A 71,606-nucleotide genomic window follows, 5' to 3' on the forward strand; every position below is an offset into this window, starting at 1 on the left:
TCCCCCTCTGCTGGCAGTTGATCTAGTTTCTCTCTTGAAAGAAGAGGCACTTGACCCAAGATTAGCCTCCGAGATGCTGGGAGGGCTGGAGGCTCTGGCGGGGTGACAACTTCTGAGCTTGTCATGTTATACTCTTGCCATCTGGGAAGGGTAACCCTGAGGTCAGGAAGTTCCAAGAGAAGATGTAGAAAGAGGGTTAGGATTGGGCATAGCTGGATGCTTTGGGCATCTCTGTTTCTTTGCTCAGTGGGGGGCAGGGGAAAGCTAAGCTTGACACGGGGAATGGTCCTCCAAGGCACCCCAAGAGGCATTGGTTGTCCTCTGGGCCTCAACCCTCCATACCAGTCTGCCACGCTTCCCCAGCCCTGACTCTGACCCCAGCAAAGCCCAGTCCTCCTGGGGACCCTGTTGTCATCTCTAGCAGGTATTTTCTGGAGCAGAGAGCAGGAGCAGGGCTGCATATTATTGATCAGAGTAGCTCGGCTGCATGCATAGGCTCATGGAAACTGGAGGGACTGGGGTGACAGCCCAAGCAGGACTGCAGAGGCCTGGTTAAGAAGAAGGCCAAAGGGTGTATGGTGCTGGCTGTGCCTGCCAGCTGACATTGGAGAGGGGCTGGCACTGTGCCTTGGGGTGCACAGAATTCACAAGGCAAGGGACCTTCTTTCTGGTGGAAGGCTGGGGATGGGAGGGAATCTCGGGGCAGAATTACAAGGAGAAGAGTGGCTGAGCTATCTGATTGGGGCCACTGATCTCAGGAGCAAATGACCATTTCTTGGCCAAGGACTCCCTGTATCTGGAAGCATCATGTGACCATGCTGTGCATGGACCATGACAGGACAAGGATGCCTATAACAGATACAGCAGCACAAGATTAAAGCACCCGGGTGGACAGGTCTTGGCATCTGTGGGGAAGGTTGCCAGCAGATAAAGGTTGGGGTTACAGGCTGATTTTAGAGGATCCTCCTTTGCACATTTTAAAAACATGGCCTCTTCTTGATTCTTACGAAAATTAAGCAAGTCAGTGTGTGCAAAAGTACTTTGTAAATAGTAGCACAAGAACAGAAGCGAGTTGTGGCATAAAGAATTTGATGAGAAAATGCCCGCTGATTTTCTACTCCGGCCCCAGCCCCTCTGTTCAAAGCTGTAGGGGAATCAAGTGGGGTTAAGTCTTGGGCTTTCTCAAAGTGAAAGGCTTTACAAACAGCATCCTTCCCTCCCTCTTCCTTCCAACATGCTTTTGTGATGCGCCTAGTATCAGCCACGTGCCGGCAAGGAGTTGAATGACATAGCGATCACCGTCTACTAGGGAGAGACAGGAGCAAAGGAGAGGGTATGAAGCCTAGCCTGGTGGCCAGGGACTGTCACCAAGAGGCAGCTGGCTTCCGTGGGCACGAGGCCGGCGACAGTGCAACAAGCACAGGGAGGCTTCTAGAAAGCTCCAGATCGAGAGGGATGTGGAGGCGGATCTTGAGGAAGGAGCCCGATGAGGAACAGAATCCTCTTGGGGGAACCAGGCAGAAGGAAGAGTGTGCCCAGAGGCGTGGAACCTGTGACTCGCAGCTGCGAACCATGGAGCCCCAAGCCAAGTGTTGGTCCCAGGGTGCGGATCGGCAGTTTGGGAGCTCAGAAGCATTGATGGCCCCAAAGGGAACACACGTGTTGAAATGAACTCCTCAGGGTGACACTGGGGGCCAAGGCTGAGTTGCCCTGTTAAGTAGGGGGTGTAGTGGGAAAAGCACAGGTAGGTCTTAAAGCAGATGGTCCTGGCTTCTAATTCATACCGTGGTACTTGCTACTCCATGACCTTGGTCACCACAAACCCCTCTGAGCCGCAGCTTTATCATGTCTAAACTAGGGACAGGTGACCTGAGCATTACCTTGGAAATCCATGTCCTTGGTTTGCATGGGCGGAGGGATAGAGACCAATTTACCTTGAACACGGCCCTGGGGAGATCCGGAGCATAAGTTATCATCTCAGCCTTTGCAGAGCCCATGGTGTCTCTTCTTGAAAGACAAGAAAGCAGCCAGTTACAGCATGGTCTGAGTTTCAGTGGGCTAAGCAGGGCCAGGAGATAAGGGAACCCAAGGGAAGACATCTTAGCCTGGCCTGGGAAGTCAGTGTTCCTGGAAGCAATGAGTGTGGAACTGGGGGCATTCCTGAAAGTCCAGGCAAAGTTAGCAAGGCAAGGAAGGAAGGAAGCAAAGGGAATTCCAGGCAGAGGGATCAGAATGGGCAGAGGACTGGAGGTAGAGGCCAACTAAGACACAACATGAGAAATGGGGGGCGATGAGCCTGTGGAAGGTAGGCAATGGACTTGAACGCTGTGTCACGGAGCTTGGACTTTATCCTGTATGCAGCAGAGAGTATTTAAGAACGAGAAACACAAGGGAAAGAATGGATCAGGCTCTGCCACGGGTGAGGTCACTGTGAGTGGGCCAAGGGGAGGCAGGTGGCAGAAGCCCTAGATGCCAATGTGGCTGAGGTGGAGCCCCTTGTATGGCAAGTCCAGAGCACCACTGAGGTTCCAGGGACAGAGTGAACAGTCTCCCTCTCCCCCCTCCTTCCCCCCATGCCCCCGCCCCAGCCCTCCCTTGCTCCACAGAGGACAGGGCATGGGGGCCCTGAAGGCTCCCCTGCAGGGTGGGGTCTCCAGAGCAGCCCTCTGTGGGGACGATGGCTTCCTCCAGCCCTGGTGGGCTAGCCAGGGCCCCTTGGCTGCAAAGGACAGCTGTTTGTTCAAGCAAATGATGACCCTGTGGGAAGGACATGGCTGAATTTCACAAAAACCCAAGGGTGAAAATTTCAGCCCCACCTCTGAGGAACTAGAATCAGGAACTACAAAGTCATGCCTGTCCTCCACCCCCGACCCCCAGCTTTTCTTCCTCTTTTTTTCTCTCCATTTCTGGCAGGCTCCCTTGGTTAGGGGAGCTCACAGCTGCCCCGCCTCCTGCTTCCCACAGCCCAGTGTCCCACAGAAGCCAAGCAGAGACTCTCAGCCTAATCTCCCAGCAGAGCATCTGCTTGGCTGAGCCCAGGCAGCAGACTGGGGCCTTGGGCAGGACCCCCACGTGCCTATCAGCCCGGTAGCTGCAAAAGGGGGTGTCCTGGACAGCACGGCTCCCGTGTGGGTGTGTTGGGAAATGCGCTTAAGGGAGGTGTGCTGGCACTAGACAAACCCCCAAAGGTTGTCTGTTCCCATAGACCTTTCCCTGGGGGAATTGGGTCAAAGGGCATTTGGGGCAGGCCCCCCTCAAGATGCACAGTAGCCAGAATCCACAGGGATCTCCATTTACCTCTTCAGAAAGGGAGTCAGAGACAGTGAAGGTAACACCCGGAAAGACTTTGCATTTGTTACAGAAATCTGTAAACTTAGTCTGGGGGGAACTGGTCTTTGGGGTGGAGGGCTGGGTCTCTCGGCTGCAGGCCTAAAGTGCAGGTCCAGAGCCCAGGGATGCAGGGGTGATGGCAGCTCCTGGACGAAGCTTAGCAGCCTGGGCTGGGGACTAAGCAGGGAGAAGCCCATGTTCAGGCCCCCAGCAGCCTGGAGCTGAGAGGGGGCCCAGGGCTTCTGAAGGGGCCCGTGGCATGGTTTTGTTTCAGATTCCCCTTGGCTTCACACTGCACCAGCTTGAGGGACCAGAATTCATTTGGTTGTTTTTCCAAACCTGTAATGCTTTCCCCTTTTCCTTCTCACATGTTGCCAGAAGCTGGGCTTCCTGGGGATCCTCGTAAACCCAGGAGGCTCTGAAATCATCTTCATGTAGCACAGTTTCCCTGAATAGCAAGGGAGGCTGGCTGTAGCTGATGGAGCAGGAAACTGCATGAGCTGCTGGGGCCTGAACGTGGGCTCCCATCCCTGTGCTGGCTGCCCGCCTCCCAGGAGCGAGGCTGTCACAAATCCTCCTGGTTCAACTCTGGCCACCAGGCAATTTAATTAAGCTTGCCAAGTGTCAATTTTCTCATCTGTGAAATGGGACTAAAGCTAGCCCAAAGAGAGGTTGTGGCCCTCAGGATCTGATGGGGCTCCCAGAGAAAGCTTTCGCCATGATGTCCGGCTAGACTCAGTGCTGTTCATAGTTTCAGTTATTACTGTCCCTGCTTTGGGATATACAGCAGGACCTCAGCCCAGGTCCCTTGTAGTTTATGTGTTGGTTTTCAGTAGACAAGTATAATGCATTTGATGTGCTGGTCAGCCCTACCTCCCCAGGGTTTTCTGAACTCCCACAAAGTGTTGCCACCTCTGGGAATTCACTTAGGCTCTTTCCTCCTCTATAAACACTCCTTGGGAGGGCAGCCTGGCCAAGACCTCAAGATCGCCTGGGTGCAGCTCAGATCTGCCCTTCTTCATCACAGTGTGCTGTGGACCTGGGAGGGAATTTACCTCTCCCTCCCCTACTCCTCAGGCTTGGAATCTCAGTGACCTCTGTTAGAGAGGGGCAGCATCCTGCAGTGTGTGACAATGCCTCTTGGAGGTGCCAGTTCCATTCACAACTCTACCTGGGTGACTTGGGCTTGTCTGTGCCTCAGTTTCCCTAGGTATCAGATGGAGGGAAGACAAATAGTACTTTCCTCATAGGGCTGCGGTGAGAAGTTCATACATATGACACTGCAGACACTACCACTTGGCGCCTATTGGCTATTTCTATAGCATCATCTTCAAAAATGAATTGTAATGGCCGTATCGTCTTCTACTGTGTGAGTAGATCATAATTTATCTAGCCAACCCCTGTTGTGGGGCATTTAGGCTGTTTCCAATCTTTCACTCTTATAAATAATTCTGCAGTGAACATCTTGCATATAAATCTTTCTGTTTGTCTAGTGACTGCTTCCTTAGAACTCCTCCAATCTTGCTTGTCTTAGAACAAAGTCGTGTCCCCCCAGACTTTTCAGGGATGCCCTTTGAAATAAAAGTAAAGCCTATTCGCCTTCAGAGAAAGAAACACATGGAATGTATTAACCAAGAACTGGTTCAGGAGGAAGGTAGAAATCGGTTCAAGATGGGTTTGGATCCATTTCAGGATGTCTGACACAGAGTCCATTATAAAGCTCCCCTCGAGCCCCCTTCCCAGAGGAGAGGCAGAGTCTTGATCCTCAGGGACCACCGCTTGCTTTCTTTGAGGCAATTCCTAGGGGCTTTGATGTTCTTGGAATTGGAGAAGCAACATGACAGATCAATAAATGAAGCCAGAGTTTGTGAAAAATGCAGGACTCCTCCAGCCAGTAGGGGGCAATATCGCCCATCTCGGCCAGTCTGTTGGGGCTCGGTGGATTTCTTGCTAACAAGGACTCCCTTTGTTGTCTTAAAATTTTGGCTTACATTTTCTATATTTCCCCCTGCCTGTTCTCCCTTTCCTCCTACCTTTGTTCTTTTCAGATTCCCTTTAGGTTCCCATCTATTCGTCCATTCTTTCAGAAGTCTCTTGCATACTGCCCCATGGCCAGACATCAAGATTGTTAGACTCCTAAGATACACTTGGCTTTGGAAGCTCCACCCCACCCATATCAAACACACTGAAATTCACTCATACTCCATCTTAAGTATGTATTTTTTCTGTTAAAAAACTATTTTTATAATCTGGGTTTTGAAATTATTTGGCCCTAAGTAATTCATTCAATTTACAGTTGGCTTTGATTTCTCAGCAATTATCGGGATACTCAGGAATTCTTGCAAAGTGAGAAAATCTAACCTACACATAGTTTTCATGTATCATGAAATTTTTATGAATACTCAATGAAACCATTAACGAGGTTGATGTAATATTTTGTTTGGTAGATATTTCATTAAAATTTTATTAATTTCTATTGCAAATTTTCCCTTCGAGTCCTGGAGCCGATCATTTGGTTTTTGGGTATCAAACTTTTTGAGATTTCTGAAAAGTTCTCAGGCCCTATCGTGCCTAGAAGGTAGCAGAGCCCTATCAGGCCGGGAGATGGAGAGAGAGAGAGAGACTCAGAGCAGTATTTACAGAGTTCCCAGGCCCTTGAGTGACAGATGAGCAAACCCTCATGAAAGAGTCAGTATTGATGTAACAAAGTGTGTCAGGGCCCCGGGAAAGTGTCACCGCCCCTATGTCTACTTGGAGCCGGAAGGGGTCAGTGACAATTTTAGGGAGCAGACATTGCCTAAGCCAGAATGTGAATGGAGAATAGGAGTTTTCTAGGCAAATATGAGGGGAAAGGCAGAAGACACAGCATGTGCAAAGGGACTGGCCTGGGACAGGACCCACCAGGAAACAAAACTGGCTGACCACCCAGCTTTGCCCACACCGATCTGTAGGCCCTTGTCTAGACCAGCAGTATTGGTATCACCGGGCGCCTGTCAGAAATGCAGACTTTCAGGCTCTCCAATCTCCTGAGTCAGAACCTCCATTTTGACAGGGTCCCTGGTGATCGCTGGGCACACAAGATCTGAGAGGCAGGCTCTGGGTCCAGCTGGATCAGAGACAGGCCTCCTATGAGGACCTGGGAGGCAGCTGGTCTGGGGAACTGCAGCCCATGGAAGAGCTGCCGTGGTTCCTCAAGTTGTTTTCAAGTTTGGCCTGAAAAGGTTGTCTCTGGGGACCCAGAGTTTCCTTGCTTAGAGGGTTGGGACTTTTCCACTTGGAGGCTGTTCCACCCACTGGGCGCACACAGTCCTTCCACTGGCCTTCACTCCAGACAGCCCATCTTGCCGGCTGGCTCCCAATCTGGCGCACCACCGATTACCTAATAGACTCTAGGCCATGTGCATAATTTATTCCTGTGAGTAATTGATCATGTTGGGATGAGCAAGGGGAAGTACCAGAAAGAGCCGGATGAAGAGGCATCGATAACGAGGGGAAGGAAGCCTCTACTACCAGCAGCTCCTTAGATGTTTCTCTGATGCAGCCCTTTCAGCTAACGAGCCCTCTTGCTGTTGCTGGCTGACCATTCCCCTCCCTGCCCTACTCGTCACTGGGCTTCTGGATGAGTGAGGAGTAGTGGAAAGAGCTCTAGGCTGAGCCAGAAAACTTGGCTTCTAGATCTGGTAATCTTAGGGCCATCGCTTCTCCTGGGGGCCTGGATGTGTTATCAACTGTGAACTGGGGAGGGCTGGAGCCATGGATCCCAAACATGGCTGCTATCAGACTCACCAGAGAGACTTTGAAAATATAGATTCCAAGGTCTTCCCACTGCTGATATGGTCAGTAGGTACAGGGGGAGGCCAGGAGCCCGTGTCGTAAAATGCACCGCGTGTAACTCTGACACAGCTTGTCCAGCAGGCAATTGGGAGCCACTGTGTTGGAAAGATAACCTCAAAGCTCCTGCCCAGCTCCGACATTTTCAGATCATTGATAAGGATGGATTTTCCCATAACCTCTTGCAGAGCATCATACAGTCCTGGGGAAAAAAGAGATGAGAAAGGCAGGAGACTCATTTTCTTCTCCTGACCCTGTCACTCATTCATGCCTTAATGATGCTCCATCCCTGAGCCTCATTTAACCCACTCATGCATCCACTGACAATGTCTAGTGTTTTTATCTGAGCACCTGGAGAGATTTTAAAAACACGGCTGCCAGGTCCCCATCCACTTAAAGATTCTCCTTTGATGCATCTGGAGTGGCTAGGATAGTGTATGTTTAAAGACTACCAGGTAATTGCAAAGATCAGCCAGGTTGGTAAGCCAGTGGCCTGTCCAAAGGCACTGCTCCGTGGGACAAATTGTGCATCAGGGAACAGGGCAGCATCCAGTTCAGGGTGGCCACTGCCACGTGGGCAGGAAGCATGGACCGCCAAGAGACGCAGGCAGATCCTCCCTCATCTTTTGGCCTCCAAGTGAGTCTGGACAATCCTGCCAACAGAACAAACAGGAGGCCTGTGTTCAGTCCTGGGGCTGTCACCAACAGGGTAGCCACGGGCAAGTCACAGGAGCAACATGAGTCTGTTTCTTTGTCTGTAAAATGGGGTCAATGATAACTCCATCCTCCCAGCCCTGTTGGGAGGAATAAATGGAACAACTTGGAGCCTGTGCTCTGGGAGTGGTCATGTTCTGCACAGACTGGCCACCCCCTCCCCGCTGCCCTCTGGCCACCTGCACTGGGACCAGTGGGAACCGGCCTGGCTGAATGTTAACCTCTCTAACCCCAGTGAAAACAGGGCCTGGGGAGGGTCTGGTGCTGCACCGAGCCAGGAAGCCAAAGGTCCAGAAAGGAATGGACTCCCAGCTATTGGCCCAGGTGGTCATTTCTGAAATTATGCTGCACAGCTAGCTGCCTTGCCCCGTGCTCTTATGTTTTCTCTAATCTTTTGCAGCACTGTCCCATACCCTAGGCAATCAGCAGGGGCCGGTCGGCTTGCCAGCCGGCAAGACTGAAACCAGTTCCAATGGGGATGCCATCTCTTGCATCTGTCACTTTCTCTCCATCCTTTTTCTCACCACCCAAATCCAGGGTACCTGCAAGGGAGCATCATTGCCCTCTGCAGATATGTTCCCCTCATAGCAGGCAGAACTTAAGATATAAATCAGATCATATCATCACTTTTGACTGGCTTGCCATTCTCACTGAATAAAATCCAAACTGGAGTGTAAGGAATATCCTAGAATGCATGGGGCATCATGGGATAGGGCAGGATCCAGTTCAAGGAGACCATAGGGAATGGTAGAGCAGCTAAAATAAGGAGGAGGAATAAACATTTACTGTGCGGAACCACTGAGATTTGTGCTCACTAGATGTGCTCCAGCAGCTAGAAATATGTACCCTGACTAATCACCTGTTCTCAGTGCCTGGAATACATTAAGATTCATTCTGCTTCTCCCATGCTGTTCCCTCTGCTTAGAGTGCTTTTCCCTATTATTCCTCACATGCTTGTCTCTTCAGCATCTAGGGTTCATTTCAAAGTCACCATGCACCCGTTAGCCTAGATCTACGTTATTTTTTTTAAATAGAACTTTTTACGACGCGTGTGATTTTTTAAAAAATATTTTTCATTGTGTTTTCTCCTAGAATGGAAGCTCCTGAGGGCATGAATCAAGTCTGTCGCCTTCCTCTTGGTATATCCCATGCCAAACAAAGTGTCTGACCAAAAGCAGTCACTCAACAGCTATTAGCTGGTGGATTAAAGGAATGAATGAACCAATTATGTACGATTCAGTTCAATTCAATTGAAATATTTGCTGGATACCACCTTGGTGCAAGGCATTCTTTACTCAATTTTCATTAAACCCTAGTGGGAAGGTAGGTTTATTGCCCTCACTTTACATAGAAGGATCAAGAGGCGGTGCACAGGTACACCGCAACGGTACACAGGTCATTTACCCATGGCGTCCTCCAGGCACCATCGTTTCCTGAATGGTAGGCACCCTTAGCTCCATTTTACAAAAGGAAAAACTCATGCTCAGGTGGACCAAGTCACTTTCCCAAGATCATGCAGCAAATGAGGTCGCAGAGCTGGGATTTAAACCCAGGCCCAGGGCGAGGGATGGAGGAGAATGAGGATGCTCCTGTCTTACGGGGGACGGGGAAGGGGGTCTTTTCTTCTGAAAGTCTGATGGCCTCAGCAGACATGCCCAAGGAATATCCTGAGTGTGGGTAGAAAGGGAGACACGGAGTTTCTCCAGACGACTATGAGCTTGCAATGGGCTTTCACTTTCAATGCGGGATCCAAGATGCCTGCGAGGAGGAGGGGCACTGATTTGCCTCCGGGATTGCTGCCCCTGTGCCATCTGAGCCTGGCTGGCCTGGCCACCACCATGGATAAGCTGGAGCTAGGAGCACCCAGGTTCATCTGGGGAGAGCAGCCAGAGCAGTGGATAGGCAGAGAAAATCTGTGATTAATTATGGCAGATGAAAGTATGAAGTAATGGGTCCTTTCTGAGGGCTGGGCGAGCCGAAGTGTCTCATTCTGTCAGTGCACTTGGAGACACACAACCCCTTCTGAAACCAGCAGTAAAATTAAGGGCTGCACGTTCTGTGACTTGGCGGGCTGGGGATTGGATGGCACAGAGAACTCATGAATTCTCTGGGGTGGGAGCTAATTAGGGGGCAATTTTTCAATTGCGGAACATGGAGTGAGCCTCTCTGCCCAGTCCCCCCACACCAGCCCTCAATGGATACACACTATTTGTCTCTTTTCCCTTATTTCTTCATTACTTGATGCCATGACAGCAATTGCATATCATTTGGAAGAGACTCCTCACTGAGCTATTGTTTCCCTCTTGAAAGCCCAGCGCTTCTGCGGAGATGGTTACATTGGATCGACATTCTGCACCCCCGCCGCCCCTCCTCCGCTCCCACCAGGGGATGGTGTGGCAAGAGGAAAACATTAGCCTGTGACGTGGGCCTGCTCTGATTGAAACGCCATTTGTACAAAGGCTTGGAAAAGAGCGGGATCGAGTTTAAAAGAGCCGCAGCCCAGAGCGCCAGGCCCACCCACGTCACCTAGGTTGAGGCTGTGGGACATTTGCTTTGGGAAATTCCGTCATTTCTCTGAGCTAATAAGCCAGCCTCAGAATCAGGAATGCAAAACAGAAATGGAGCAGAAAAGAAAAAAGGCAAGGAAAAGAACAGCACTCCTTCAGAAATGGGAAAACTTCAGTGACTTTGTTTAAATGTCACGGTACTCTCAAAACCCTGTTCTCATATGTATGCAAGTTAATTAAATGGAAAAATGTCAAATTGGTTGCTTAAAATATTAATGGCCGGAGTTAATCCCAGATTCTAGGGCAGGCAGCATCTGAGGAAACAAACCGTTCAGGGCTTAACCCTTTTCTTGGTCCTCATTTCATGAAACAGGGCTTTCTTTCATCATGAGGCGATCAGTGACTCTAAAGGGTCTGGTGGGTTTTGGGACCAGAGTCATCCAGTGGGTTTGCAGCCTACCATTCTCTCTGCCACGCAGCCTCACTAGGGACATTTCTTTCCGCAGTTATTTGGCTTTGCATGGGGAATTCGAGGTCCCTGGAAAGGCCCAATGATCATGAATAGGTACCAGTGATCTGGTGGCGTTTGGGTAATTTGCCGTTTTTTTCCCTTTTGGTTTCTGAAGGGTATTTGATTTAAAGAGCCTATTAAAAAGGAAAATAGGAAATGATTGCATAAAAAAAGTGTGCCAACGTTCTACTCACCAAATGTTGATTCTGTACCAGTGGGGTCCAGAGCCTGGACTGAGCAAAATGGTGGGGGGAGACAGAGTCAGAGAATTGAGGGTTTCGGACCTGGTAGGGAGAGGCCAGGAGCCCCTAATCTAGCCTCCCATTAGCATGAGGGGAAACCGAAGCCTCAGGAAAACAAGGACTATTCCCAAAGCCACACAGCTATTGAGTGGTGAGTCAGGCTCCTTCACTCACGCAGAGCAGCTTCTGCCCGCCTCCCCCAGGATCTTCCATGCATTAGGAGGGGACAGTACACAGACTCAGGACAGTGTCTGCTGCACGCCTAACACTGCAGAAGGGAGAAGAGAGGGTGGAAAGCGGGGATGTGGGCATCCAAAGAGCACACTTCCGTCAGCCAAAGAGCATTTACTGTCCGCCATGGTAGCCAACAGTCATACTTTTTCTCTGCTCCAGCCAAGGCAGGCAAAGAAGGTAAAGGCCATTCATTGAGACGTTATGGCTAATCTGTGTATAAACTCAAATCTATCTCCTATAATTCAATATCAGTTCAATTCTGGTAGAGAGATGTTATCCCTATTTTACAGATTATAGGAAAGTAGGAGCTTGCCAAACCAAGAAAGAGGCTATCCTGAATCTGCAGGAATTTGTACTCCTACAGCAGACAATGGAATATCCATTTTCCAATCACAGCAGGTTTGCAGCAGACACAGCAAATAATAGGGAGAAGGCCCACTTTCCAAGAGTGGTCTCCTCAGAAGAGGGGAGGAGATGCTCTGAGGAAAAAAAAAAATCTTCCAAATAATGTAGGGATGCCCTATATATTCTTAGCATCAGTGTGGTAAACTGACACACAACCCTAATAATCCACATCTTAATTTCCAGAATTTATTATGAACATTGTCTTGAATGGCAAAAAGGACTTGGCAGATACGACTAAGTTCAGCATCTTGAGATGAGAAGGTGATTTAGAATTATTCAGGTGAGGCCAAGGGCATAACAGGGGTCCCTCTAAAGAGGGAGGCAGGGGGGTCAACGTGAGAAGGAAGAGATGTCACAATGCAAGCAGCAGTTGGAGTGATGCTCTTTGAAGGTGGAGAGAGGTACCACTAGAAACTGAAAAAGGCAAGGCAGCAAGTTGTCCCCTGGAGTCTCCAGAAAGAACCAGCCCTGTTAACACCTCGACTTTAGCCCAATGAGACTGATGTTAAAATTCTGACCCCGGAGCTGGAAGAGAATAAACATGTGTTGCTGTGAGCACCTCATTTGTGGCAATTTGTTACAGCATCAGTAAGAAACTAATACAGTCAGTAATTTATGAGTGACAGTCCATCTCAATGCTGCCTTCTCATCCCCAGGCTGAGGGGTTCAGTCCAGAGCTTTTTAAATTTTTTTTATTTTTATTTTTTTTAAAGTATAGTTGATTTACAATATTGTGTTATTTTCTGGCATAGAGCAAAGAGGCTAGGTTGTATATACTCTTTTCATATTCTTTTCCATTATGGTTTATTATAGGACATTGATATAGTTCCCTATACTATACAGTAGATCCTTGTTGTTTATCTGTTTTACATATAGTGATGTGTATCTGTTAAGCCCAAACTCCTAACTTATCCCTCCCCTCCAGTAACCATGAGTCTGTTCTCTATGAGTCTGTTTCTGTTTTGTAAATAAGTCCCTTCTTATCATAATTTATATTTCACACATAAGTGATGTCCCGTGATATTAGTCCTACTCTGTATGACTTATTTCACTTAGTATGATTATCTCTAGGTCCATCCAAGTTGCTGTAAACGGCATTGTTCCATTTTTTGTTAGGGCTGAGTAATATTCCATTGTATATATGTACCACATCTATCTCTATCCGTTCCTCTGTCAATAGACATTTAGGTTGCTTGAATGTCTTGGTTATTATAAATCGTGCAGCATAGCTTGGTTATAAGTCTTTCACCAGCTGCATTCTGGGATAGTGGCTGCTAGGAGCATGTTCCTTTCATGGCAGTGGCAAAAACGGGAAAGGAAAACTAGCAGACACTTGCCATGCCTATTCTCATTTCAGCTCTGAGACATCCCACTTCCAGCCACCTTCCCCTGGCCAGAGTCAGTCACTTGGCCAGGCTGATCATCAGTGGGAACTAGAAATGTATGTGGCTTAGCCTAGTGGGTGGTTCTGCAAAGTCACATAGCAAAGGGCAAGGACAATTTAGGATTCCAGCATTAAGGAGGGGTTAAACATTGGGACCTGCCACACTTTCTGTGAAAATGCATAGGAACATGGTGCTAGCTCTGAGAAGCTCTGAGCACATATGCTGACCCAGCATTCCCCAAACTTCTTCGAGCACAGACCCTGACTATCATCCTACACAATTAATATTTTGAGACACTGTTCATCATCAGAAGCTCAAGGGAGGAGAAGGCAATGGAGTTGACTGGGCCTGGAAGAATAGATTCAGCTAAGCAGGTGATGAGGCTTTTCCCCAGAGGAGAGCAAAACTGAACCATTTTCATATGAGTTAAAGTCCCTTTCCTCAAGAGATTCTTTTTCAGGAGAATCTCATCAAATCCTCCATTCCCCCATGGACCAGAAGAACCTAGAATGATATCTGTGTTGTCTGAAAGAGAGAACACAACTGTCTAAGAGTCTAGTCTTCACTAGCCCAAGGACTGATGGGAAATTCCTCAAGAGGCAGGCATTCACCTCTTGTCAGAGGCCTGGAGCATCTCCTGCCAGCTCTGGCTTCCTGTGAACATGCATGGACTGGGAGGTGTTGCTGAATTGGAAACAGACAGGGGTGGGTGAGACGAGTATCCCAACACAGTCTGATAATGTCAGGACTACTACTAGAAGTTCCCCTGGAACAGAGATGGGTACTCTGTCCCCTTGCTAGGAGGACCTAGGTGAGGGACAGGCAGAGGAGCAGTCGCACAGTCCTCAACACAGAGGCTTCAACTCCAGTTTGTGCAGGTGCGCAGAGCCCCTCAGAAGGCAACTCTGGGAGGCACGCAGAGCAACAGGGCAAGGCCTCTGACCTGTGGGAGCCCCCGCTGCTCTGAGAAATGGGGGAGGAGTTTGGGCTCTCCCTATGCCCCACCTGTCTCCCTCCACCTGGGGAGGGTTGGCCACTCTGTGGGATGGTGACTTATTTGACACACTTAATTAGCCTATTTCCATGTAACACATTTTAACGGAGGCCATTACAGCCTAATAAAAGGAAACAATAGAGCCATAAATCCCAGGATCAATAGAAGGGAAAGCAGCGGGGCTGGGAGCAGCCTCCTCTGAAAGATCCAGAGGGGCTTCAAGAATGAGTTTCCCCTTGAAACTGAAGGACAAGGGGAGCGAATGTTTGCTGGCTTGCTCCCTCCCTCTCATGGCATATATTTAGAGGGCACAGCCCATGGACCAGGAGACAGACAAAAGGCACAGGCTTGTAGGGGAGAAAGACAAAGAATAGGACTGTCAAAATTCAGTGTGGCCAATGTTATAAACAAGAACTGGACGGAGACTCCCAGGGGCAGAGTATTGGAATGAGTGTTGAAGGATAAACAAGAGTTTTCTGGCTAGAACTGGGAATGGGGAAGGATAATGTTAAGAGAAGGTGGAAGGCTCAGAGGCAGGAGAGAGATGTGGTGAGTTTGGGAAATAAGAAGTGTGAAGGGGAGTTCCCATCATGGCACAGAGGAAATGAATCTGACTAGGAACCATGAGGTTGTGTGTTCAATCCCTGGCCTCGCTCAGTGGGATAAGGATCCGGCATTGTCATGAGTTTGTGGTGTAGTTCACAGATGTGGCTCAGATCTGGCATTGCTGTGGCTCTAGTGTAGGTAGGCGGCTACAGCTCCAATTAGACCCTTAACCTGGGAACCTCCGTATGCCGCGGGTGCAGCCCTAAAAAAAGACGAAAAGACCAAAAAAAAAAAAAAAAAAGTGTGAAGGGAGCAGAGAGTGTAGATGTGGGGGAGGGAAGGTGGTGTGGCTGGAGAGGTATGTTCAGGCCACTGGGGAAGAGGGTTCAAGGGCCAAGATCTACTGTGGATCCTTTTGAAATCTAGAGAAGCTGAAGGAGATGGGAAGGCACTGTTATCAGAAGCAGGTACTGCAGAGAAGACTCCTTGTCATGGTTCCTTGGGACCCCGGGGAACTGCTCGAGTGCCCTGATAGTTTTTCAGGAGCTGTGGTTCCCTCTCTCCCAGGCAAATGTGGTAGGGCACTGTGGCCATGTCTGCTTTGTAGCTGAGCATTAGCATCAGCAATGAGCACAGCATCAGTTCACAGGTTGGAAGGCAGAACTGGAAATGGGGGAGGAAGACAGCAGAGGAGGGACTGATCCATTCACCTGCAAAGGTGTTTTGAGGGACACATGAGACATTCACACTCCAGGTGGCTCCAGGAGACACAGTCAGCTCTCCACAAGGGACCACACCAGTGTGGGATGCATGCTTGCGCCTGCTCAGCCTAGTGGTGAAAGCCTCAGGTTGTAAGGTCAAGGCTTTTAGCTTAGGTCCCCTCCCCTTTAACGATGATTGGAAACCTCAAGTCCATGTGTTGTGTGCAAGAGGAGAGCTGGATTCTTTGCTTAGCTTTGCTGTCAGTCAGTGACTTCACTGCAAATGACTCACCCCATCTCTCTGAATCTCAATTTCTTTATGGTAAATGATTTTCTTCAGTAACTCTCTCCTTCACCCAAGTATCTGACCTGTTGCCAAGTCCCGTTGGCTTGACCACCTCCTATATCTTTCATTTTTCCTAGTTGAGGTCACTAACATACCTCACGTGGGAGCCATCAGAGTCCCTGACTGGGCTTGATTTCCAGTCCTGCCTCCCTGCTCTCCATGCTCTGCATCAAGTCTCTGAAGAGCCAGAAAGTAGCTATTCAGGCTTTGAGAATACCACACATTTATTTTGCATATTCTTCTTTGGTGGAAACAACTTAAAATCTCATCAACTGATAAAAGGACAAACAAAATGTGGTATGTCCATTCAATGGACTATTACTCAGCCATGAAAAGCAACAAAATCCTGTTCCATGCTATGACATGGTGGAACCTTGAAAACATTGTGGTAAGTGAAAGAAGCCAGACACAAAAGCCCATATATTATAGATTCCATTTACATGAAATCTCCTGAATAGGCAAATCCATAGAGACAGAAATTAGGGCTGGCTGTTCAGTGGTAGGGGGATGAGGGTGATAGCTGAAAGGAAGAGTGTTTCTTTTTGAAGAGATGAAAATGTTCTAGAATTGATGGTGGTCATTGTTGCACAACTCTGTGACTACGATAAAAGCCATTGCATTTTCTATTTGAAATTAGTGAATTAGATGGTGTGTGAATTGTCTCGATAAAGTTGAAGTAAAAATTATTTTAAAAATTATTTTTAATTCATGGACTACTTTAAAAAAAATCTGGGGACCGGGTTTGGAACACAGGCTCTGGTATGCTGATGTGGAAGGTTTAATTTCTGCCAAAATGAATGAACCTAAAATGTAGATCTGGTTTTGCCCCTCCCCTGCCAGGAAATTGTCAATAGCTCCCCATTAACCCACAGGGTAAAGAGCAAATTCTCTGTCCCCAGCTTGTCTTTCTGGTCTCGTGTCTTTCTATTCCTCTCACACTACAACCACATAGATGAGTTTTCACACCCACTGACACTACCCTTTGGCTTGGCTTCTCTTGTTCCCTGTGCCTTCAGTATTTTGGAAAGTTCTTACTCATCTCTCACATGCTCACTCAGGTTTCCCTCTTCTCTGCAGAGCCTTCCCCAGCTTCCCTAGGAGAATGGATTGCTACTATGGGATGTGTTGTCTTGTATTATATGTATTTGATTAAATATACACTTCCTTTCATAAGATTTTGAGCTCCTTGGCAGCAGTGAAACAGGAACCGTGGCTTTTCTTCTTGGTCCAACTAGCGCTCAGCACAAGTGCCTGGCGAGCAATCGATATTCCAGTTAACTGCTTTCTTGAAAATGAACTGAAGCCCAGTGAGAAGCTGGCTGGCTGAACTCTGAGAATCTCAGGAAAATCATACTGCGGAAAGGCTCCGAGAGGCTCCCCAGCAACCTAAGCCTCCAATTGTCCATGATAAAACTAAAGCCCTGAGAAGGAAAGTTACCTGCCTGGAGTCACTCAGCAACAGGGACTGAGACATATCTAGAGTCTGAGTCTCCCCCTCACCTTGGGGCTCTCGTGTGCACACCTCCATGTCTTCCTACAGTCTCTTCCAACACTCGCACTCTGGGAATCGGGGCGCTTTGCCACAGCCAGGTTTTATAGCCATCTCCTTGGCTCAGCTCAGGCAAACATCCCGTGGCCAGCAACCTGGTTCTCCTCTTTCCCTCCCACTGCGGGCACTCCCAAGCTCCCTAGAAGAGGTCAACTCTGTCAGGAGTGGTCTAAGGAGTTGGCCAGAACCTCCTGGCATCACTGGCTGTGGGAACAGAGAGTGCGGCCCAGCCTCTGATGTAACTGGAGCTGGAAGTTGGACCCCGGCTGGGGTTTGGATCCCACGGTTTGATTTATTGCATCAGGTACTTGTTCCATGCGTTTTCCTGATGCCTGGGGACACCCTAGGCAGACTGCAGTTTTCTCTGTCTTTTATTGTGTATGTATGTGTCTGAGAGAGAAAGAGACAGAAAAAGAGAAGAGTGTAGTTCTGAGCCAGCTGCCGGATCAAGGTTCTTCCAGGCTACTAAAGAATGAAAGATTCCAGGATTTTACTAAGGGATATTCCTTCCATGCATGTGCATATGTGGCCAGCTTCAACCCCCACAGTCTGCAGCTGAACTCCTACTGTGTGCCAGGCACTTAATCCTCTCAAGCCTCACAATAGCTCTGGGCAGTAGGAGGCATGGCTCTTGTGTTAAGGACAAGGCTTGGAGAGGTTATACCATGTGCCTGCAGCTCCTGGTTAGCAGTGGTGTCTCTAGACCCAGACTCTAGCCTTTGTTTCTACCACACTAGTCCTTGTACCCTTTCCCTCTAGGAAGGGCCTTCTTTGGCTGGGCACCAGGCTTCACTGAATGCAAACATCTGGTGTCTACCTTCCTAGAGCTTTGTTCATATTTGCCTGGTGCCCTGTGCCCACCAGCCTTGTGGATAGAGAGATTTGCTAAAACTGATCAAACCCCTAGCTGTTTTCTTGGTCCATTTTAGGTTTTCTATTGATTCTCCAATTTCTTGAGCTTAGAGATCAGCTGTTCAAAATGTCTCTCATTTAGCAGAGGAAGACATCAAGGAGCTGGATGTCAGGCCACCTCCTAAGATTAGCTGGTAAGTCAGTGACAGAGCTGGGCAGCAGCCTTGTCTCACATCTTTGAGCTCCAGCTCTTTCTGTCCTCCAGGGCTGTCTTCCTGTGACAAGTGCTCTTTCTCCATGGAAACTTATTGGACCACATCTAGTCCCTTCCCCTCCAGCTGTGGGGAACAGTCCTCCCATCTCAGCTTCCGTTTATATCTTTGTGATGCTCTCGTCTCCACAGGTAGAAATTGCACACTGGGCCAGTAACCAGGAAACGCAGATTCTGTTCCACGTCTCCACAGTGGATGCTGTCTCCTGGAGGCCTCAGGTCCTTGCCCAAGTTCCCTGGCATGGACACAAGGATGAATCTAGAAGAGGAATTAGACTCTATCCAGCCTTCTCATCTCACAGATGAGACGCTGAGGTCAGAAAGGATAGAAGTGGCTAACCCAGGAATATACAGAGATCGGTGTCCCATCGAAGACTAGACATTGCTTGCCTCTTCTGCAGGTTGTGACTGCAGTTTTGAGGAACCATTTGCTTTCTCTTGTGGGTCTCACAGGGAAGCATGAGAATTTTGGGTCCTCATGAACAGGGAGGCAGGTGCCAGCTCCTTTAAGGAAGCACATGGCAGCGTCTGTGCTTTCTGAATTTTGAGAAGATTATCTGAGTGGTAGGGAGCTCCCTTTGGCAGGAGATGGCCAAGTAGAGGCTATGGAAATCCCCTAAGGGAGTGTGGATCAGAGGACTTCTGTGCCTAACCCAAAGAGCCTATGACCCCAGGATGCAAGACTCCTGCCTCCCTGTCTGGGAAGGGGCGGGGGAGCAAGAAGAGGTGGGGCTTCCAAGATAGAAAAATTTGCTGCCTAAAGAGGTCTCCTTGTTGGCCATCAACCAAAGATTTTGTGGGATGTTTTCTGGGCCTTATGCTTTAATTTAAGCCCCTGAGGGGGTGTCTAACCAGATGAAAGACTGCAGCACTTAGAGGATGTTCCAGAAGCTCCTTCTGGGGAAACGAGCCCAGGAAATGGGTGGGGATTGTCCCAGACTCAGCTGGAATTGATGGGGCAGATGAAAGCATAGGAAATGGCCCCTCCCTTGATTCTGGGCAGCAGCCTGGACAGCTCCAAGGCCCAGGGTCTATGGACCTCAGCATCCAGGGGCTCTTGGAGGGTGGGGTCCACGGAGGTCTCTTCCAGTAGTTGAAGCAGATCTGGACGCCTCTCCCAGCCCCGCCTCTCACTAGCTGCGTCCCTGGGTGAGTCACATGGCCTCTGAGTCACTTTGCATCCGCAGAAGGGTGATGTGACTCCCCCCTCTCGGGCTCATACACACTGCCCCAGAGCAGGTATGACATGTTCCTAACACAAAGCTGGGGGAGGAAGTGGTTTGAATCCCACATCTTGATTTACCAAGCGGGGTAGTCACTCTTCGAAGTTTCTTCCTCAGCTTGGGGCCAGCCCAGACTGCATGTGGTTTCCTCTCACTGTGTGTGCCTGCATGTGTGTGTGTGTGTACAAATGTGCATGTGTGTTAGTTATTTGCCTTTTACTGGCTCCGGGGTTTCTGTCCACCAGAGGAGCCCAGGGCTCTCTCTCAGACCTGCCCAACCTGCCGAGAAGTTCTGGGACCCAGCTGGATGCCAGTGGACACCCCGTGAGTGTTGGTTCATGGGGTACATCTCTTGGAAGGGTGGGAGCTGGGTGGGAGCTGGGTGAGGGAATTGCCCTTGGAAATTCACGTAAGGATGCGAGTCACAGAAAGTAACACAAAATTCAGGAAGCCATAGAACTCTCTTCATTTTAAGTTTGTCTTCCACACAGACTTTCTTAAGTCGTTGATGCCTGGCGTTACCTCTAGTTCAGGATCTTGTGTTCATTCAGATCTCACGTAACAGTGAGTCAGCTCGTGAGTTACTTTAAGTTTGTCTAGATCTGTTGGAGAACACTTTTTACTTCCAGACCGGCTGCCCCAGAATGCACTGAAAGTCATTGAGAGGCACTGCTCCAACAGGACAATTATTTCTCGAGGAAGGGGAGATTTGGCATCCAGATGCAGTTCTCCAAACCCATCGCTGGCAACCCTCCACACCTCGCTGGGCCTCAGTTTCCCACTTCTTTTTGGAGACCACCAGGGTCTACGTCATCCTACCTCACGGGTTGGTACAAGGCTTGAGGGGCTGGGAGAGATGTGAGATGCCCATTCAACCCGTTCCAGTTGATCCTTACATGAGCACCCACAGTGACCGGATTTGGGCTCTGTGCAAGTGTCATGCCAGACTCTGAGACCCGCAGGTGGCAAGACTACCCTCCACCCCTGTCAGCTCACAGGCTGTTCTTGATTCTACAAGTGGACTTCAGGTCAGTGTGTTTTTTTGTGCCCGTGTCCTAGAGCCCGCTCGCCTGTGAATTTTTGGTGATGGGGTTTGTAACATGCTTGCCTCCTCCTCCGCCCGCTGCCGCCCCTTTCCCAATTTCCCAACCCCTGCAGCACTCGCTCTGCAGGAGAAGGGGGACCTAACACCCCCGTCCATATGGCAGTTGGAGCCAAAGATCAGAGGAGTGAGTGGTTTACCAAGACTGCATAGCAAGATGGTGGCCAGGGCTCCTGCCTTTCTTTTTAATATCTTATCAAAATTTAATGTATGTTTATCCTTAACATGTGGAATAGTATAAAAAATTGCACACTGAATAACTGATGTTCATTAAGCACCCCCCCCCCAAAAAAAAGGAAAAAAAAGGAGGATTTTTGCATTGTTTCAGCTACATTATTGGAAATACAAATCTGCAGACTTGGTCACGGGAGAAAAATCTGAATTGTGTTTCTTTATCAGGGATTTCAACTGCACTCAGGACTTTTTCACACCCCAGTTAGAAAGAAAACACAACAATAACCAAAAGCAGGAAAAAAAAAAAATCAACCAGAAGTTCCTTGGCTCCTGAGACGGTAAGGGCTGGTCTCTGTGGTGCCAAGAGAGGTAATGTCTGGCAAGAGATTAAATGGCTGTGTCTCACTTTGTGCCAGTCACCAACTTGCTAACTCATGAAACTACAAAAGGGGTGGCTGGGAGTGGACCAAATGGTAGGCACCCAGAGGCTGTGTGCAGCAGGGACAACACATGTACACACAGAATTCATTTCTTTCCCATCAATGTCCCCAAAGCAGAGAGACCAGGGACACTCCAAGCTTGAGTGCCCAGGACAGGCACTGTGTCACTGGCATGGCTGGGCTGCCCCTGGCATCACATCACTTGTTGGGGGAGAGGGTTCAGGAGGCCTCCTGGGGGGGGCCTTCCCAGAGCCTCTGTGCACCAAGTCTGAAGGACCTGGATCTCTGTGTCATCCAAGGCCCGTTCGGGGGCAGGCAGGACACCCTGCCTGGCCTGGCCTTCCTGCCCTTCGTCACGACAGGGGAGAGGCCTCATCTCTGGCTTTCCCCAAACACTCTGTCCTTGAGTGCTTCCACAGAGGTCACCAGCTGGAGAGTTGGGGGCTTTGTGTGGCCTGTGGACAGGTTTTATTATATGTATTTTTTTGAAAAAGTGATTGCTAGCCATATTGAAACACTGTGTTCAAAAAAAAAAAAAAAAAAAATCTGGCCTTTCCTGAGAACTTGGGGTATCTAGCCACACTGAGCTGGGCTCCTAAGTGGCCCACCATTCCAGGAGCCAGTGGAGTCCCTGCTGCCCTTGAGCATATGTGTCTTCATCCCCACCTGGCCAGCCTCATTCACTGTTATCACCTGCCTGGCCCTGTGGCCTGAGCACTTGGGACCCATCCCCAAGTCTGTCTGTTATTTTACTGATGGGGACACTGGAGACCTGGTTTAAGACTTGTGGACGTGGAAACTGAGAGAACTCCCCACCCCGCCCCTTTCCGGCAGCTCCAGGCTCTGCTGGCCCCAAACAGCTGGGCCAACAGGAAAGGCTGAGGTGTTGGCCCTCACCCCACCCCCCCAACCCCACGGTGGAATGTGCCCCCTCCCCACTCCCAACCATTTAATTTTCCAGATTAAAGATTCCAGGCAGGCCAGGGCATATTTCCCACTCCGTGTCTGGGGCATATTTTCTCCTTCAAGTCATTACAGGCTCAGCTCTCCAGCAACCCCGGGTCTTGAAGGCGGAGCCGCTTTTCCTGACAGCCCCGGGGTGCTCAGACACCAGGCTTCCTCTGTTCCCTTTCCATATGCCCTGCTCTAGCCTTTGGTCTGGGTGCAGCCTGTCAACATTAAATAAGCACTTCTTGTGGTTCACTCATAACAATTCTTTAGATCTTGGGAGCCAGGCTGTGGAGCCCTGCATATGTATAGATCTCATTTTCACACAACAGGCTGCGCAGCAGATGGGAGACCCAGACCAGCCTCCAACATTGAGCTCTGAGTTAAGATGCGGGAAACTAGGTGGCTTTTAACCAGCCCGTACTGCTGCCAGTGCTCAACCTTAGAGAATTTTCACAGGGAAAAAGAGAAAAAAAAAAGAAAGGAAAAAACCCAAACCAATAACAACAACAACACACACAAAACCAACAAAACCACAGTTTTCCTTGCTCCCCCCAAACCAGATGGCAGATGGTATGGAACCAATAAAACACAGATTCAAACGTTTGTTTATTTAACTTTGAATGTAATATGGCTTTGTGGTCCCTTGCAAGGAAACACCAACCTTCCAACCAAAGAAATGACGGATTACAGTCAAACCTCAGGGAGGCAGCTACAGGAGAGGTTCCTGGGGACAAGGAAGGAGGGGCCAGGGACAATTGATGGCTGGACCCCAAGCCTCGTGGCCCATTTGCCTTTCTGGGTGAAGGCCTAGGAGAGCTTTCCGGAGTGCTGGCTGATGCTGCCTTTGTGGCTGGTCTTGCGTTGAGATTCAGTCCAAAAGGCAGCCAGCCGCATGAGGAATGTTTCTGCGTCATTTCTGAAACAGCTGTGAAGATGTCGATCTGGGCCACCGGCACAAAAGACCATGAGAAAAAGGCCTGAGCACTGGAGCAAAGGCTCTTTCTTGGCACTTTGGGTTTGTGCTACCAGAGGAGAGCTTTGTGATGCAATGTGGTTCCCTTTTTGCTTTGGCTTCCAAGAAGCCCAGAGCCAAATTATATGCTCAGTTGAAATAACTATCTATGTTTGTTAAAAATGCTTTTGGTTACAAGTGGCAGAACCCCAACCCCAACTACTTGAAGTAGAAAGATAATCTATCACGTCAAGTAAGTGGATTTGAGGGATGGTTGAATTCAGGGACTCAGGTTTCCCAGGGCTCCCTTTCTGGATCTCAAATTGGCTTTCTGCACAAGGCAGCCCCAAACTGCCCCAAACTTATATGCGATAGGCTTGGCAGCCCCACCAGAAAGAGGGTCTTTTCCACCAGCTCTGTCAGCAAAGGCCATTTGGAGGAGGTTCTGGCACCTCCTGCTTGGCGCATATGTGCATTTTTGAACCAATCACAGTGGCCAGAGTCTTGACGTACTCTGATTGGCCAAGCCTGGGCCATGTGACTATCCTATAGGTAGAAGAGGGGTCAGATTAGCCCTACCCTAAGCTCTTGGAATATATTCTACATAGGAAATGAGGGGAAGGGGGAGAGGGGAGGGGGAAGGCAAGTGATCCAAACAGATGTCAATTAGGACCTGGGATTCTGGCGTAGCTTTCTCTTCCCCCTACTTCATTGTGTCTCTCTTTTTTGAATGGTGTTAGTAAATGTGTGTTTTACATGGTGACGTAGTTCTAAAAGTTTTTGAAAAGGGAAAGTAACTTACTCGGAATGAGTGAATGAACAAGTGAAAGCCTGAGCATGCTCTAAAATAGAGTTCCTTGGCAAAATTGAACTGTCATCGACTCGAAATGCCAGAGCTGGAGGGAGCTGTGGAGCTCAAACTGTTCACACCACTTGGATTGTAGATGAGATCATGGAGGCCCAGACAGGGTCTGCTTTGCCCAAAGCCTACCAGCAAACCATCTGCAGAGGCTGGAACCCAGGCCCTGATTTCAGGCCCAGGGCTCTTCCTGTTCCCTGTCTGTAGCTTCTCATCTTTCTAAGTCTCTTTCTTTCTCTGGACCTGACCCCACTTTCGCTCTCCAAGCCCTTGTTCTGGAGTCTTGCTGTGAGTTAGCTGGTGGAAATTTCTTGCCAAGGCTTCGACTGATTAGAGTGAAACTAAATTTCCCCAAGATTATTTGGGACTTGCAGATCCAAAAGAATGCACCTCTAAGAATGATCCCTCTATCAGTTTTTTAAATGCTGAGTAGCAAAGTAGTACAAATGGAGCAACTTGAATCAACACACACATTTATCATCTCAGTTGCCATGGGTCAGGAGACCAAGCATGGCTTAGCTGAGTCCTCTGCACCAGATCTCACAAAACTGCATCCAAGGTCTTGGCTGGGTTGCATTCTCATCAGCAGATTCAGCTGGGGAAGATTCCCACTTCCAAGCTCATTCAGGCTGTGGCTGAATTCACTTCCTTGTGGCCATATGACCGAGGGCCCTGTCCTGGCTGGTGGGGAGTTGGAGGCCATCCTAGAGCTGCCCACCCACAGTTCCTTGCCATATGGGCTTCCTCAACACAGCCACTAACTTCATCCAGTGGGCAAAGAGAATCTCTCATTCCAGTCTGCTGGCACGGAACTCTCGCTAAAGCAACATCGTCATGGGATGCAGAACCTAACACCCTTGCCATACAATAGAACCAAATCCTGGGAGTGTCATCCCATCACCTTTACCAAAGCCTGCTGATCAGGAGCAAGTCACCAGTCCTGCCAGAGGTGGGGGTTATTAGGGTGACATTAGGGTCTTCCTCCTCATCCCCTCACACCTTGGTGAATCATCTATCATGTTCCTATCTCTATTCAACAGGAAGCCCCAGCTCCATGCCAGGCAGCACACGGGTCTCTGCAAACAGCCACGTGGGGCTGATGAGCTTCTGAGCAGACAGAGACCCAACAACAAGGTCAATGCCAAAGGCTGTGTGTTTGAAGAGTCAGGAGTCACAGAGGATAGAGCATCTCCTTGGGCTGGGAGGGCAGGGGGGTCAAAACCAGCTTCCCAAAGGAGTTGATGCTGGCACAGCCTTGGTGGATGTATAGGAAGTTGACAGGAGAATGAAAAGGGTGACAAGGAAGGCCAAGATATGGAGGCAGAGGTCGAGGGGGATTTGGGGAGCCACAAGGAATCTGATGTGACTGACAGGAACGCATCAGGGTCCTGGAGGCGAGGCCAAATCACAGAGGGACTTAGAAGCCACCTGTAGAAATGAAGTGTGTCTTTCTTCTGTGGTCCAGGGAGGGCCACCATGAGTCCATAACAGGAGAGCTGGGGGCGGTGGCATGATGAGGGAGAGCCTGCAAGCGGGAGCCTGAGCAAGTAAGTGGCTATGGGTGGGAGACAAGCCTGGCTGGTCAGCCCTGAAAGGGATCACCACACCTCCACCCCCCAAAAAAGCCCTGGGGGAGGCAGACCTTCTTAGAGCCCTTTCAGGCAGCCAGGCTACCCGAGTGATGAGTTCTGCAGCCTAGAAGCTGAAGGAGAGAAGAAAAAAGTCCCAACAAGCTCCGTTTCACTGCCCTTGACCTTGCCGCAGAGCTCTAAGTGCAAAATCTGTCATCTATTAATCTGTTAGAAGTTGACAAAAGGGACTTTGATCAGAGGTTGTTTTTTCCCCGCTTCTTAAGTTTCCTGATGACACATAATAGCCCATTTCAGCCGGAGGGCCGGAAGCACGGCCATCATTCTTTTGCTCACTTCAACCCCAGCGGCCTCCTGCCCCTGTGGCTTTCCCCCCACTCCGATATTAATTGGCTTGTAAGTGGTTACATGTGTTCCTTTTTATGTGTCGGTTGGAGTCTGTTACTTGAACTTCACAGCTACTCAGGAACACAGGAGTGATGCTCTGGGCCAGAGCCCAGGCCATGTCACCTCCACCTCTGGATTTTTTTGCTCCCTCTATCCCCGAGGCCTTGGTGCCACCCACCTTCAGCCCCACCCCCACCCCATCTTGCTCCTCTGAGCTGGGCCCTGTAACTTTGCAGGCCAGCTCTTGCAAACACAGAGCTGAGAGCCAGGAGAAACCCATGGGAGCTGCACGCTGAAGCTGCTGATTTTAAAGAAACTAAACCCTGGGGAGGGGGTGGGAGGGAGAGAATTAAAAAAAAATGAAAATAGCATTTGTTGAGGCTCTGTTACATACATATTTCTTACATGTATACTCTCATTGCAACCTCAAAATAACTCTGGGGTTAGGAATCCCATGGGCAAGTTTTCAGATGGGGAAACTGAGGCTCTGGGAGACCAAGCAGAGACAGCGCCAGGGCCAGCTTGCCTTGGACTGTGTCCTGCCTCTGACACTTGCCAGCTGTGGTCTTGAGTTCGTTGTTTCACTTTCCTGTGTCTCAGATGCTTTTCAATAGTGGGTCTAATCATGGTACCTACTTCCGTGGGCTTTCGTAAATTGATATCCTGCTTTCAGGGGCTTAAAAGAGTGTCTGGGATACAGAAAGCACCTGGTAAACACCAGCTGCTGCCCCTCCGTGGGGTAGTGTCACCTGGTGGTTTAGAACACTGACCTGGAGTGAGGCATTCTTGGTTTGAATTCAGCTACACCCATTCACTGTGTGAACTTGAGCGAGTGGCTTATTTTCTCAGTGACTGCTCCCCACCCCCCATCTACAAAGCGGGGTTATTCCTGATGGTTGAGGGTCCCTCAGTGAAAGCGTTAGTTCCCCGTGTGATCACCTGGAAGGGGATCTCCACTAACAAGCCTCAGGCAACCCCACAGAACTTTTTGTCTGATCTTTAATGACCCATTTTAAGTATGTTTGGACTTTCAAAAATTATAATATTGGAGTTCTCATCATGGCGCAGTGGTTAACGAATCCGACTGGGAACCATGAGGTTGCGGGTTCGATCCCTGGCCTTGCTCAGTGGATTAAAGATCCAGCGTTGCCATGAGCTGTGGTGTAGGTTGCAGACTCGGCTCGCATCCTGCGTTGCTGTGGCTCTGGCACAGGCCAGCGGCTATGGCTCTGATTAGACCCCTAGTCTGGGAACCTCCGTATGCCATGGGAGCTGCCCAAGAAAAGACAAAAAAAAAAAAAAAAAAAAAAAAAAAAGACAAAAAAAAATAGTATCATCAGAGGGAAGCTATGGCACCCAAAAAACCAAAAGCAGATTGTAAAAAGAAATAGAGCTCCTGAAAATGAAAATTAACAGACTCCCCCCAAAGTTTTATATAACATTTGGAACATGAGGCCAACTCTCCAAAAGTAAAACAAAAGGATAAACAGACTGAAAATAGGAAAGATAAGAAAATTGCAGGATCCATCTTCAGATATTCAGCATCCAAATAGTAAGAGTTCCAAAAAGAGGGGGGAAAAATGGAGACAACACAGGGGAGGCAATATTCAAGGAAATAATACCGAAATAAAATTCCCAGAACTGAAATCATGAGTTTCTTTGTTTGAATCCACCACATGCTTTACATAGCATATGACAGAAAGACCCACATCAAGGCAGATTATTGTGAAATTTTAGAATACCAGGATAAAGAGAATATTGAAAACTTCCGGAAAGGAAAAAATAAAAAGCAAAAACAAGACATGTATAAAGGATCAGGGTATGGGATAATGCTGGATTTCTCAACAACAGTCCTAGAAGCCAATTTATGCCCTCAGATTCTATACCCAGCCAAACTATGAATCAAGTGTGGGCTTCCCAGTTGCAGCACTGAAAACTAGAAGCAAAGAAGCAACATTTTCAAAATTCTGAAGAAATGTGATCTGCAATGTAGAGTTTACACTCAGCCAAATAACACTCCAGCAGAGGTTCTAAGACATTTTAAAAAATGCAAATTCCTCCCAAATCTGCCTTCCATTTTCCCGGACCCATGATGCTACGGGAGGGGGTGTTCTGCTAAAATGAAGGACTCCACCGAGAAAGAGGCAGATGTGGGAGCCATAAAGCAGGTGATCCAATGGTGGAGAAAGAGAAGGATTCATAAGAGGATGCCAAGAGATGCCAGGATTGCCACCACGGCACAGAGCACCATCTCTTTCTGCCACTGGCGCTGTGCATCCCCTGACAGTTGACTGACCCACCTGGCTTCCCTCAGTCACCCCCCACTGCAGCTCCTGGGCCAGCCTTCTCCCACTCTCCAACAGGGCAATGGAGGTTTGGGGAGCCCTCTGTGCCCCCATAGGAATTGAAGAAGATTCTGTTTCTTCCATCCATGGTCTCAGCTTGAACTCCCCACTGCCATTGCCTCATCTTTTAAACATGACAATTACAGCACCAATGTCAAGAGGTCATTGTGAGGATGAAATGATTGAATGTTTGCAAAGCACTTAGCAGGGCATCTGGCACGTGGTCAAGTAATGTTGGTATTTGTTAAGTGGAACCCATTATGTAATGATGTGAAGGTAAACTTGTAGTAGGTTGGAAAAACATCAGCTTAAACTTCAGCCACTGCTGAGGGGACTTCTCCAGCTCCCCATTGTCCCGTATACCTAGATACTCCCAAATGTGTTATTCTAGAGGCATCTCAATTTGTGATGCCCGTGTGGTTGGACCACATCATTTGTTGCAGAATGTGCTTTGGCGAGTCCTCTCCTCATCCTGCCAGGCTTGTTCTGCTGTCCTTTCCAGAGTCACCTTGACACCAACCCTCCTGTCCCACCCATCCTCCACTCTAGCCACCTCCTCCAGTCAGCCCCTCAGGGCTTCATCTGGACCCTCACTGGCCGAGCCGTCCTTCTAGCCTGTTTCTGCGCACTCCTTCAGTCTCAGCTGGGCCATCATTTCTGCAAAGAAGCCTTCCCAGGCCCCAAAGGTGACCCATGACACATTCTCATGACCACAGAGTATGCTTAATTCTTGCACTCAGCATGACCGTTGCAATTCGCTGTGTCTGTCGATCATTCATTTAACACACACTTGTTGCACGCCTGGCATATACCAGGCACTGTTCCTGGTCTTGACTGTACAGCGATGAGGCAAATAGAAACTCCTGCCACTGGCAGGGTGAGTGTATTATCCAGCAATTATTGGATGTCTTTGCCTTCCTAACCATTAGCTCCATTGTTAACGCGTACCTGCTGGAAAACAGGCTTTAATAAATATTTGCTGAGAGATAAGCCGCGGGGACATTGTCGCCTCTGCCAAGAGAGTGAAGATGGGGTTGGGGCACTATCACCCCCTTATGAAGCGGGTAAAGATCTCCGAGAGGCTGGCGCTGGCAGGAAGGAAGCGGAGGTGCTGACAAGCAGTTTCGAACAGTTTAGCAGGAGGTTAAAAGAAGAAAAGAGAAGCCCCACCCAGGTGGAAGGTCACTGTGGTTTCCTCGGCCATGTTCCCCTGCCCCCACATCCCCTCTCCAGCCCTGTTCTTCTGGCCATGCTTGTGACCCGCCAGGCCGGCCTTCCACATGAGCTGGGGCTCAAGGGCTTGCTGGGGTGGGTGGGGGTGGGGGGACGTTCGCCAGTGGGTAACCCCATGACTAATCCAGAGAAACTGTTCTGGCCCAGCGGTTCACCCCAGGCTTGTTTGTGTCTAATTTCCTGGGGCAAATGGGCCTCTTATTTTCACTTTGAGGTTTAGGGTTTCCCCTTGAGCTGGTGGGGAGACAGGCCAGGATGTTTTGCATGAGTGTGGAAAGTCTTGGAGTTGGAAGTTAGGGAGGAGGTGGATGCCAAGGGCTGGAGTGCTCAGCTGAGCCAGCCTCCCGCTGAGGGGCTTGGTGTAACCCTTATTTCTTCCAAGAGCACTTCGCAGGAGAATCTAGCAGGAACACCACAGGAGACAGAATGAGTTAGTTGTTCCCCCCCTCCCCCCAGGGGAAAAGTGGGGAGAAGACTAAGAATTCAGAAGCACAAAACCCTCTGTAGGTGAGAAGCAATAAAGAGGACCATCTTTGCACGAGTGCTGAGAGGGACACTGAGCTCAGCAAAGAGTATGCCTCTCACATGCGTTTTAGAAGGGAGCTGGAGGAACCTGGGCTCTCAAAGCACATCTCCCTGGGTTTGGGCCCTGCTCTCTTGCGTCTGTCCCATAAACAGTGTTTTTTGTTTTTCTTTTTTTCTGTTTTTTTCCAAGGGTCCACTCTGTGTTGGGCTCCAATGGTACAGACGCAAAGAGCTAAGCGCTGTGCTTTGTCTTTGAAAAAGTCTCTTAACATCCCTGATCCTCACGTTGCCGCCACGAAAATGTTCTTTGAGGCTCCTGAGGCTTACACAGGACAGTGGGCTGCATGTGAAAAAGGGCTGTGGCATATGTGATCAAAGAGCAGAACCCTCTTAAACATTCTCCCATTAACCACCCTGCCAGATTGCTTGAGGCTTTCCATGCCCCTCGGCACGCATTGTGCCCAGGACACACCAAACCCCTGAAGCTCGCGGGTATTCTTCAGTTTTCCCTGGGCACATCTGTTCCCATCCGTCGAGCTGTGTGTGCTTATCAAGCGTTACTTGTGTTTGCTCTCAACCTGTTCCTCTTACTCTAATTGAAGAGTGCAACTGTTATTCCACAAGGCAATGGAATATGAGGGCAAAAAAAAAAAAAAAAAAAAAATCGAGTTGCTTCTTCCTCAGCTAAGTTGAGTGCATGGGAAAGAATCAGATAGTTCACCAACTTTCTGGAGAATTTGTTGTAAGTAATATAACTGCAAAGGGTTGGGGGGGGAGAAAACCCCCATAAAATTGAATCTCTGGCTTTCCATTTTCTGTTCTCACTCGACTTGAAAGAAAACAGAGACTGAGTTGTCAACAGAACTTTGTGGGTATGGTTTTTTGGGGGGAATGATAACAAAGGGTTCCAATCAGTTAACCTAAAGGATTCCCTACTTTCTATGACTATTTGGGCCAAATGACACTCACAAAGCCAGCTCTCATCAGATTCAAGAGAGCAGGTCCGTGCCTTGAATATCTCTCAGTGAGCTGGAAAGGGAGGGTGTCAGGGCTCACTCAAGGCATGTGGTTAGGGTGAGCCCCTCAGATCTGGGAGGGGCTTCGTGGTCACAGGCCCAGAGTTCTTCCTGTAGTGGGTGTAGCCACCACAGCCCCACTGCCAAACAGCTGACTGGGCTCCCTGTGGATGCCGCTGGGTACTCACCGCCACTGAGGCCAGCACCTGGCTCTTTTTGAATTGTATTCTGGTAAGCATGGAGATTCCATTTTATCTCCCCTGTCTGTACTCCTCGAAGAGCTCTCTTTTGCCTAAAGGTGGAAAAGCTCCATTGCTCACCTTTAGTTAAGAGGAAAGTAGGTCCAGAAAGAAGCTGACACCATAGTCTGAATTAGCTCTGTATAATCTCAGGCAGCAATGTTCCTAGCAGCAGCAGGGTCTCCTTATCCCTTCAGATGAATTTTTCCTCCTTCCTAGGGCCTTCCTACTTCTCCAGCCCCTTTCTTCCAAAAGATCGAATCTTGGCCCCATTTCTGCAGGTTTCTCGCAAGCTTATCTCTGACCCCTGCTTCAAGTTTATAGGGAAAAAGACGACTGTGGATCAAGACAGTCTAATCCTAGCACTGTCTACCCTGAGACCTTTGACTATACACTTTAACTTTTCTGAGAGCTGTGCTTTTCTCATTTGTATGAAGTAAAATAGCTTATTGCAATGGTTCATTCCTTTAACAGCTTTTTTTTCCCCTAGTACCTGCAATATGCCAAGCACTGTGCTGCTAGGTGCTGTGATACAGGAGTGGGAAAACCAGAGACCTTCTGGAACAGCCACAGGAATGAAACTTCGCTGGGTGATTGATGGGCTCAGGCAGGGGTTGGCAAACTTTTTCTGTAAAAGGCCAGATAGTAAATATTTTAGGCTTTACTCTGCCATTTTAGCACCAAAGCAAAGCAGCCACAAACAACACATAAACAAATGGGGGTGGCTATGTTCCAGTGAAACTTCACAGAAACAGGCAGCAGGCCAAATTTGACCTGCAGGCAGTAGTTTGCCTACTTCTGAACTAATGTGTTAATACTTTTGGACGGGCGGCCGGTTCTGGATCACTCCAAGAAGGTGCCTTCCAAATTGTCTCCTTGAGGATTCATCCTTGAACGCTGGGAGTGTGTCTGGAGGGTCTCCAAATGCCTTTCTCACCCTCTGCAAAGTTTCATTCCTTTTGCTTATGTGGAGCTGGATGTGTCAGATCCCAAGCTGGCTTAATTAGCTTTTCCAACCTGCTTCCCTAATGATGAAGGGTGAATTCCATAGTATTCAGTGGTCCCTTTTTAACAGATTCAACAAACACGCCAAAGAGGCGACCTGTTCGGCACAGCTGGACTGGGAGGGCAAAGTCTCTCCTCCTCTCAGGACTTGAGTTTGCCTCTCTGGAAAATGAGAGGGCTGGACCATCAGCTTCCCAAACCTGAACACTCACTGAAGGATGAAGGGTGCTGGTTAAAGACACCGATTCCACAAAGATACATATACATTCTTTTTCTCATATGTATGATGGGGTCTCTTCGCTGTACAACAGAAACTGACGGAACACTGTAAATCAACTATACTTTAATAAAGACATTTTGTTTCAATAAATTGGGTTAACTCTTTGAATCAAATGAGAGCAGGCTTTACAATTCAGATTCCTAGGCCCCCCACTTTGGGCCCATTGTTGCACATTCCAGAGGTGGCCTGGGGACTTTGGACTATTAGCACATGTCCCAGATGTCTCTGGAGGAGGACGCTCCAAGGAGCGGAGAATGTGGCCTCTTGAGGCTCTGATGTTCAGGGGATGGCAGCAGCGTCAAGGGAGCCCGTCTCCTTCTCTGGGCTGGGCTGTGGTGGGACAGAGAAGGGTGGTGGTGAGGATCATTATCTTGTCTGCAAGGACGCGGCAGGATGTGGTTGACCCGAACTTCCCGCGAAGGGGGGCGGGGACCAGAGAACATGGGGAGAGATTCGTAGCCCGGATGGCAGCTCAGCCCGAAGGCCGAGACTGTGCTCAGTGGGGAGTGGGAAGTGAGGGCCTGGCCCCACCTCCTCGCTCTGACCTTGGCAGGTCATCTCGCACCTCCCAGAGCCTCAGTCTCCTCATGTGTAGAGTGGGGATGCTGATGGGTCATTGCGAGGACACCATAAGGAATGGTGACGATGACAAAATTTCTCTCTCAATTAATGCCAGGGAAATTCTCTTTCCTTGGGATGAGCATCCCCGTGAAAAGGGCCAAGGCCAAGGCCAGGAACCTGCTTCACAGGGTGCATTTTATTGATGACTCACTGCTTTGCCGTGGAGTGAGTGAGACCCTTGGCTTTACTGGCTTCGCTTTGCTTGACTGTTTAATGGGTTGCTTCCCCTGGCCCTCTCAGGATTCTTAAAGGCTGGATGAGACTCTGAATTTGGAAGTGCCCTTGTGTGGTCAGGGACTATGGCAAACATGTCCCATACCATCTTTGTTAGGCAGGGAAGTGTCTGACTTTCATAATGTCCTTGTTTTCCATTTGTCCTTTTTTAGACAAAGGAAGTAAAAAAGGATACACCCTGAAAGACTTTGTCAAATACCTTCTTCTCCCTTAGATTTGTTTTCCTTGGAGTTTAGCAGCTGATTAAGAAATGGCCACTGGATATCAACAGTGTGTGTAGCCTGGTGCCAGGTGTGGGAAGGGGGGTCCCTAACCATGAGAAGCTCACACCTAGTTTGGAAGGTAACACATGTGAAACAGCAATGTAACGATGCCAGTGGTGGTGATGATGCTGGAAATGCTGGGTACTGATCACGCCTCACACACACAAACCATCGTACAGTTATATAAGCAGCCTTATGACCATCCTCTTACTTCATATTCAAAACTATCCCCCAAAAGCCCCCAATTTCAAGGATGAACAAATGGAGAGTCATGACTTCTCTGAGATCAGATAAGAACAGAGCTGAGGTGGATTCACCAGTGCCATTGTCCCAAGACACCCCAGCTTTCTTCCTTGAAATTGCAACAAAGCATTGCAAAATGCATACCGTCATTAGAGAGTTACATGAGTCATCGCCATATGGGAAGTGAATGTGAAAAGGCAGGTCAGGAGATGGGGGGGGGGGGGGCGCAGTGATCAGAAGAGGCTCCGAGGAGAAAGGAGCAACTGAGTGGAGCCCAGGAGGCTGTGTGGTATTTGGATGGGATCTGGAGATGGGATCGCCACAAGCGGTGGAGATGGGAGTCTGAGTGGCACTCTGGGCAGGAGGAAACATGTAGGTATGAAAGGAAGCGAGTGCAAGGTGTGTCAGGAAACACCAGACCCTCATTTGACCAGAATGGGGGTGCATACATTAGACCTGCTCGAGAAAAGGAGGCATTGGGGATGGTTTCCCTTCTTTTGCCATAGGTGGGAGGGTCCCACCATCTTCCCTTTGACATCATTGTCCCTTTCAACCCCAAGTCCGTTTATAATCAAATCAAAGAGTAATCAAAGCAAAGGACTGTTTGCAGTCTTAGCCGAAAGACGCAGCCTGCCACTTCCGACTTTCGTTTAAAAGTGTCAGAGAGCTGCTGAAACAGGAACAGCACTGAGGCAGCGAGAGCAGCCCTGACTCACCAGGAGCACATCAAAGAAATAGCAGTGATAAGGGGCTGGCTGTAATGGTGCGTGTGAGCAAAGTTTTCCTGACACCCCTTGAGGCCTGGAAGGGCCCTTCTGGGCAGCCTCATTGTGGAAAGCAGCATGCGGTTTTCAGAATCTGGATGACTCACCACATGGGCAGGGTTTGGGGACAGAGAGGTAGTCGTGGTCTGCTGGGATGCTCGACCCAGAGCCCAGGCCTGGGGCCCTGGCTCACTGCACATGTCAGGTCTCCAGTGAGGTGAGATTCACCGGTCCAACCAAGCATCCATCCGTGTGTCCATCCATCCAACCATCTGTCTATTTAACAAATTATTCCAAGCACCCACTTTCTGCAGCCCCTCTGCGAAGTGCAAAATGATGTCGTGGTGACCAAAAGACACAGGCCCTGGCCTCATGGGGCAGTCTAGTGAGGGAGAGAAGGGTTGAAGAAATGATGACATGGGTAACTGAGTCACTGCTGCAATACGAGCTAGGAAGGGAAATACAGGGACTCTGAGGGTGGATGTGTAATAGGAGAGCTGACCTGGTCTGGGAAACCGGCTGATGAGCAGGGGCAGATGCTAAAAATGGATGAGACAGACGAGTAACTGTGCAATCGGTGTCTTAGCACCATCTCCCCCATCATCAGGGACAGTAAGAGCATAGAACTCACCCTTGTTCTTTCAAACTCCTTCACCCCTCCCCTCCCCCTTTTTTTCTACACACACACACAGCCTATGATGAGTTAATGGAAAAATCATGTGCTTTTGGTTCTCACAGACTTGGGTTTAAATCCCACATTCTCAATGTACTATCTCTGTGGCTTTGAATAAACCAAACGGGATCTGTTTTTGCTGTGTCCCCTAAGTTTTGGCATATTGTGTTCTTGTCTCATTTGTCTCTAAACATTTTCTAATTTCCCTGGTGACGTCTTCTTTGATCCATTGGTTGTTTGGAGTGTGTTTGTTTGATTCCCACAAGTTTGCGAATTTTCCAGTTTTCCTCCTGTTGTTAATTTTTAACAAAATCTTGTTGTGAAGATACTTTGTATAATATTTTTATAAATCTGTGGAGACTTAATTTGTGGCCTAACACATGGTCTTATCCTGGAAGATGTCTCATGTGCACTTAAGAACACATATTCTGTTGTTATGTCAGATGTAAAGCATTCTGTGTACATTGTTAGATCCAGCTGGTTTCATGTGTTGTTCGAGTCCTCTGTTTCCTCACCTCCTTCTGACAATTTTACCCATTACAGAAGATGAAGAATTCATAGCTCCTGTCATGATTATAGACCTGTCCATTTCTCCCTTCAGTTCTGTCCATGTTTGCCTCATGTATTTTGATGGCCTGTTATTAGGTGCGTAAATGTTTGTAATTGTCATAGCTTCATGCTGTATTCAATCTTTTATTAATAGAGGCACTCCCACTCTCTTCTGGTTTCTAGTTGCATGATCTATTTTTTCTATCCTTTCACTTTCAAACTATCTGTGTCTGAATATAAAGCGAGTCTTTTGTAACTAGTATATGTTGGGTCATGGTTTTTAATCCATTCTGCCAATCTCTCCGTTTTCATTGTTGAGTTTAATTTGCTTACATTTAATGATATCACTAATAATAAGGCTTACTCCTATCATTTTGCTTTTGTTTTCTACATGCTTTACAGGTTTTGTGTCCCTCATTTCCTACATTACTGTCTTTTCTGTTTAGTTGGGGATTTTCTGTAGTGAAATGTTTTAATTCCCTTCTCATTTCCTTTTATATATATGCTATACCTATTACTTATCAGTTATTGATATCAAAAATTACGTTTTTACACTATGCATCTAAAACCAAAGTAATTGTTGTTTTTTAGTGCATTAGTCTCAAATTACGTAGAAACTGTAATATGACTTTATGAACCAAAATTACAGTAATATTAGTTTTCAGATAGGTAATAGCTTTTAGCTTTTAAATTTAAAATATTTGCCAGCCCTTTATGGCCGCCTGGGTTTTTAGAGGAATTGGTCTATGGGTTGCAGCTGCCTAGATATAAGCCAGGATTCTGGAAGAGTTGGTTGGTCCCTGAGGAGGAGTCCTGCACATCACAGCCCAGGACATCCAAGAGGGTGGATATTGCACCATGGATGGAAGTGGTTTTGAAACTGGAGGGCTTTGAAAGAAAGCAGGGTCTTATGTATTGTTATAGCTCTCAACATTTTCAGACCAGGAGATGCTCCTTAGCCCTAGGGGTCTTTGCTCAAGCTCTTCCCCCTGCTGAGAATGTCCTATCTCCTTTGTGTACTTGCTGTCATCCCTAATCTTCCAAGTGTGCCTTAACATCTCCCCTTATTTCCTAATGAAATAATTAGGCACGTGAGCAAAGAAATGTATAAACCTATGAATGTGTGTGTATGTGTATATATATATATATATATTTTTTTTTTTGTCATTTTGCTGTTTCTTTGGGCCGCTCCCGCAGCATATGGAGGTTCCCAGGCTAGGGGTCGAATCGGAGCTGTAGCCACTGGCCTACGCCAGAGCCACAGCAACTCGGGATCCGAGCCGCGTCTGCAACCTACACCATAGCTCACGGCAACGCCGGATCGTTAACCCACTGAGCAAGGGCAGGGACCGAACCCGCGACCTCATGGTTCCTAGTCGGATTTGTTAACCACTGCGCCACGACGGGAACTCCTATATATATATTTTTTTTAAGGACCATCTCCAGTCTTAAAATAGTGCCCAGCTAGAAGGAAACATATTCCATATGTGTCTAATTCACTTGTGTAACAAAATACAAAGGTTAGAGGTCTCCCCTTGCCCTTTCTTTCTAATTTAAAAGGAGCTATTTGATGTCCTGGAACCCCGTGGAGGCTTTTTATTGCCCTTGTAGACTGAACAATAAGAGTCTAAGAGGCAGAGTGTTGGTAGTTTAGGGTGAAAAACCAAATAACCCAAAACAATCTAAGTTAGATGGAGGTTGGGAATCTCAAGAAATTTGGAAAGGGTTCAGATTGGGGTTCTAGGTTAGTGTCCTAAGATGGAGCAGATGGCAAAGTGGAGGTCGTCTCTGTGCTGTGATTTCTAGGGCACCACGTGGGCCGCTGCCTGCCTTCCCCACGATGCCGGAGCCTCCCTATTACAACTTCAGGTGAAGACCAGGAAAGGGGCCCCCCATGCCCGCCTCCCCACCAGCATGGGGTTCCCTATGAGGGAGCTCATGGAAACAAGCCATAGTTCTCAACTGGGCCATTTTACCCCCAGGGCACATTTGCAAAGCGCGGAGGCATTTTCTTTGGTCACAACTGGAGGGGGTGAAGCTGTTGGCATCTGGTGGGTGGAGGCCAAGGACACCCTTTACTTTCTCCAATGCACAGGGCTGCCCCCACCACAAGGAATGACCCTGCCCCAAATATCAATAGTGCTGGGGTTGAGCAACCCGGACGATGGGATAAATGGATCAGTTTAGAGCATTTCCAGAAGCATTCATGTCACTCATTGGGAAACAATTTAATACCGTATTTAATATAAAAATAAGTATACTTATTAAGGTAGAGTGAGGCAGGACAGGTTTTTTCCCTTCCCATCACATCCTGCTCTCCTTCCACTCTCCCTTCCTCTACACCCTCTTCCTGGGGCTTAAGACCCATTAAAGCCTTATTGCTTTTAAACACATATACGTTTTTTATATTCCTTTATATGTATGTATAACTAAGTCACTTTGCTATGCAGCAGAAAATGAGCACAACATTGTAAATCAACTATACTTTAATAACAATAAAACCCTCATTGGGAGCCTAGCCAAGCTAGGATAAAGAAGCCAGTCACTTGTCATCTGTCTCGTGGCAGGCCTCAGGGCACAGCCGGTGGGGCCAGGGAACAGGGCTGGTGCTATGTGACAGGGGACAATGATGGCTAAGAGGTGAGCTTCAGGTAAAAGGGATGCAGAGGCTCCCCCCTGTGGGGTGAGTGTGAGTTGTGTCCCAGCAGGAGCACAGGAGGGAGAGGGCAGGGGAATCTGACTCGGCAGGGGAATCTGTCTCAGCAGGGGACAGCAGAGTGGTCCTCGAGAGACCAAATTTAAAAAGTAAGTATCTGCACTGCAGAGAACTGAGAATCCCGCCATAAATCACCTGGGAAAGTTGTGGGGTGTAATGGAGTGATGGGAACAGAAAGAATCATCCAGATGGAGGAGGATGAGAGAGGCTGCTTAGGAAGTAACCCTTCCTCCATCCCTGACCCCAGATGCCCTTGGTGCAGCCTGCCTGGGGACTTGGATGCCTAGGGCCGGTCCAGCTGATCCGGCTCCTCTCTTCGCTCTCAGGGTCTCCCTGTCGTCTGCCATTGCTCTGGGCCCTGCTTGTTCACCACCACTCTCATGCTGCACTCCCCCTGCTCAGGAACCACCAATGACTCCCTATCTCACGTTGTCGCATTCAAACGCCTCTCTGTGGCTTTTTTATCCAAGTATTAATTCAACGAATCTTCAAGTTATATGTTGAAATGGAAAGCATACTACAGGAACATGATCAAATAACCCAACAGTATAAGAGTAAAAATGATGAATATTGACACTCACGCTCAGACCCTCAGATACCGCAGTGTCCCTCTCCAGGGCCACTGGCTATATGTGTCAAATGATATAGGGACATGTTTTTTCTTACAGAAATAGGACATTATAGACTTTGTTCTTCACCTTGACTTTATCGCTCAGAAATCTATCTTTGAGATGCCTTCTTTTTAGCACAGGCAAAGGCACAATGGTTTATTTCATCAGCTCTCTACTGAACACGTGGCTCTCAATCCTTTGCTAAGATAAGCAACACCACGATCAACCCCCTTGTACACCTCCTTTTGCATATGAGCAATGCACGGTTACATCTGAGAACAAATTCCTTGAAGCAGAGTGGCCGTATCAAAGGCCGTGTCTTTCATTGTGAGATATCACTAAGCGCTCTGCAGGGCGGCCAGAACCCACTTCCCTCCAGGCTAGTCACCCCGTGTTCTCATCAAACATTGTGCTCTTTGCCAATCTGCTAAGTGAAAAATAGCTCTTGTTTTATTTTGCATTTCTTTGATTACAATTGAGGCTGGGTATCTTTTCATCTGTGTCAAAGTCATTTGTATTCCTGTTCCTGCAAACTGGCAGCTTTCAGGCCTTTTGACAATTCCTCCGTAAGGGTGTGGAGCAAATATTTATCAACATCCACTGACGTGCCAGGAAAATCAGAGACGGCCCCTGCCCACCCTCTGTAGTGGGTTTTTGTCCTCCCTCATCCATTGTTATCCCTCAATCCCCCCTCCCCCAGCCTCAGCTTCCATCCTCTACTTTAGCCCTGTGTGTCCTGATGGGACCGGCACTCACCACACCCTCCCCTGCAGGAGGCAAAGGCACACGTGCTCCCGGGAGGGACGAGCATCTCTCATGCATGTATACCATCCTTCAATTTCTAACTTCCAGCTAATTCTAGAAAATAATGCACATCCTTGAAAAACACATAACGTACAAAGAAGAAATTTTTAAAATCCTGTGTGATTCCAGTCACACCAAGAAAAACATCTTTGGGTGACTTCCTTCAATATTGGACTTTGCACATATGTGTCCTTATAACACCGAGATCATACAGTACATATTAGTTTGTCTTTGCCCCCTTAATGTTATTGAAAATTTACTCAAAAACCTCATTTCTATTGGTCAAAATACTTTTCCATGTGATTGTTCCAAAATTTATTTAACCAACCTCCTGTTCATGGATTTTGTTTGACCTCTTCCTCCCTCCCTTTTTCCTTTTCCAATCCTCCCTTTCGTCCCTCCTTCCTTCCTCTTTATACACACATACTGTTTATATCACTCACGATTTCCTTCATGTGGATTCCCAGGAGAGCATCTGCTAGAGTCAAAGGGTTGAACATTTTTTATAAACCTTTATTAAACTATGGTGGTCTTACAATGTTGTGTTAGTTTCAGGTGTGCAGCTTCAGATTCTTTTCCATCGTGGGTTATTACAAGGTATTGAACATAGTTCCCTGTGCTCTACCATAGGTCCTTGTTGTTTATTTTATATTCAGTGATGTGTATCTATTAATCCCATACTCCTACTTCATTCCCCCATGACAGGGGGTTGACTATTATCAGGGGTCTCAATTTGGTCTACTGCTAGTTTAAAACATATTCCACCTCCTTCTAGTAAGTCTAGATAGCGGACAGCGAAAAACCATGACTCCCTTACAGTATGGATTCTTGGTGTGGTTTGGGCTCTGTTAATGGGGTGAGCTGCTGGGAGTGCGAGTCAAAGCTGAGTCACATGGGGGAAGGCAGGGAGCTTGGAGCTCCGGTTTTGCCAGCACAGATCTGGGTAGAAGCGGCGTGGTTCTGGAGCCATGAGTCAGGACAGCTGTTCCTGCTCTGGAGCCCTCTGATCCGAGGCAGAGGCAGCAGTTCCACTGGAAGCCAGTTCTGGGCTGTGCTTTTGGGACTCACCCCTGGAAGCCCAGCCTAAGAATGTCACTTCCACTCCCCAGGTGATTCCCCAAGCTCTATTTTCCTCCACAAATCCCTTCCTGGTTAAACTAGCTGAGTGGATTATGTGTCTGTGGCTAGGAACACCGACCAGCAAAATCCCAGTTTGTCAAAATTGGAAAGTCATAACAATTCATGGTCCCATAAAGTGTGAGAAGATATGATGCTAGGGGTACGTATTAGGATAGCTTGCTTCTCCCTTCGGGGGAGTGTGGTCAGGGACAGCGTTCCTAAAGAAGTCATGTTAGAACTGAGATCCTGGCCGGGATCATCAGGGCTCCTGCTTCGTTTTCAAGCACTGATCATGGGCCAGACATTAATCTTGTCATCCTTTTAAGGTCATGAAGGATTTGGTATTATCCTCATTTCACAGAGGAAGAAACTGAGGCTCAGAGAGGTCAACTGACTTGACCCAGGCTGCTCATGCACACAGAAGATGGGACACAACCACAGACTGGAATAGACCCCAAGATCTAAACCTAGCTCCCTCACAGCCATGGGTCAACCTTGCTTGTCCATTTCTGTTCACAGGGTTATCTATCTGCCTTTCAGGGAGAGTGTTGAGAGGAGAGCTACACTGTAATTTGAGAAATCAGACTCTTATAAAGCCTCAGGCCATTCAGTGTAATCTCCTTCTCCAACATGAGGCTGGAATCTCCTTAAATTATTACTGCCAGTGGTCATCTGGCTTGATTACTTGTAGGGTCAAGGAGCTCACTACCTCGTGAGGCAGACTAGTCCAGCTTGGGCAGCTGCTCAGTAGCTTTGCTGTGTAACAGCCACCGTGATGCATTTTTTTTTCTAGGGCTCCAGCTGGTCTATCCGAGGGTGGCTGGTCAGGGTTGACTGTATTCCAGCAGGAACAGGTGTGCGTTTCTCCCCATGACAGCACAGAATCAGTCATCCTCACACCCGAGGTCAAACATTTGTCACCTCTCCGTGGTGGCGGCAGTCAGCCTGCCTTATTTTTCCATGTCGGAAGAATCCGATTATAGCAGGACCTTTCTCAGGTTACATGTCACAGCGTTCTCTGACATCAGGTTGTATTTAAGGGCTCAGCACCGGGACTGTCCCCTACCACACCCCACCTTGGCTGGCCTTATTTCCCATCAGTTTCTTTTCACAACATGGAAGCAAAGCCCCTGAGTCTCAGTTGAGTGTTCTACTCTGTGAATGGTGGTGACAGAGGTCTGTGACCCAGCCTTGCCCTACAGCGGAGTACAGCCCTGTCTGAAAGGTACTACGCTGGCAAAGGATGCCAAACCGATCGTGAACCAGTTAAGGTCATATAACCCAACTCCTTAACTGTCTTTCCTTGCTTCCTGAGGTGTGCCACACTCTACACTGGAACGAATGACACTAAATAAAATAGAATTTAGTGTGTCAAGATTTGGGTTGGGCAATGTGGTATGTGAGGTAAGGTATCACAGGTATAATCAAGGGATGCTTCCCGGGGGAGGTGGCCTTTGGGTAGGTTTTGAAGGATGGTTAGAAGTAGCTAAGCAAAGTAAAGGAGTTCAGCTGCTGTAACTAAAGGCCAAATAACGATGGCTTAAACACAATGGAAGTTTATTTCTCCTTATGTAACAGCAATAACTTAAGCAGTCCAGAGCTAATATGACAGTTTCATAGTTTTGAAGACCCAGGACCCATGTGTCTTACTGCTCTGTCCTTCTCTATTAATTTTTATGCTATGGTCCAAGATAGCTGCTCCAGCACCTGCCCTCATAACATGAGTCCCATCTACAGAAAGAAGAAAAGAGGAAGCAGAGAAAATGCCATCTCCACTAAGGACAGGCATGACATAGAATTTGCACCTGCCTCATTCCCTCATATATTATTGGTAGAACTTTGTCTCATGGCCACACCTACCTCCAGAAAGCAAGCCTGGGGAATAGATCTTTAGTTCTATCCCTAAAGACCATGGGCAGAACAGATCATTGGGGAGAAACCAACAAGGAAGGAAGAGCCAAACCCAGGCAGCTGGAGATTGGTATGCACTCGGCCTGGGCATGTGGGGATGAGTCTGTGAGGAGCTCACCCAGGGTGACTGTGAGAGGAAAACACGAACAGAGAAGTTGAAGGCCTGGGGCCTTAATTACCTGTGGGGCTCATCTGGCCTCTTGTCCAGAGACTCTAAAAGGACCTTGATGAGCAGCAGGGTGAACTCACACAATTCCACTCCTCAGTTTCGTTTTGTAAATAGACATATTTCTGATAGGGCAAAGTATTTTACCGTGTGCTCTCTTTTACATCAGCCTGTCAGGGAGAGGCCAGCCAGGATTGGCAACTTAGAGAAATCTTAAGGGTCCCTTTGTGACTCAGAGAATCCTTTGTTCATGTGAAAAGTTACTTTTCTATTGATCTTTTCATGCAAATCCCACATCACGTACATCTTTTGCTGTACAGGGTTTTACACTTGCATCATAGCTAACTTGCTTGGAAAGATCTGCTGTGTGCATCTACATCCTCATTTTATCCTCACATCAACAGAGATCAGCATATTATCCCCCTTCTTGGGGAGATGGGAAACTGAGGCTTAGGAATTTGTCCAAGGTCACCTGACCCCCTTACATGGTAAAACTAAGCCTTTCATCTTGCCAATCCACCACGCCACCTCCCAAGAAACAAGTGGCGTCTGCAGCCACATTTCCCGAAATGTGGCATGGTGGCACCCAGGCCTCTCACACTACAAGGAAAAATAAATCTGTGGTCCAATAAGTCTGGAAAATATTGTGTGTTTTATCTCTTACTGGGAGACCACCAAGCACAGCAGCATATGAATGGTTCTGATAAGTCCTACAGAATGGAGTCCAATGGGCTCTTAAATTGTTGTTGTTTCCTAAATGTACATGAGAACACTTTTGTGTGTCTGGCTTGCCAGGCCACTTCTCCCCCTCCTCCCAGTCCTCTGAGAGGGGTCCTCCTGTGGAAAGAGAATGATTAATCACCAGGGGCCCCCAGGGAAGGTCTTGGATTCCCCTAAGTTGCTTAACATGTCTATTGACATTTTGGAGAAATAAACACCCCCCATTCTCTGGCCCCACTTGAGTTCAGGACACATGGAGATCTGGCTGCAAGGTTGCTCAGAGGGAAATCCATCAGCTTTATTCTGATAAGGGCTACCTAGGCATATGAGGCTCAGGTCTGCCTGCAGAGGGCTGCTCACCCACCTGAATCTTGCCTGCCCAGGCAGAGACCCAAAGGGCTGACCGCAGGCTCCCCTCTCAGTGGGATGACTGTGGGCACCCTTGCTGTGGGCTGTAGGTGCCCAAGGGGGAGAGAGCCCAGAAGAGAAGAACCATAGGGCTGGGTTCCTTCCCAACTCCCCATTTGGGTAAGTCACCGACCCCTCCCAGCAAGTAAGGAAATTGATGCCTCGGTTTCCTTACTTGTCAAATGGAATGACGGAAACCCATATGCTCTGCCTCCACTGTTGTTATAGGGCTGCTATAAAGCATGATGGGGAAGTGCCTTGAAACAATTTAAATCTGAAATTCTTATTTGGGTATCTGTTCTCCCTTTTCTTACGGGGCTGATGTTCAGGTTAAATCATTCAACACATCATTTTCTCGGAGACTGCGTCTATTAGTACTAGGTGATAGAGAATAAACTTTTCTGCTCAAGGAGAAAGAACACATTGGCCTCCTCCGGCCCAAGTCCCCACCTGTGGCCGAGGAAGCTGAGCTGAGAACAATCAGGTGCCCCCACCGAGAGCTGGGGTGGGGTGGGGTGGGGTGGGGTTGGGTGGGCTGGGGAGGCCCCATCCCTGTGCCTGCCTGACACCCTGAATGCCCTCCCCCTTCTTCCCCATTCATACAAACTCTGTCTAGCCTCTGAGATGGCTCCGGACCCCTGCGTCCTCTGTGCCGTTGTCTATTTCAGCAGGCCCTTTCTTGAGGCTCACCCAACCCTTCTTGTCTGCAAAGCTCATCTTAGCCCTCAATTTTCTTCTCTGGTTTTATGAGGCTCTATGTCATCTCCTCTCTTAACTGTCCCATGCCTTCGTCTCAGGCGCAGGGCCAGGCAGGCAGGAGTGGTCAGGGAGGGCTGGGCCACTGACGGCCTGCTGACAGATTTAGCCTGCCGGGGAAGGTGGCAGGGTGGCCATGAGCTCATTTTCCCCTTTCGCTGGCATGTTCCTAATTCGGCTTGATGAGATTTTTTCTGGAGTGTCAGCTGTGCCGTTTTCAGCTGGGCCACGAAGGGCAGGATGTCCAAAGGCAGGGGGTGGCATGTGAGAAGGGCTTGGTTGCGGGGAAGGGTGCCTGCTGCCCTTTCCACCCTCCACAGGGTCTCGAAATGTTCTGAGCCCCTTCAGAGCCTTAAAGGGACATGTGGAGGAGGAAAGTGCTCAGAGAGATTTGGGGATGTGGGCCACGGGGGCAAGGGGAAACATAATAGACAGCCAAAGGGAAGCCCCCGCACGCTCCAGGACAAATCACATAAGACCTGAGAAGTCGGGGCTGGGAGCCAGCTGTCAGCATCATGCCCTCGCAGAAGGCCAACCCCTGCTTAGTGCTGACTGATGGGACGGGTGGCTGCAGGTGGGATTCCCCAGAGTCAGCTGCGCTGGACTGTGGTCCGTGTGGTCTCTGATGGGCCGCTACTCTGTGCCTCGGTTCCCTCATCTATCACAAAGGGATGGAGTTGGACTCTCGTTGGTCCCAAGGTAGTTGTGGGTGTTGCATTTTAAAACTTGAATTATTTCTCTATTTAAAAATTGGAAGATGTCACCTTCAAAATTGTATTTTATAGCTGTCCTTTAAAACAAAGTTGGAATGCCCAGATACCCTGGGCCCTCAGGACAACAGTCTGTGTGGCAGTCAACCCCCTGCCCCCCATGTCCTGGGGCTCTGCTGTTCCTCTAACATGACCCTGTGGCCCCAGTGGCATTCAGGTTTGTCCACAGCCCTGGCCCTGATCACATGCTTCCTCCAGTTTCTTCCAGCGATGGCAGCGTGTGATTTGGAGTGGAACGTGGCAGAAGGCGGTGCCTGCAGACTGGTCCCCTGTGAGCCACCTCCCCTCTCCACCTTCATCTTCCTCATCTGTTAAGAGAGGGAGTTGGTTGCATCCTTCAGCAAGGTCCTTTCAAGTTCGCACAGTCCGGGACTCCTTGAAAATGCCATTTACTAGAGTGGACTGGAACGATGATTTAAACCTTGTGGAATTTGGCTGCCCTGCTCCGTTGCAAACTTGGTGATGGTGTGAGGGTGAGGGAAAGAAGGAATGGGGGTGTGGCTTGAGGGAATCCTCTCGAAATGGAGCAAGCTTTTGGCTCAAGCAGCCCTTCTTGGCTGCCGGTGGAGTTGAAAGAGGCAGCCCTATCTCCTGGAATTCTTTCCAGGTCAGTCAGTGCTTGGAATTTCCCCGAACCCGAGTCTTTCCAAAAGCCCGAGGCTCTGGGTTAAAAACCAAGGGTGTAGAAACCAAGCATGCACAAGGGTGGATGCAGAGCCAAACTCCCTGTCTACTCCATGCCAGGGAGGCTTCTAGAGAAGGTCCCGGGGTCAGGGGAGAGTGGGGGCCATGGCCTCAGTAGGAGCGGCCCCTCTGGGCTTGGGAGCTGTGTTCAGCTTTTTCCTATTACTCTATTTATCTGAGTTGCAGTTTCCTCATTTGTCAAGTGGGATGGAGACAAACCCCAAATTAACCTGTGCTGTTTGTCACCTAAAGCGAATAACACTGGTGATCAGAAGCCAGACTCTTGGAGAAGAGATGGAAGCCCCGCTGGCAGGTGTGCTGGGAGCCAGGTGATTCCCCACAGGGCTCTCTTATCAGAGAGGCCATCCTGGGCAGCAGCCCTGAAGAAGGACCCACCCTCTGGGGGCTCACACACATCTGCTCCCAACCCGTGGTCTCCTCACAGAAGTTTCATCACCTCGGGACGCCTCAGGACACCTCAGGAACCAGAATCCCTGCTCTGCAACTGGGCAGGGTGCTCCCAGCTCAGGGAGGACTCTGGTAGGACTTGGCACCAGAGCCCAGCTGTAGGTAGTCCTTGTTGTGAGATGGCCATCAGCAACAATAGAAGGTTGAAGTGGAGGCACAAACCCATCCGAGGTCACAGGCAGTGCTGTGGACCTGACCTGGATGGGTCTGAGGACTGCCCTGGAGAGCAAATGTGGGATGGAGAAGTGAACGGATGGGATTAGCCCAGGGAGGGCTCAGGCCTGGGCAATTTGCCTCTGATCTGCCAGTCTCCACCTGGGTTTAGAAGGTGGCATGGTGATCTGTTTGGATGGATTTAGACTTTATCTCAAGTTCCCTCCATTTTGAAGCATCTTCTCTCTCCCTGCAAGAAAATAGCCAACTGAGGATGTACCTGGGCCTGAGCTCCAGACTGCAGCACCAGAGTGGGCTCCAGGGCCCCTTTCCTGCACTCACCCCTCGTCCATCAGCCCCTGCTCACACAGACACCCATTCCTGGGTTATCCCCTGCCCAAGCCACTGCATCCAGCTGCTAGGGATTCAGAGATGAGATGACACTCTTCTCTGAAGATCTGCACGGCCATGTGGCAGTACAGCAGCCCTGGCATGGGAGGCCTAGGCAGGGATGGGACTGCAGCGGCCCACGTTAGAACCACTTTCCAGGTGCAGGCTGGAGGACCATGTCAGGCACCTGGATGAGCCAGTCACATGTAGGGCTGAGAGGATGGGCTGGCTGGGAGAGGTGGCCCCGTTGGCAGGATCTGGTCCCAGACCTGGATTGCCCTATGGATAAAAGCCATCTCCAGAGTCTACAGAGGCAGAGAGCAGTCAGTGAGCTGCCCAGGGCTTTCACCAGCCTTATTTTAGAAAATCCTCAGAACACCTAGCAATGGAGGGGCTGCTCACAATCCCCTGCTTTACTGGTGTGTGACCTGCCCAGAGTCCCATGGCCCAAAGGTATGGGGGGCTGGGAGTCACAAACACGGTGCTGCTGGTTCCAAAACCAAGGTCTTCCCAGGGTCCTAGAACTATAAATAAAGGGTCTAACCTGTGTGTGCCATGCAGCTGAAAATAGGATACTTGTTCCTTTTTGACTGTGTTTTACTCCTTATTGACATCCTGATGACTTCCAAAGAATTTTTAACTTATACCATGCAGCTTACATATATGAAATCTGAGAGTAAGAGAACATAAAATCATGGTCTTGCTGACAGTGAGCAGAGGCAAGGGATAGGAATTCATAAAGGCCAAAGGTGAATCACCACTGAGAGCCCCCAGGTGTCCAGCACATGGATGGTTCTACAGGATGTGCAAAATAATTTGATACCTGCTCAAAATTAATTAATGCCTGGATGATCATAGTTAAAATAAGTGAGATAGTTAACGAAGAGTCAATATTCATTGATTGTGTCAGGCATTGTTCCGAACTTTTTTTTTTTAAATAAATGTTTATTTTGGAGTAATTTTAGGTTTATGGAAAAGTTGCAAAGAGTACAGAGAGCTTCCCTACACCGATTTCCCCAAGGTAATTGTGATACATTTGTCACAACCAGGAGCCAATATCTACAGGTTATTATGACCTAAATGACAGACTTATTTGGATTTCCCTAGTTTTCCCACTAATGTCCTTCCCCATTTCACAATAAAATCCAGGATTCCAGACTGCATTCAAAAGCTTTTTCCAGAGTTCCCATCATGGCTCAGTGGTTAACGAGTCCAACCAGGAACCATGAGGTTGAGGGTTTGATCCCTGGCCTTGCTCAGTGGGTTAAGGATCCGGTGTTGCTTTGAGCTGTGGTGTAGGTCGCAGATGCGGCTTGGATCCCACATTGCTGTGGCTCTGGTGTAGGCCAGTGGCTACAGCTCTGATTAGACCCCTAGCCTGGGAACCTCCGTATGCCACGGGTGTGCCCCTAAAAAAATAAATAAAAATTGTCCTTCCTTTTTCCTCTCTGGCCCCCCCTCCGCCTCTCACCTTCTAACTCTCAGTCCTCACAGTTAAATAGGAACCAAAGTGGGAAGAGGTGTTTTCTGAGTGCTTGAGGCCACACTGCTGGGAAGTGGCATTGCTGAGCTGGGGTCCAGGCAGGTAGCCCTGCTGTTAGCCCCCATGTTGCACGGACAGCACAGCGCAGGCTCTTTGCTGAGATAGTGGGAACTGGAGGGGGATGGTGAGGTGCAGTGAGGGGTGGGGACAGAGAGGGAAAGTTCTTTGGAAAGTGCTGCAGGGAGAAGCAAGAGCTCCAGGGTATCCGCCTGGGCGAGATTGGGAAGGTCATTCACCCCACCCGTCTCTCTCACTACATGTCCTTCCCCTGGCTGGGGAGACTTTTGAGGAGAAGATCTAAGGCACAAATAGTCCTACAGACCACCCCTACCCTTGGGAAGAAGGAGCCCTTTGAGGGGTGGCTTCTCCTTTTTCTTACTGCTTTTGTATAAGTAATACCTGCTGCTGGTGTTAAAAAAAAAAATCAGTAAAGTCTCTAAAATATATATCCATCATCCAGAAGAATGTTTTTCTATGTTATATATATATTTTTTAAACAGGAATGCAATCCTACTGGATGGACTATTACATGTTTTTTCCACGCAAAAACATAGCACAAACATCTTTTTTACATTATACACTCATGTGACATTGATTCTAACCCACAATGACATCAATGAATTCCCTTATGATGGACAAGTAGGTTCTTTCTAATTTCAACAAGTATTCCTGAATTCACATGTTTGCGTTCATTCTTTATTACCATACTGTTGAGACCGACCCCCCAGAGTAGAACTGCTATGTCCAGAGCAAGTGCCTGCTAAGAGGTTGCCTCACACAGCTGCCTTGTTCTCTCCTTGCTTGGGCCCTGGACCTCCCCACACAGAGGGTCAGCACCCCCTGCCCTTGTGCCCCCAGAGAAGTACCTCTCCTCTTTCTTCTTTGCTGAGGGCATATCATTGTTTCATTTTGGTTTCCTTGCTTTTCACCAAGATTGAAAATATTTTCATGTTAGAAATCTATACATAGAACTTCCATATGACCCCGCAATCCCACTCTTGGGCATCTATCCGGACAAAGCTCTACTTAAAAGAGACACATGCACCCGCATGTTCATTGCAACACTATTCACAATAGCCAGGACATGGAAACAACCCAAATGTCCATCGACAGATGATTGGATTCGGAAGAGGTGGTATATATACACAATGGAATACTACTCAGCCATAAAAAGAATGACATCATGCCATTTGCAGCAACATGGATGGAACTAGAGAATCTCATCCTGAGTGAAATGAGCCAGAAAGACAAAGACAAATACCATATGATATCACTTATAACTGGAATCTAATATCCAGCACAAATGAACATCTCCTCAGAAGAGAAAATCATGGACTTGGAGAAGAGACTTGTGGTTGCCTGATGGGAGGGGGAGGGAGTGGGAGGGATCGGGAGCTTGGGCTTATCAGACACAACCTAGAATAGATTTACAAGGAGATCCCACTGAATAGCATTGAGAACTATGTCTAGATACTCATGTTGCAACAGAAGAAATGGTGGGGGAAAAACTGTAATTGTAATGTACACATGTAAGGATAACCTGACCCCCTTGCTGTACAGTGGGAAAATAAAATAAAATAAAAAAAAAGAAAGAAAATATCTTCATGTGTTCCCTGACCACGCTCTTTCTTCTGTGAATGACTTCATTTGGCTGAACGTTCTGTTTGCTTTGCTTTCTCTTGCCTGGAAGGAGTAGTTCCTGGCTGAACTGATGGTGAAGAGTTGAGCCAGGATGTGGGCATCCCAGCTTCCAGAGGTTTCTAAGGTGGAAAGAAATGAGCCAGCTGGCCTGAAAAATCTGGGCGTGCACCAGCCTCCCCACCCTGAGGGAAGCTGGGTGGGACAGTCTTTCCGCAGAGTGTTTTCCAGGGAGGATGGACGACGACTTGCCTTGAAAGAGAGGGCTGGGCCCAATGATTCTGACAGTTTCTCTGATCCCCAGATTCCATGAAAGATTTGGGAGTTTTGGAGGCCAAATTTAGATACAGCCTGACTTTCAGATCAGAGTTCTGACCTGCTCTGGAATTAGGGTGGGGGTGATGGTCAAGTCAGGCAATGGGGAGGCTAGACAGGCAGAGGAGAGGCAAACTCATTATGCTCCTGGAGCAAGCGAGGACCTCCCCACTCGGAGCCTGACTCATGGTCTTTGTGCTACACAGAGCCTCAATGGCACCATCTGCTTTCCCTTCTCCTTTCCCTGGACTTTTTTCTGGCCCTGGAAATATGACCATGAGAGAGAGAGAAAACTCCTAAAAGATGTTCCAGAGTGAGGGACAGGAATCAGGCCAAAAAAAAAAAAAGGAAGAATAAAAACAAAGATGAGCCCACAGGCATAGGACTACCTTTATGTGCTTATTAAAAGGTAAATATATTTGTGCAGGATATAGAAAAAGAAAATTGATAAAACATTCTTTACAAAAGATCTCCAGCCCCTAGTGATTCTACTACAGCTCTATTTGTTACAAAAGGGCGATGGCAGGAAAGGGAATCTTCCTCCCCAGCCTCCTACTTTATAGAAGGGGGAACTGAGGCCCAGGGCAAGCTCATGATGCCACACCCAGCAAGTGGCATTTGATCCTGAATCTCCTGCTGCCAAGTCTGGGCTCACTTTCTGTGACCCCTGGCTCCACGGTTTGTCCTTTGAAGGGCTGCTTCTTGTCTATAGAAATATTCCTTGGAATTAGAAACAATAAATCAGAGCCCAGGCTGTGCTAGCAGGTGTACAGCCCAAGGAGGAGTCCCTTTAAACTTTGACTTTCTTCGACAGGCTACCACTTTCAACCTGCTAGAAAGTTGTCCTTTTTTTCCTTCGTTTTATATTTAGATGTATATCTAAACTCTGAGATTTTCTTTTTGAGCCTCCTATGCAATCACCTCAAAGCTGACAATACACATCACACAGACTAGAATCAGAGGGACAGACGGGGTTTGAGGGTGGTCCCAGAGCCAGTGTCAGAGTCAGGACTTCTGGAATCTTCTGAGAAGCCTCAGAGACTTCTTTTAAGTAGAATGCTGGCTTTGATATTACCTCTCCACCTCATTCTAGAATATTCTCTCAGGTTCTCTAAGAATCCTCCTTGCCTCCATCACTGGATCACTTTCTCCTTCTTGGAGCATCTTCCCACTCAATGTCTCGTTGGATGTCACGGCACTCTGTGAGGGAGATGGAGCCAGGCTCGTGGGAGAGTCCTCCTCCATAGAGACCTTGCCCTGAGATCTTGAGGGACAGTCACCAAGCACACCAAGCTAAGAACCTGAAGACTTCTGCTGCAGAATCATTGCTTTCTCCCCTTGTCTAGCAGGTGCGTCGAGGGCATGGGGATGGGGGGAGGGGATGGTGAGTGGTGCAAGTTGCAGAGCACAGCGAGCTTTCTGGGAGGATCCATCCTGGGCCCAAGCTTTGGGGCTCGGCTGAGAGTACCAGCCAGAGGGCCCCTCTGGTTCAGCCTCTGCACAGTTCCCAGTCTCTGTGATTCATCTGCTTACTGAACCCAGCCTCGTTAGAACTGCGAGGGTTTCCAGGCTGACAGATCTTTATTTTCCAGAATTCCCTTCTGCTGAGCAAAACCCTTTCTCCATGGGCCATTTCTCTTCATTGGCTGGGGTGTCTACTCCCCTTGGGCAGAAGGAGGAGGATGGTTTTCTCTGCTGCCTGCTCACCTCCTTTCTGGCTCTAGAAGCCCACCTTACATTGTTCCAGCTTCTCCCCAACTCCTGATATCTTGCGTCAAGTGTGAGCACCCCCAGGCAGGCACGCCACATGCCTCGCCACTTCTGTGATGCTGCAGATAAGACAGAATTCACAACAATGCTGAAAGGGAGCCTGCAGGCAAGTGAGGCCAAACTGCCAAAAACACAGGCACAATTCAGCTCATGGAATTCCCAGCTCTCTGCATAACCTGGGCACCACCGGGCCCTTGGTCAGATGCCCTTCTCCTTCTGAACATACACCTTCGCTTCCTTCCCAGTTTGCCTCAAAGACTTGTCTGTTTGGTGGATGCTCAAGAAATTCGCTCTGGCGTTTGTAGCCCGCCTCTCATCTTCTCCTAGCCGTCACCTCGATTATTCCCGCCCCTCCTCTTACATCCCAGGAGAGCTGGCCAAGTTCTTTCTCTACTTTGCTGATTTGTTTTTCTGGGTCATCAGGTCTAGCTTTCATTACCTTCTTCCAAAATAGTTTTTAATTCAGCTATTATGTTTTTAGTTACTTTATAATTCTTCCACTTTTCACCCGTCTCCCTTTTCATATCACCTCGTTATTTCATCTTGAAATGAAGTCTGTGTTCTCTCCCCAAGGCTTTCTGCTCCTTTTTTAAGCTGATCACGTCTCCTCTTCTACCAAGCCCCCGGGAGGGTGGACCAGTGCACCTCTCGGATGTACAGCCGGAGTAGGCTGGTGTGAGACACTCAACTCGGTCCCTGACTCCCTGTGTATCTGTAATGGGCTGGGTTGGGATTCTGTCACGCTGGCCTTGGCCTTGGGCGCTCAGAGCTGTGGTTGGGCTACAGGGGTTTCCCTAGCACTCTGGCTGTTACAGCTTCTCCCCTCCGGCCCCAGCTCCAGCTGCTGATGAGACGGGCACATCCTAGAATGTACCCCCCACCACCACCTGCCTCACTACTTTGTTTTCTATAATTTGCTTGCTGGGTTTCTTGCCTGGCTGTAGACAGATAGTGACAAAGGCTGAGAGGGCGCTGCCAGGAGGAGCGATTACGAGACTCTGCGTCAAAGGGGGAGCTCTTCTGCTGGCCCGACCCTGGATCACTGCGACAGGACCCATGAGAGAAGAGGCTTGAAGGATCTTTCCAGCTTTTCCCAGTGGGTCCCTCTGCTTGATGGAGGGCATCCAGTCTAGGCTAGGTGACATGGCTGGGAATTCTCCCTTTGTCTACACTCCTAGATATGCTTATTGAGAAGTTTTAAAGGCCAGTTGGTGAGTCACTCACTATGTTGAGCTAGAGGTCTCAGAATCAATTTTTAGTGCACACTTACTGTTTACCCCCTCCCCTGTACTGACTTCATCTTAGGACAACAGCTGACTTTTCACTTGACACTTGTCCTCCTAGTCCAGGTTCCCTGGGGGGGTGGGGGTGGGTAGGGCTCTGAAGGTGGAGCACATGACCTCGACCTCAGCCAATCAGCACTTCACATTCTTCAGCCACAGCAATTGGTACAGGCTGGGCATGTGACCAGAGGCTGGTACAATCAGAATGAGATTCAGGATCTCAGTGGAAACTCCTGGAAAGGATGTTCAGGTTTCCCCTCTAGACCTGAGCCCGAAGGCTTGAGCTGCACTGTGGATGACATCTTGCAGCCCGAGAATGAAGCTGAGGACTGGAGAGAGGCTGTACCCTGGGGACAGCAAGGAGTTCTTGATCCAGCCTTGCCTGAAGCTGGTGTACTCTTGGATCTTTTAGTACTGAGAACTGATGAATTCTCTTTTATGTTTAAGCCCTGAGTCAGATTATCAGTCACCTAAGGTAGAATGAGTCCTCATTTTACAAGTATGATCATAGGATTAAAAAGGAAAAAAAAAAAAAAAAAAAAAAAAAAAAGGACCACATAGAAAGAGGATGCATTCCCGAATGTTCACAGTATTATCTCCGGGTGGCAAGAGCATGAGTCATTTCTCTCTTCATGTATTTTATTTTCTCACACTTGTGTAACAAGCATGCTTCGCAAATAAAGAGCAAACACAAGGAAAACCTCTAAGAGATTCTACATTAAAACCCTGCTTCTTCAGTTTGGAAAGGCAAGGAGGTTAAAGGGACCCAGGCTCAGGGCCCTGCGGACCTCAAGGATCACAGTCAGGTACTGCTGGAGGGCGGGTTGTGGAGGCGGGCCTTCCACCCAGCTTGTAGCTGACACCTGAGGAGCTCCCCTAAGAGCTGGACCAGGAAACCCTCCTTTAAGTGGTAAGAAGCGAACTGAAGGCAGCTGTTCTCTCCAGAGAGGGTGCAAGCTGAAAATAGAAACAGTCTCAAGAGGTTTTGAAACGTTCCTGAGTGGCAATTCCGTTGCACAATTGGAGGGGGTGTGGTACGTGAGGGGCTGTCTCTGGCCTTGGGGTGGGTGTCAGAGAGGCCCCTGGACTCTCCCTCGGGGCCAGGGCAGGGTTGCCACACCGGGCCTACTCTGGTCTCCCTTGTCAGGCTCACACTGCCCCTTGTCTCGGCCGAGCGCCCAGGACTTGGGACAGGATTTGTGTTTTAGCACTTGCTGCATCCCGAGTGGCAGAGAGACAATGAGCTGTGGAGTGTGGAAACCCCAAACCTTCAGTCACCCCTGACTGTTGCCACAGGCACAGAGCTCCAGCGAAAGGCACTTGACTCCACTTATGGTTGTGCATCCAGCAAGCTGTGTGGTGGCAGGAAAAAAAAAAAATTAAAATGGAGTCAGGCTGAGCCAGGGAATTCTTCTTTGTGTGCATGTGCATGAGAGAGTTTTAGAAGTCTCGCAGGATGTTGTCTCTCCTCATGTGGCACTTGGTTTCTATTTTTTAGCAAACTGAGTCCCATTTTATCCTGGCTCTTGAAATGGGCAGTGAGGAAGCCTGTTTGCAGCAATATTCGCCTGGGAGATAATTCATGAATATTGTGGCCCTTTCTTGGAGAATCACAATGCACATTAGTGTAATAAAGGCTCTGAGAGGTCCTGCAGTAAAGGAACCTGATTGATTGAAGGGTCGCAGAACTCCTTTGGGGGACCACCCCCATACTGGATGGAAGAGGGCATGAGGCCAGCTGGGCGGAGGTGACTATCCCCTGAAATGTGGACAGGGGCTGCCTAGAATGTGGTGGAGTTTGGGGGAGGTTGGGTGAACCAGCCAGGTAGGCTTGGTGATTCAGCCGTAGGGCATTGAAACCAAAAGGTAGATTGTGAGATCTCAGAATTCACCTGGTTTAAACAACACGTTTTATGGAGGTGGCCACTGAGGTCTATGGAGGGGAGCTGAATTACTCATTATTAGCCGTCAGAGCTCTGGTCTATACACCATAAACACTGACGACTCTGGATAACTCAGAGCGGGAAGAGATTTGATGAGGGTGTTATCAGGAACCCACCACCCCACTGGAAGCCTGCAGAACTGTGTTCAGAGAACAGCCAGAAGACCAGGGAAGGTGGGCTGCTGCGAGTGCGGCCAGACCATTCCACAAAGTTGGATCAGGCTGCTTTGGCTAGAGCCAGGATGCCTTAGAAATGGACCCATGGCTCTTTGCATCACCCCCACCCCCGTGGGAAGAGCCAATTGGCTGACCCCAGGCTGTGTGCCATCAGGGTCTGGGAGAAAAGGTGTCTGGTGGTTTTGGCTTCTGCACCTGAAGCCTGGAGTCTGTCTCTCCCTGAGACTCACAGAGGAAAGCAGCTCAGCCATTTGGTTATGGGCAGAGAAAAGTTCAAATCCCATCTCCTCCCTTTCAGTTCATAAGCAGCAGCCACACGTGCTCATTCCTATGTTTTAAATCTTGACTTAAACATGGTCGTTGATGAATTATCAACCTACCATGGCAGGATCAAGTTTTGAGATCATTTAAACGTTCACCTAGACTGTTGTCCTTAGCATTTTCTACCCTTTCCCCAATCTTTACTCCTTGACCTCATGGAACAGTCATGATAACAGAAAGACAGAGAAAACAGGTGAGCATGTAGCTTTTAAGTTTCGTGGCAGAAGAGACAATAGTTTGGGAGTCTCCAAAGCCAAAGATGCCTTTGGAACATCTAAATCCTGAGCAGGCAGCACTCGGGAGGAGGATGGTGTGGTTAATTAACCACTTTTCCCAGTTACCCAGATTAGATTAGTGAGTGTTTCCTTGGGTAAAAAAAAAGGAGGTGGCCTCAGAAAAAAAGAATTAGATGCTTCACCCCCACGCCCTGAAGAGAACAATACCTAATAGTTTGGGGGCTCCGAGAGCAGACCTAATAGTTTGGGGGCTCCGAGAGCAGAGGGGATAGGTACCCCACTCCCTGAGCAAAGGCTGGAAGTGACATAGAGAAGCCCCAGCATTTGGCGCAGGACCAGCTGACCATCAGATGCAGCTGAGGGCCCAGGCTGCATTGTGAGCTCCAGGATCTCATTGGGGAGGAGGTGAGGGGTGAAGGGCAATAAGATGGTTTTGCTGATGGCCCCGAGGGCCAGAAAACCTGGAAGGTCTCATGCCTGGGGTGGTGGGGCTGTGAAAGCAAGAGCAAGTGTGGACCATGAGCCCCCGAGAGGGGCAGGAATGAGGACTCCTCTGCAGCCCACGCGGGTGGCCACCAGAGGCCAGGTGGACAATGCTTCCCTCAGAAGAGGCCAGTGTGGACAGGTGACGGCAGAGAACCAGGTGTGCTCTTGGGTGTGCTGACACCATGTTCCCCCTACTCCATCTGGGTGCCACCTCTGGGAGGAGAAGGGGAGATCCTGAATCAGCCGAAATGGAGGTTCTGCCTAAAGTGCAGTAGGAGAACAGGGGGGAATAAGACTGCTTCCCCGCCCCCCCCATACGAACTTGTGGCCTATGGAATTCATTCTCATGGAATAAAGTTAATCCACCATAAATACTTCAAAATATCAGTCTTCTTGAATTATTATCAAATACTATCTGACTTTGTTTTACCCACATTTCAGGTGAACATTAAAATGACAGGCAGCACATTGGCAGTGATTTTTTTTTTTTTTTTTATAAAATAGGGCTGGCACTGATGGTCACATTTTAGGCTCTGCTGGGGGAGGTCCTGTCCCCAGCCCACCGGTGGCTGAATGTCTAAGGGTAGGCCAAGACCCTCATCCAGCCCGGTCTCCTGGGCTGTACATTTTTTCCTGGCGAGGTGATGCTGGTGAGATGATGCTGATGAGAGTACAGCATCCCTCGCTATCTGTGGGGGATTGGGTACCAGGACTCCCCCAGGTACAAAAAGCCATGAATGCTCAAGTCCCTCACAGTCAGACCTCTGTATCCACAATTCTATATCCTTGCCTAGGGAGGCATGACTATATTGAAAGGAATCCAAGTGTAAGTGGAGCAGGGCAGTTCAGATTGGTGTTGTTAAAGGGTCTGAATGGTACTTTGAAAGCCCCAAATTTCTGCCTGTGATGGAGCCTCCCTTGAGGCTCAGTCTCCTCATCTGTAAAATGTGCTTTGCTGCTGACAGCAGTCCAGCTCTCAGGCCTCCAGTGACTGCCATGGGCAGGTGCCTTCCCCACGGAGCTCTTTTCTCGTCCTCACATTAGCCCTGCCAGTTAAGAGATGCTGGAAACAGGCTCACAGAGAAGGGACTCGCCAAAGGCCAGACCCTTAACTCGTCAAGTCTAGGACTCCATAGATTCTTATAAACAAGAAAGAGAAAAAAGGATCACCAATTATAACTGCAAGGGGTCACAGACTGTAAGACCATTCCAATGTCCGAGATGTGAAAAGTGGTCCTTAGAACTGACGGGCTGCTGAGCTGAGCAGACAAGGCTGCAGTCCCAGGCCTAAGGGATTCAAAGCTCATGGTTTTTACATTCAGTCCAGCTGCCAAAGGTTGATGGGAGTGAGACTTGAAAGAGCCACAGGACGAAGCAAGATTTCTAAGCATGTATGGTGCAGGCAGACGTCGTTGCAGGAGGGTGGGCCAGCAGCCGGACCGGAATAAATCCCTTGCTGACTCTTATAGAAGCCACCTCAGGTAGACATACTTTCAGTGACATGGACTTTGGTCATGGTGCCAAAAACTGACTCTTGCCTGTGGCATCTGATGCAACCTCATTAGTCAATGCACCCAGGCTTGGCTTATTGCAGACCCAGTTCCCTGCAGAGAATAGACTCCAGATTCACTGGAGGTCTGAGGAGCCTTCCAGTCGATGCCATGGATCAAAACCAAGTGCAGAAGACCGCCTGGGTTCCCCCACGGCTCTGCCCTGCTCTGAGTCTGGGGCACAGGAAGCTTGGGGGCCCTCTCCTTGGATGGGACAGGACCTGCTTCCCTTGGGCCCACTCCTGACTGGGGATGTCACTGGGTCAGCGTGTAGAGCATCACAGACCTGTGTGAAACTGCCTTTGCTGTGAAACCCTCCCCCAAATCAGACCCGTCCCCAGAGGGAGCCTGAGTCCCCACATATAGGGACCCTAGGGTCTAGACCTTTAATCACTCCTGTCCTTTCCTGGCTCCCTCGCCTCCTCTGCCACCATCCCAGATGGCCACTGATGTGAGTCACCATGAAAGCACCCTGAGTGTGATCTGTTCCAGCACCTGAGGGACCACATTTCATCAGGTCTTCTCCACAGTAGGAACTGTCATCCCCATTGGAAAGATGACAAACCAGAGGCTCAGCATAGCCAAGAAATAACGTGTGCAAGGCCATACAGCCCAGAGCTGTGAGCGGTCTTAACCAAGCCTCTACACTGTGCTTAGAGCAGTGCCCCGGTCAGCAGCAGCCTGGAATACTTGTTAGAAGATGGAAGGAAAACCTTGTAGTAGCCTTGTAATGGTGATGCTAAAAAGTTTGCTGGGAATTGTCATTTAATTTCATTCACCTGAGCACCTGCTCTTGTGTCTAGTGTCGACCTACAGAGGAAGCGAGTTCCGCAACCAAAGCTGTAACACACACACACACACACACACACACTCCTGCCTTAATGACCCGCTTGCAGTTGATATACTGCTAAGTAGCATTTCTTGTACTGGGGAGATTCTATTTCCACACTAGCAGCAAATTTGACCTTTGTGTCAGCTGCCAGCTGCTTATAATTCTGACAGATGCAAGCACATTTCTGGGAAGCTGTAGCCACTCAGGACCTCGCAGATCAACAGGCAACGCTGGCGACTTTGGTAAGATTGATCGGCCCGCGAGAATCCCATTTACAGCCCGAAGAGAGCCTTGGTTTACCGTGGCTGGGGCCCTGAAGACTTCGACAGCTCCCCTCTAAATCTGTCAGCCGGGGCTGGTGGCAATATTAAAGAATGCTCTATTTATACCAAGCAGCAATTAGAGGAATGCTCGCCAATGGGGCACCGTATCCAAGTAAATCCTCGGCCTTCCAAATGGTGTCATGCTCGTGGTTATTTTAATCCGCTTGGAATTTCAGGGATATTAATGTGACGGGCCATCGCGGAGGATTAGCCAGGTTTATTTCTGCTGACATTTCACAGAGCACACTCAGGTTCCCAAGACAGCCGCGCCTCCCCCCCACCCATCCTCATCGCTGGGGGAGGCTCTCTCTTCCTTCCCCTGCCTCCTGGGCCTGTGGCAGCCCCAACTTTCTGCCCACCTCCTTCCGGGCCCCCCATTTCCCTCTCCCTTCTGTCTGTTCGTTGTTCTCTTCAGGAAACCAAGCTGTACGTGAGATACAGATACCAGCTGTACGCTTCTTTCAGACAGAAGTGTCAGGGTCCCGTGGGACAGTTAACAGGGCACTGGTTATAACTAACCTAGGAATGGGGTTGCCTGATAAAATGTGGCATGCTCGCTTCAATGTGGGTTTCAGAGAATTTTTCCCCCCTTTATGTCCCGTGTACTATTTTGAGACGTAACACTAAGAAAATCCCCTTCATTATTAATCTGAAAGTATTTAATGGAATACCCCGAATTTTTATTTGCTAAATCTGGCAACCCTACACAGGGGGGGCGAGAATCAAGCAGAGAGAGCAGAGCGGTGGACCGAAAAGTGTCACCCCTGAAGGCAGAGGGGGGATTGTCCTTAGTCACCTGGCGAGAGTCCCCAGGGTCCTGGGCATCCTGTTACATACACAGCTTTTTACTTTCTGATTTTTCTTTCCTACTACATTGTGGCTCTCCTGAGGGCAGAGACCAGGACTTATTTCTCTTTTGATCCCCAGGTCCTGACACGTGTGACATTTGGAGGCAGTCAATAAATATTTATTGAATGGATGGATGGATGAATAAAAGCATGTTTTCCTCCAAGAGCCATGATGTCATCTCTTGAAGCATTTTGGGAACCTTCTCCATTCAGTGATGAACCCACATAGAAAAGGCAGGTCCCTGGTGCCAGTTATGGACTCTTCAGTTGCCGGGTGGTGGGGACTGTCTGGGAGGGTCTGGGGAGGCCCTCAGGGAGAAGAGGAGCTCTCACCAGCTGGTAGGGAAACATCTCAGTATTTTAGCCATGAGCCTGGCTGCACGGCTCCACACAGCAGCTCAATTGTTTACCTCTTCTGGAAACAGGTAGAAACAAACATTATCACCACCCACCCCCCATAACAGGTGAGCAAATAGACACAGGGAGGCTAAGACAGTGATCCCTAGACACACAGCTCAAGATGCAGGGCCAGGTTTGAACCCAGGTGGCCTGGCCACAGGCTCCAGGCCAGATTCCCCTGCCCAGGGAACAGTGCCCCTTTATTAGGTCAACACAGCTCTGTTGCCAGGCATTGTTCTAAGCACCTTATTTTTTTGCATGCAGTCTGTCTTGGTCTGCTCCAGATGCTCTAACAAGACACCTAGACTCTGTCCTGAACAACAGAAATGCACTGCTCCTAGCTCTGGAGGCTGGCAATCTAAGATTAAGGTGCTGGCTGTTTCAGTCCCTGGCGAGAACTCTCTTCCTCGTTTGGGGAATGACTTCTCACCATGTCCTCAATGGGAGGTGGTGGGGGGGCGGTGGCACTGATCAGGGAGGAGGGTGGGGTGGCACTGACCATGGTTAACACTACGAAGGACAGAAAGCTGCCCAGACCACATTTCTTCCCCACAACTGACTAAGCTGGGCAGACCTGTACCCCATCTGTTGCTAAGTGCCAGCTCTGCATGCCGCCTGTGGAGTGTCATCTCTGCAGCCCCGCACCCCAGCCTGGTTGGGGCCAGGTGGGCCCTCAGGGACTCTTTCAATAGACAGCTTAGCAGGGGCCTGGTCTCTAACCCACCCTACCCCTCAGGTCCCCCTATCAGCCCAGGGCTGTCTCCTCGCCTGCTCCGCATCCCTCAGCCTCTCTCTCATTTGTCTTTGACAGTTTTCAAAGGCACCTTTGATTTGCATGTTGTCTCCACATGGCCTCCTCCTTCGCTGCCTATAGCAGGGAGCACAGTTCAGGTGGAGCTTCTGCACTTACAGTAGGGGAGAGCCCAGAATGCAGCGGACCTGGAAATTCTACAGAAGCCCAGGGTTCCGGGAGGCAGGGTCATAGCCAATGGCCTCAACATGCCAGACAGCAGCCCCCAGTCCTGCATCAAGGCCTTCCACGGTTGGGTTCTCAACCTTAGGTTCCCTGCACATACCCCACAAAGTCCTATTGTTTCAGCCAAAACTGGCTGTTCTGTCTCCTGTACTGTCCCTGGGGCGCCTGGGCTGGTATTTCCCAAAAGCCCAGCTCTCCAATTAGACTGTCAGCATGACCTCGGCCTCACTGTAGAAGAGGCTTCCAAAGGCATGTGTGAGGAAGGGCTGGCCCTGTTGCGTGCCTGGCATCGAGTGGACACTTAAAGAGGGTGTTCATGACTCGCCCTCACTCCAGCCTAGGTGGTGGGAAATTATTGTCCTGACAGGCCTCCAGGCATTTGCATATTCACCTCTTGGGTCCTCTCCACTCAGACATCACCTCCTCCAGGAAGCCTTCCAGGATACCCAGACAGAGCTCCCCTTCCTCTTCGCTCCTGCAGCATTATCTATGCCCTTGTTTGATTTTATTGCCTGGTGACTTGGCCTCCCCCACAGGATTTATGCCTTTCCCTTTACTATGTCCCCAGACACCATTCTTGGCACGTGATAGAGGCTTTGTGTCTCCCCAACCCATGTTTTCCCTCTGCCTATAGAGGCCTTGGACAGCCTAGCAGACCAGCAAGTAGAAGCCTATGGCAGGGACATGGGCCACCTCCATATCGAGCCAGGCCTTCTGGGGCAAGAATTGCTTGGATTTTTCTGGGACTTGGCCTGAGGCTGGGTTGCCGAGAATCCCAGCACAACCCGCCTGGGCATGAGGAAATGTCAGAGTCAAAGGGTTTTATTGCTGTTTTAAGAGTCTTTGGGACAGTTCCTTCTGGGAATAATTTTAGGCATCAACCAAAGCCTAGGGGTGTCCAGATTTCAGCAGGAGACTATGAAAGAAGCAGGCATGGCCTCCATGACCAGCTGCTCCAAGGGTCAGGCCAGGAGGTTTGCTGGGGGGTCTGCCTCCCCATCCCAGAGACCTGCTCTTAACTGTCCCCACTTTTGCTACTTGGGCAGAGGCCCTGTTTCTCAAAGTGGGCCATGGAGGGAGAAGTGGATATGGAACATTCCCTCTGCACCCACCAGGGTGCATGCACCCAAGGGGGTTGGAAGCTACTGAAGAAGAAAACACTGATGTTTGCTAGCAGCCAGGGTTCAAGGCCAGATCTGCCCCTTTCTCACCTGGGTCTTGTGAGCAAGTCTTGACTCTCTCAGTTCACTCTTTGATAAAATGGGAATCATAATGCCAGAGGGTAATGGTGCAGGTGGTGGGAGAATGGAATTTTTGGAAGCATCTGGATAACACAAACATACTACTGAGAGAGGTACGTGGACTCTGAGGATTTAAGCAAACTCAGATGGGCATCAAGAGTATCCAAAAACATGGGCTTCAGCCCTACCTTCAAGAAGCTACAGTCTTGTGAGGGATCCACCCCAACACAGCTTCACAAACCTGGGAGTGTTTGGGCTTGATGTGCTAAGCTGGGAAGGGGGGGCGGGTGCAGGGTGGGAGGGGGGTGCTCAGAGGCTTCCTGACAGAGGAGAGTGGGGGCCTGGAGCCGATGCTAGAGGATGAGTTGGGACTGGAGGAAGCTGAGGGCAGAGGACAGATTCTGGGAGGTAGGAGCAGGCAGAAGAGAGCCTCTTTAGTTGTTGGCAGGAAATTAGTTTTCCTTTCCTACAATTTTGTAGAGGGTGGGGGAACAGGAGCTGGGAAGAGAGCGAGGCCCCCCAGCTCTACACTGGCCCTGGGAAGTGAGCCCTTGGTGGTGGGGTGAGGCAGCCCTGAACCAGGTCCTCTGCATCTGTCAACCTCTGCCTGCTTGCCTAGAAATCTCTGCTGCTTTCTGCGATGACAATGAGCCCAGTTAAGTGCCAGCTAGGGTGCCTCTGTCAACACTCTTGTGTTCCATCCCCTCAACAAGCAAATGTTTTAGAGGGCAGAGAATGCCGCCCTTCTCCCAGACCTCGTTATCATCTGGCTTAATTTCCTGGTATGTGTGTGCATATAATTTTTACATTTTTTTCTCATGAGAGGGAAGGTCTGCTGACTCTTTTGGAGTTGATGCTTCCATTCAGAAAGAAAGGGGGTTGGTCTCCCTTATCCCCACCCTCAACCTCCACCCAAGGCTGCAAGACAGGCTCCTTGTGGCGAGAGACCCACCCTGCCCAGAGCTGAGCCGGGCCATGTGCCCTGGCCGAGGGCTCTAACCCTGATGCTGGGCGAGCCAACACCCCATGGAGACCGTGAGGCTTCTGTGCCCAGAGAAGGCAGGCATGTTGGTCCTTCTCCATCTCCCACTTCTCTCCACTGGTCCCCATCAGGGAGGGGAGTGTTCACCACAGGGGTCAGCTTTGCTCAGAGTGCTGGCTGGGGCAGGGGGGAGACGCCAGGGCATACGTTCCAGCTGCCTTGCTGGCTTCCTTTTGAGATCCTCTGGTCAGAAAAGGTCCTCAATAAGACCAGACTGGGACTGGAGCACAAACTTTCAGCTACACTTAGCTCAAGAGTGAAACCAGACAGAGTGTAAGGCTATGGGTTCCACGTGGAGAATCTGGTTTTTAAATCAATTTGAAATTCTGTTTGGAGAATTTCTTCTGGGTGGAAAGTTGAGCTCCACCTTTGAGAGAGTGAGGTGGGGCTGGTCAGTGAGGGCTAGGAATGACGGCCACAGGAAGCCACTGTGGGATGGAAACAGCACATAGGAGCTCATAGCAAGGGGGTGAAATACATCAAGATTGCAATCCAACTTGAAAGACAGGGCAGCACCAAGCCCACTTAGGTTCAAGTCCCAGCAAAAAAAAAAAAAGTGGGAAAAGCAAGTGTTTACCATCTCAGAGCTTAGCTAAGAGAGAAAGGAGGAAGGGGAGGAGGAAAAAACAAAACCAAAACCATGCATCCTCCTCTGACACCACATGTGCTATTGAAAATGACATCATTCATTCCTGGAAGGCTGCATGTGATATACCTGTGGCCAACCACTGTCCATTCGCACATCATCCACTGAGAAAGCTTCACATCAGTGAAACTTCCACGATCTCAGAATCCTACAATGGGCTGCTTCACCTGCTAGGCCTCTGTTTTACCACCTGTCCAATGTAGATAATAAAAATAGTTGCTTTCCTTCCAGGATCCACACTGTGGGAGGGAAAGAGCAGGGGTGTTGGAATCTAAAGCCACCCAGCAAATCTCGTGCTAACGCAGACCAGCTGTGTCCATTGCCTCCCTCCGTTGGCCAAGTCTGGCTTTACCTTTCTGGCTCTTGGTTTTGACCCATTCTGTGTGTGCCAGCCCACTGTGCTGGGCTGCACCTGAAGGTACAGGGAGAAGCAGTTTCTGTCTGGCAGCCTCCCAGGCAGGCTCAGAGCACAGCTAGCAAGGGTGGGTGCGGTACGAACGGAGTGCGGTCTCGGGGAGAACGAAGGCTGCCTACTCTGTCTCCTCTCCAGGGATCTGCTTTCTGGGCTTGTTGGTGAAAAAGATGGACTGTGGAGTGAAGGAAAAGGTTCTTGCATGGCACAAGGAATATAGCCAATATTTTAGAACTTTAAATGGGGTAAAATCTATAAAAATATTGAATCACTATGTTGTGCACCTGCAACTAATATTGTAAATCAGTTATACTTCAATGAACCCAAGGTTTAGATCCCCCGCCGCCACTATGACCACTTTGGGCACGTGTCATAATTGCTCTGGGCCTCAGTTTCCCTACCAACAGAGTGGAGATACGCACATCTTCATGTCCTGGGAGTGCTTAGAATGGGGCCCAGCATGTAACTTGCCACCAGGACTATTTGATCAGACTCTACCGTTTCCCCAAAGGCATGTTACCAGAAATAGAGTCTCAAAATAAGGGGGAAGAAAAGGCTGAGTCTCTGCTTGTTTCCGATCTGGGGACAAGTGATTCATTGAAACGCATGACACCATCCCTTGGCACAGTTTAGGGAACACGGTGAAATTCTACATGAAGTGTGGCCAGAGACAGAGTGATTAACTGCTCATGCAGGTCCTTTCTTTCTTTCGTCCTCGAAAGCCACACAAACCCAGCCAAAGAGATGATCATTATGTTGCATTGACATCCAATGCTGTTCCCATTAAATGCATTCATTAGCTAGTAAAAGTTCAATAAAACCCCTTTTGATAGCTTCTCACTCGTCACCGCCCCCCCGTGTTCCCTGTCAAAAGACACCCCCAAGTTTCCATGCAGTTGTCCAAGTCATTCCCAAGATCCTCTCCAACCATCACTTACTAGGCTGGAGTTTCTGCAGAATGGAGAAACTGCTCCAGAAAGATATAAATAGGGCCAATTTCGTTATCTTTGTGGCCATAGCTCTGCCGAGGACAGAGACACAAAAAAACCAAGATTCCTGAGACTTTCTTTAAATGTTTCCGCATCTTTTAGCCATCTCACTTTGATAGCAAATGGATTTCAATTACGCCAAGTCTGCGAGCAGAAGATGCGGAATCTGTGCCCGAAATTTCCCCTATTCACTAGTGATTCTGGTTTGTTTGTGCCGTCAACGAATCTTTGTGCTGGCAACGTTAATGGGCGGAGAACAGGGTTTGATTTCATAGAAAAGCTTCCCATTCAGCGCGACTTTCCAGGTGTGCTCTAGCACAAAGGCCTTGATGTTCGGGTGATTTCTCATTGAAACCCAAAGTCAATCACTCAGCTCTGGAGCCCCTTCTTCCCGTTCATCTCTGTTCTACCTGAGTGCTACATCGCTGGCAGAGAAGGGCACGGAGGTCGACGTCAAGACTCCTGGGCCACTGGCTGGTTAAGGTGACCTTGGGCAAGGTGCCTCGCCAGCCCACAGGGTCGCTCGGGGGCTGAAATGGGAGGGGACATTGTCCTGGGAACTGTGCTGCCCTACACAGATGAAAGGACATCTTCTCTTCCTGTCTGCTTGCTTCTCTGAGGTTTTATAGTCTGGATCACAGCTAATGTTCAGACCAGGCAAAAAACTGAGGGATTTCTAGCATGTTCTTTCTATCCGGAGAACTATTAGTTTGTGTTCCCTATGGTTTCTCCCTATAATTTGGGCTTCATTTGCATCCCAGTCTTCCAGGATCCATGGGAGTGAACAAAAGCAAACTTCTGGCTCAGAGGCCCTCCAGGCACCCACCTGGGGGAGAAAGCTCTTGAATCTTCTGAGGGAGGGGGAGAGAATCCCAGATCGGCTTGAAGGACCTAGCCCCTAGCTAACCCCCAACTAAAAACTGGGTGAGTTAGATTAGAGCGAGCTCAGAATTCTGCTGGCCTCTGGGAAGGGACAGACAAAACTCTGGTGTCTGGCACTGAAGCCCTGATCCTGTCTGCTGAGCCCTTGGTAGTGAAAGCTCCGTTTCCTTGGTCAGACTTGGATAGCAGTGGTGCTGGTGAGCTTTGCATCCTGGCCTAAGTGAATGGAATGCAAAGAAAGCTCTGATCCTCTGAAGATGCTGGGTGGGCAGGTTCATACTGTTGATTGGAGGCATGTTGACAAACTTCCTAGAACATTTCTGGGCTGAGAAAAAGGTTTGTAGGAAAAAGACTAATAGTTCAGGCATTTGAAACACATGTGTTTATAGTCTTCAGATAAGCCCTGTGAAATAGTCATTTTTATCCTCATTGTCCCCAAGCTTATAGCTCAGAGCAATGAAATGACTTTCCCAGGGTCACATAATACAAGACAGATGGGAGCCAGAGCTGGACCCTTGCCAGGATCCTATGCCGGACATCTGATCCAGCTGGTTGTCTTTTGGCCAGTATGGCTGCAATTTGGTCATCAGGGGACGGTCAGGTGGCAGCTCGCACGGAACCAAGGGAAAGCCCTGCCGAGCCTGCTTGGGCCTCCTGTCTGGAGGCCTTGTAGAAACAGGGCTCTCAGCCCACATCACGCAGGCAGAGAGACCAGGGGACAGGGCATAGGTGTGTGGACCCAGCGAGGCTCCCAGTGGCAGAGCACTGAGCCTCGTGCATACACACTCTTTAATCAAATGGCTGAGCAGGAGGGTCAGGCCAAGAGGCCAAGGAACAATAAGTTCTGTTTGTGTGCACCTGATGCTTGGGTGGTTCAGGAATGTGCAAATCCAGCTTTCCTGCTACCCTGACAGGGACCAACAATCCAGCCTGAGTCTGAGATCTGGGTCACCTGGGGGTGGGGGAGGCAGAAAGGGAGAAAAGGGGCCAGCTCAGTAGCTGCAAGACCCCATCATGCATCTCAGAGGAGTCACGAGCTTGCCCTCCCACTATGGGGGATAAAGGAAGACCTCCTCCCTTCGAAAGTGTCCACTGTTCTCTATGGCAGAAAAGATGCACGTCTTAGTTTTTGAGCTGGACCCCATTCTTACTCGACTTTGCTAGTTGCAGCTGTGGAAACTGTCTGGAAAGTGAAGCATCAAGAGATAATGGCAAAGAGGGCCCCAGCCTGGGTCTCCAGCCTCCAACACAGGACATTTCACGAGCTGCTTTCTCCACTCCTTGGCATTGGCCTTCACGACCCTCACTGACCAGGTCAAGCTTCCCTGGTCTGCGCACTTCATCAGGGACAGCGGTTGAGACTTTGAGTTTCCCGGTGTCTGCCTAGCACCTATGTGATGACTTGGGTTTCATAAATGCTTACTGAATGAATGGATGAAAAACTGGGGGGGGGGCAATTTCTCTCCCCTCTGGAGCCCCCTTTTGACATGCAGTTCCAGGAATATGAGTGCCTTCTCTGAAAGCATATCCAGGAAGTAGCTCCTGGGTGAAGCAGGGCTGGTAGTCACTGGGGACTTGTTGGGGGAGGGGTGGCCAGCAAGAAGCAGGCAGAAGCACCTCCAGAGCATCAAGAGTTTTCTTGCTTAGACTAGAGGCTCTGCGAAGAAAGGGCTGATCTTTCTCACACACTCCTCAGACCCAGGGCTCAAATCCCACAGAAGTTTCACAATGACCTGGTCAGACTCCAGGACACCAGCTCCCAGGAAGCCTGGGGTCATTCCACAGTTGTCACAGGAAAGCACTGGCCTTTCACTTAAGTCAGATGGACCTGGATTCAAACTGCCTTCTGTATTATCTAGGACTCTGACTCAGGATAACAGCTCAGATTTCCAAGTCTCAGTTTCCCCCTCTGTCCAATGAGGCTGGCAGGGCCCCAAGCCTCCCAGCATAGACCCCAGTGGGACTCATCATCTTGTGGGGATGGATCTTGGGGCCCCTGCTGGCTGCCTCCAGCCTGGACTCAGGGCCTGAGCAAGGAGAGGGGGCAGGGACCCCAGCTCTGCCTTTATTGTGACAAAAACCTGTCACTGATCAACACAAACTTTCCTGGGAATCACCACCCACAGGGCCTTTCTGACAATTAGGGCAAACTGTGCATGAGGGGGTCCCTGAGAACAAGAGATGAGGGAGATGGACTTCCGCTCACCTCCTCATACGCATCCTGGGAGCAGGGGTGAGGAGGAAGGCATATGTAAAGTGTACTAGTGAGGCCTGCACAGGGATTTTTTTGAAGCTTTTTTTGTCTTTTTGCCTTTTCTAGGGCTGCACCTGCAGCATATGCAGGTTCCCAGGCTAGGGGTCTAATCGGAGCTATAGCTGCCGGCCCACGCCAGAGCCACAGCAACCCGGGATCCGAGCTGCATCTACAACCTACACCACAGCTCACAGCAACGCCAGATCCTTAACCCACTGAGCAAGGCCAGGGATCGAACCCACAACCTCATGGTTCCTAGTCAGATTTGTTAACCACTGAGCCACGATGGGAACTCCTGAAATGCATTATCAAGCATGGCAACAATATAGAAGACGGTGTCAGTATCCAGAGACGTGAGTTCAAACCTTAGTGCCCCCCCTCCCCGGATTCAGCTTTCATAACCTTAAATTCCTTAAAACTCCTCTGTGCTCCATGTTCCAGTCAGGCTGTGAATGACAGGTTTTCAAAGGTGGGGTGGGTGTGTCCAATTTCAGGTGCTCCAAGACTCACCAGAGGCAGAAGCGTCTGCCAGCTGATGCCATGGCCTCTGGGGCTGCAGGACAGGGCTGCTCCCAGGAACCTAGTCTGCAAACTATTGGGGAAGAGTCTCTTTAAGAGCTGGGCTGGCTCCAAACATCCTGAATTCTTGAATCTTCCAGCAAAGACAGTGTAAGCAGCCATCCCTGAAGTGTCAGCCAGCCTTCCACTCTGCCTTGTGTGGTTACGTTGCCTTTGCCTTGGGTACCAGGTCAAGATTTGGGGTGAAAAAAGTGGAAGTGATGTGGGGTGACTTAAGACAAAAGGAGAATTTGGGGAAGAATTTGGGGGCATCCACAGAATCAGAGAAGGTGCATGAACCTCTGGACCTCAGTAGCTTTGGAGACTTAAAGAGGTAGCCCGTGGAACATCTGTCTGAGCACTGCCCCCCAGGTACCCTGACTCCACATAGCTGCCAAACTCTGTGGCTCTCTTTCAGTTTCAGGTCTGCACTGAGGGGATGTGATTGGCCAGCAGGGGTCAGATGTCCATCCCCGGCCCAATCAACTTTAGCCGGGGCTGCAGGGTGCTGACTTGTGTATCAAATGATTCCAGAGAAAGGGGAGTGCCTATCATGGCAGCATAATCGATATCTAGGCCGTCTCACCTCCGCAGTTACATTGTCCATTCCCGGAAGATAAAAAGTTGTGGTTGACATCTACACATTTTTTAAATGCCTCTCCTGGAGCAAAGCAAATTCCTCCAAGCCTAAACTATAGGCACAGCAGCTCTAGAGATTTGGTTAGAGGATATGGGAGCATTTCTTTCTGTTTCCACAACTGCAAAAGCCTACAGCTTGAAGTATGATGTGGGCAGAGCGATTTTATTAATAGAGTGACCAGTCAAAAACAAACCTCACTGGTCATGAGAGGAGTATGAGACATTCTAGTGTGCCTTTGAACAGGGAGGAAGGGGTGTGTGTGTGTGTGACATTTACAGAACCCAAGAACATATCCAGACAGGCACTAAAAAAGGGAATCACTTACTTGAATGTATGCAGCTTTAAATGTCCTTTATTAATAATTAATAAATGGTTCAGAGAGTTCCAATTTTCTCTTGCTCTCAAAAATTAGCATATTTTTTCCCATTTTCCTAAATTGCTACCTTTTTGATAATGTGTATATAATTACTGAACGCTCTCTGATTCCACCCAAACTCACTCTTTGTTAGACTGGCTGACTTTGCCTGCATGCTGTCAGATGC

General features: G+C 49.1%; 1 long non-coding RNA gene across 2 annotated transcripts; it reads left to right on the top strand.

The window, feature by feature from the left end:
- LOC100626276 lies at positions 19,636-37,202 on the top strand. 2 transcript variants are annotated; one of them, XR_131319.4, is made up of 3 exons: positions 19,636-19,965; positions 20,271-31,445; positions 31,944-37,202. It is a non-coding gene; the product is annotated as an uncharacterized LOC100626276 (long non-coding RNA). The 2 variants fall into 2 exon arrangements; XR_002346456.1 differs by having other exon boundaries at positions 32,529-37,202.

This window comes from Sus scrofa, chromosome 1 (genome assembly GCF_000003025.6).
Source record: "Sus scrofa isolate TJ Tabasco breed Duroc chromosome 1, Sscrofa11.1, whole genome shotgun sequence".
In the NCBI taxonomy this organism is placed as follows: Eukaryota; Metazoa; Chordata; class Mammalia; order Artiodactyla; family Suidae; genus Sus; species Sus scrofa.